This window comes from Plectropomus leopardus, chromosome 5, assembly GCF_008729295.1.
Source record: "Plectropomus leopardus isolate mb chromosome 5, YSFRI_Pleo_2.0, whole genome shotgun sequence".
NCBI lineage: Eukaryota > Metazoa > Chordata > Actinopteri > Perciformes > Serranidae > Plectropomus > Plectropomus leopardus.
The window spans coordinates 9,112,978-9,185,066 of NC_056467.1; the positions used below are offsets into that span (position 1 = coordinate 9,112,978).

The 72,089-nt window shown below is 41.0% G+C and overlaps 1 protein-coding gene across 5 annotated transcripts; it reads left to right on the forward strand.

Annotated features, from left to right (window-relative positions):
* Nucleotides 1-2,708: 2,708 nt before the first annotated feature.
* ets1 (v-ets avian erythroblastosis virus E26 oncogene homolog 1) lies at nt 2,709-44,851 on the forward strand. Of its 5 annotated transcripts, none has more exons than XM_042486045.1 (10): nt 2,709-2,806; nt 3,955-4,150; nt 8,429-8,576; nt 31,142-31,261; nt 31,968-32,168; nt 33,259-33,336; nt 33,712-33,957; nt 35,265-35,525; nt 41,099-41,217; nt 41,577-44,851. In XM_042486045.1, exons 2-10 carry the CDS (start codon nt 4,082-4,084, stop codon nt 41,790-41,792), a joined length of 1,458 nt encoding a protein of 485 aa, XP_042341979.1. In that variant the 5' UTR covers nt 2,709-2,806; nt 3,955-4,081; the 3' UTR covers nt 41,793-44,851. The 5 variants fall into 5 exon arrangements, with proteins under 5 accessions (XP_042341979.1, XP_042341977.1, XP_042341981.1 ...); XM_042486043.1 differs by having other exon boundaries at nt 4,049-4,150; XM_042486047.1 differs by having other exon boundaries at nt 4,074-4,150.
* The last annotated feature ends 27,238 nt before the right edge of the window (nt 44,852-72,089 follow it).

Here is a 72,089-nt window from a genome sequence, read left to right on the forward strand (position 1 = left end):
CCTTTGGTGACTCCAGATACTGTATCTATTTTAAGGTAGGGAATGAACCTGTCAAGAAAACGTTCCGTCACCTTTCAGAGATTATAAGTATATAGTTAAGATTTGAAAATCCTGGTAATTTTTGGTGAGGAATGTGGCATTGGAGACTATGAAGTATGGAGAAAAAGATTTCAGATTTTCCATTAGAAACCGACCCATATCAGTTTAATTCAAATCTGATGTAAAATACCAAAACACTGTAAGACTAAGCGAGTGATGGTGAAGGCCATAAACCCCTGCAGCTCATTTTGACTGATGGCTTTTACGGGCGGCGATGGCAAGGCGTTCACTATCTGTTTAATGCAAAACATGAGTGCAGCCAGCATATAGATGGAGGCTCTGATCGGAAAAAGGTGGTACCATAATGGGGAGGTGAAAGGCAAGGGGGCAACGTGATGATAGTGGCTTCATGCGGAGCAGAAGTGTATCGAGGGCCTCGCCTTTGAACTGGTGAGCCAGCTAATTGAAACAGCATTGCTGGGGCACCGGCTGAAGATCTGGATCGCATTCATCCCCCCTTCACTTTTATTCAATTTGGTCCCATCACAGGGGCGCGTCCCGTGCTTTTCTCTCCACATGGCAATAAGTCATACCCTCGCCTTTTGCCCTCGACGTGTTGCCCATCTGTGTCCCCTGGGGGCCCGGAGCGCTGAGGCCCACAGTGCACCAAGGGATTCAGACGAGGTCTTGAGAAAATGCAGCCTGCCTGCCACTGAGCCCCTTATGGTTCTTCTTCACGCCTCTCACCTTGGACTTGACCCCCCCACCTTCCCCTCCTCAGCTCCTCACTCACTCACACACACACACACACACACACACACACACACACACACACACACACACACACACTTCTTACCCCGAGACTTTTAAGATTTACTGTTAAGAGCTGTGGCTGTCAGGAGGATTGAACCGTGCACTTTCTAATTCAAACAAATGCTGCGCCGGGGTCACGGAATTATCATGGAGTCACAAGGTGTTTCAGATGACTCGCAAGTGTTGAGTGTTAAGCTGATAGAGAGAGAGAGAGCGAGAGAGACTGCACTCTATGCTGTTAGGTAGCAATGCAGCGGAAAGCTTGCGACCCTGCAGCGTGGAAATAAATAAACAAATAAAGCGATAAATAAGCAAATAGATAAACCTTGGTGCTCTTACTTGGTTATCACCGACCTCTATCAGAGCAGGTGGATGTAGATCTTGTGTCGTACTAGGGGGGGACTTCTCATTTCGCAGAAGAGTGGTCAACGTCTTCTGTCATAGCTTTAATCAGTGTCCCACATGCATCTGCTGTTGGTTGGGCTTAGGAGCTATGACTTTGAGGATGATATGATAGTCAGTGATGTACAGTAAATAATTATTCAAGGAGCAGATGCTTCTCAGGTGTGTTCTGGCAAGACGTGAAAGAAATTGAATCGACGGTGGCAGTTCTTCAGATGGTTCGTTTTAGCTTTGTTTAATGCCAGATTTTAGAGGGTCACCATACAGGGATAATACAAGTGTATGCCAAGAGATGTTTAACAGCCAGTTGAAAATATTAGAATTTAATTAAAAGATTGATTGACACATAAGTCTGAAAAAATGGTGTTTTAAACAAACCTGATGTGACACACATACACACGCAGATGTGTTTATTTGGTTTTTTTTTCCACATGACAACATCACAGGAAGATCAGCCATTGTCATTATCATCACACCCCCGCTCCCTGTGATGTTTTCCTGCCTCTTTCCTGCTATTTTTCCCAGTAAGACTCTTGGCTTTATGCAAGAGGAAAACAAACAAAAAAAATAGACACACTTAATCAAATGTAGCTTTAACTTAAACAGGCCATATTTAGTGAAACATTAACTCTTTAAAACCTGGGAAAAGGGGCTTGATTTCTTACAAAACCATGGGAAGAAGGCAATGAGCAACTTCAGAAGACATTTTAATCTTTTTTTAAAAAAAGTAAGAGAAAAAAATACCTGAAAATTAATGTACAAAACAACATTAAAGGAAAAAAATAAACAAACAACAGAAAAGTAACAAAAAAGAAAAAGAGAGAACATGAAAACTGTTTGAATATAATTCTGTAAAATCATTTTAAATACCTAACAATGATAATTACGAATATAGTTCTCTGGAAATTTTCCCTTTTTAATTTATTCCAATTTGGAGAACATTTCTTGCCAAGGGGCTCATCTTTCCCATGTTTGCGGAGGACTTCAAACCAATTTGCTCAGGGTTCAAAGGTTTAAATATCTGTGAAAGGTGTCTGAACGCAGCACAAGAAAAGTGATGTCAACCCAGGTCTCAAAGGTTTTAACAAAAAACAACGAGAGAATAGTTCTGGGTTATTTAAGCAACGATGGGTCTAAAATGACTCCTTAGTTTTTGTTTAACTTGCCTGCAAAGCATTTAAATGTCCTTGATGGCTTGATATTGGACGGTTTACCCACAAGATTGTGGAGTTTTACAGTAAAGTGGAAAAGTTTAGTCCCAGTAAACCTATTTGATCTGACCACCACAGGCTTTCTGCAAGTTTACACCTGCACTGTGGCTGCATGCGAACCACAGCTGCATGTTTAAGTCCAAAGCCTACACACAGAGGAGAGGAGAATTTGGAGAGGATCACCGTGTGATTGAGGGAGGGACTAAAAGTGTGCATAATATTCCTTCCTCTATGGGACTCGCTGCGAGGCAGGTACAGCATCTCTGCAGTCCACCGCTCAGCTGTCACACTCAGCTGCCCAGCGCTTCCACTTCTACAGCAAACTTCTCACACCGCAGTCGGTAAGTGAAAACTTTATATTGTACCAAAAAAAGAGCTGTAAATGAGCTGATACGTGTGATATTATCGGTGCTCGGCGCTCCTTTGATGCATCAGGGTGAAAGTGCTGGCTTTAAAGTTTCTGTTTCTCCCGTCAGGAATTCGCATAAAGCTTCAGCGCGCTTTTTTTTAAATAGAGATGCGCTGCTTTCGACCTGTTTCATCTCTGCTTATTTTTGCGACCTTGCAAAGTAAAGTTGCACGTGCATTTTAATTTATTTGTAAAAATGAACTTTACCCCAATATTGTTTCAACTTTATTCATTTTGTGGGCTTGAAACTACCTTCAAATGCAGCACTCAATATATAAAATGTATAAGTAGAATCTATTTATGTTATAAAATTGCATAGTTGAATGCTTTGCTCTTTTATTAGGCACTGGTTTCCCACCAAATCAATGTAAAGCCTAAATGGTGCATGCATCTTATTGACAGAACTGATTTGCGTATGGGGACTTTTTCTCCTAAAACAAGAGCATCTAAATCTTTTTGAGCTGGTGAACATCTGCAAGCATTGAGCAGTGGCACATCTTCCCCTCAGTCTGTGAGCAGCTGCCACAAACTCGATATGCCAAATTGCTTAACATATGAATGTGAGGAGGATGGGACCTGCCACTGCCCATATACACACCATTCCTCCTCTAATGTAACCCTTCACGTTTTCCAGTCTCTTTTGTTGATGCTGCCTCGAGTAAACAATGTTAAGTGATAAGCAAAGTGTGTAGGAGGGGAGGAAAGAGAGGGAGAGGAAGGAAAAGAGGAGGAGAAAGAGGGAGGTGAGGAAGATGAGAGGAGGAGGAGGCAGTTATTTTCTTTTTTTAATTTTTACATAAGGAGACGGGAGTTGACAAGCCTTTGGATGGATGGATTTGCTTCAGCTGAAATCCCTTTTAGCCCACATAAAAGTCAGCAGTGTTTGATTTAAAAGAAATACATACCTACAATACAAATACATCAAAACACTCCTGTGAGCCCTAAAACCCAAATCAGATAAAGATTGGATGTGTTTTTATGAAGCCCCAAAGCACAGTTTTCACCCTGCGCTGATGACCCTCTCTTTTTGACCCTTGTCCTTCTACCTCCTTTTCTCTCTCCTCACTCACACACACATAGTATATACCACACACTTGCACGCAAAGTGTAAACAGCTTTTGATAGATAGGTCGCTGCACCCCTGCCCCATCCGTTTCTGTGTTGATCCCTTCAGCAGGCCCTGCTTCTCCTGTCCACAGCGTCAGTGATGAGTTACTACATGGATCCAGTTTCTTCCTACCCGGCCCTTCACCCCTGTGACCGTCTGGGCGCAATGGTAAGACCTCCCTCGTAAATTACCTCTGTGTTAAGGCTGCCTCGGCTACCTGCCACACAGCCGGCCAGGAGTGTGAGGGAATGAGTGTGTGTGTTAGCCACACTGCAGGAATGTGTGCAGGAGCATATGAGCCGTATGTGTGCAAGAGCAACTCTGGATTCCATCACCTCACAGGAACACACTCTATCTGAACATTTTTCCTGTTGAGTGTAGTCCACCAGAGTTGCACTAATAGTATCTGTACACGCTGTTCCTTGTGATGTTGTCCAAAGTTAGGAAACAGAGCTGTTGAACAAGACAGTTTTTCGACAAGGCTGTGAAATCGCCCTTATGAACTCCCCAGTGTTGCACAACAGCCCTGTAGTAAAGATGCACTTCTCTTTAGCAAGTAATATTGTAAATACGGAGACCTGTAGGCCTGTAACCTTTCCACTAACCGATCATATTGGAGTCTGACCATCCCCTCTGAATAACATTTTTCTCAGCTAAGCCACCCGCTCAGTGCTTTGTAGCAGTCTGTTTGCAAGAACACCAAGCCTCTAACGCTTTCCAAATGAGAGAGCTGAATACAGAGTCAGAGACAGTGGTAGCTGGGTACATTGGGATTCCTGTCAGATGAGCATTTGAAGGGTGAAGGCCAATGAGCGGCAAAATAAATGCCTCCATTTGTATGCAGAGCGCCGGCACATTAGGATAAGAGACTGAGGTTATATGCAAATGGCAACCCCACCCTGGCCTGATAGAGACCATGGAAGGATACAGCTCCCTGGCTCCTAATTGGCTCAGGTGCTGGGGCTTGCCTTTGAAATTGAGACTACAGTATACTAGGGCAGACTTGGTCAAAAGGTGAGCCTGGATCACCTCGGTAGCTCTGTTCTCCTAAATTTACATGCATTATCAGCAAAAGGCAGCCGGGCCTGATGTGTTTCTGTTTATATTGTAGTGATTGTCAGTGTGTTACGCTTCACAAAGACCGTATGCTGAGAACGGTGGCATACACACTGTAAAATGTACCAAGTTGATCTTACTCAAAATAATCTTGGAAATCAAAAAAGGAAAGTAAATATTACTATAAGTCTTGATTTATGTTTACTTTATATTTAAATGTTACATTTAATTCGCTGTAATTACATAATTTTTTGAAGTTGTTGCAGCTTAAAAATGACAAGTGAAATGACCTTGCTCTTTCTAAGTGTTAGCATCTTCAGTAAACCAGGTTAGTCTGACTTTATGGATCATCAAAAACAGGGATTTGCCAGTGTTGAAGTTAGGACATCTGCTGCTTCTGTTTTGTTAACATGTTTAAGAAAATACAAATATTATTGACTAGTTTGCAACTAGCAGACTATAGCACAATAAACTTGGTTTACTGATGTTGCTAAAATTTAGAAAGATTAATTTAATTAAACTTGTTTCAGCAACTTTACAAAATTGAGTAATTATAACTAAATTTGAAGTAAACTTGTAAACATAAATTAAAACTATAGTTGGCAGTTACATATAAAATCACCTTGTCAAATTTTATAGCACAACCAGTCGGTGGCAAGAAAATGCCAGAAGCAAGCCACTTCACTGCAAAGGTGATCTTTGATCACAAGAAATGATAAAACACAGTGTGAGGCTTCCCTACTCTAGTACATGTAACATCAGCAACGCATTTTTAGCAGAGCACTCTCCCTGACACAGGTTTGGATTGACATGCAGTCGACCTTCTAGTTTAGTTTTCTCTCTAAAAAATTGTTCCAATCATGAATACAAACAACATCATAGCACTCACATACACTGTTATGCAGTGCAGAGAGAGGCAGTCAGTGACTAAGGCTGTGGTTTAAGTCTCTGTTTACTCCAAAGTAAGAGGCAGTAAATTGAGATTATCAAACATTTATGAATTAGCATCATTTTGCTTCATCACTAAATTGCACACTCAGAATGTTGACATTCTAATAAAATGGCAGAAGGTATATATATTATGTTGTATGATAAGTAGAAAGTGATTTCAGACACAACCTTTGCCTTTTTTTATGACGGATATTTAAATTCGTCATTGCAGAAGAGTTACACAGTTACACCTGTGTTTTTCAGGTGCATTTAATTACACCTGCCTGCAAACTGTTAACACTGCAATTCCTCTTAGAACCACTAGGGAGCAGTTAAATTAAACAGGTAATAGTGAATGAATGAGTGAATGTGTGCAAGTACTGTATATTTTATGCAACATTGCATGAGATCAGTGAGTCACAAATGTCAGAGAAAAAAGTGGTTACATATTCATAACCCTATTGTTTTATGTTTCATATTTGTTTTATGTTCCGATATGGCTTCAAAAATTTGTATCTTTGTGGATATATGTTCAGATCACAAATAATTGGACTCCAATCACTGTATTTGTGTGCAACATATCTTACAGCTACAGCTGTATGATATGTTGCACATTGGTGTCGGTGTCTTTTTCTTTTCTTTTTTTTTATTGCTGTAGCACAACTATAGGTTGCTATGGGATAGAAACAAACAAACAACAAAGGAAATCAATACATGAACAGCAGTTGTTTGGTCAAGCTGGGTTTAATAAAGGTCAAGTTTAATGTTAATATGACTCAAATATCAAACAGTTATATGGCAAATTGTTACATATAAAAATGGACAACATGCAAAACTCTTTCAAGGTAGTTGTTAGCCATCCCTGTTCGTTTTCCCAATCATAGACCGACTTCTGCATTGGAAATTCATATGGTATCGATGTTATCTCCATTGTTATCTATATCAGTCTCTCAGTCTAATCCATAAATCATCTGAGTGGCTCCCTCCATGCCTATCTAACTTTCTCCCCTTACTGACTGGACTGATAGGAAAAGGCAGCGTCCCACGCAAACCTCTAAAAAACCTCATAAACTGGCCCTCCTGATCCTCTGGTCATGTTTGCCATCCATAAAGCTGGCCAGCTACTGATAAATGCTGCAGTGCTTAAACAGGGACGGCTTATCAGATTGGCAGTCACTCTGTCAGCCCGTCTGTCAGTTACACGTATGATGTATAGCATGAGGTCTGACATACTGTACATATTGGAGGCTACATAGACAAGACTAACTGTAGCCTTGCTTTTAGTGTATTTTTACATGTTAAAAATATGAAATGATGAATTATTGCTCTTTGATTTGTGAAACTCTAAAAGCAGATGACATGGTGTATACACAGATGTGGAGTATACACTACAAACACTTTACATCAATATTCAACCTTTTAATAGAAAATCAAGTTAGAAAGGTCACATTACATCTAGTGAGACACAGTCATGTGAGAAAAATGCCAATCCCTTGTTCACATTACTTTCAGACAGGAATGTCCAACAATATCCATTGAGTCTCTTTGTTTGTTGCTAAACGGAGGCTTTGATACACTAAAAATGGCCAAGTGGCTATCTTACACTCTAGTATCTCTTGTATCCACATAGAATTTCATATCTCTCCTGGCTCCCCTGTCAAGTGCTGACTTTAGACTTCCTTTTTGGTATGACCTCTTACGTGAACATTGCTCTGATAAGCAGGATAAATCAACATAGTAAAGATAAACTGAATGAGTCAAATTTAGCTATGAGGGTTATCTGTGCTTGAAAACAATGAAAAAAGCAAGTTTTAGAAATCCAAGGATAAGATGTTGGCCAAAGCCAGTTTGACAGTTTGATCAGCTGTTTTTAGCTTAATCTGTTATTACATCCCCAGGCACATAAATAAATGTTTTTCATTGGCGAACAGATGAAACACTGACACACTGGCAAGTTGCACTGCCAACTGCCACTGCCTGGGGGGGACTGACTGCTCTGACGCCTTATAGACAACAGGTCATTCAAACGGTCCCAACCTTAATTATATGTAACTTTAAGGCTTAATACATTGTAAACATGTCAGGTATATATAAAAAAATAACCCTGTTACAGTTGTCATGAATGTTAAAATTAGTTATAGAAACCAAACCATGTTTGCACCAGACTGCATGTTTTCTTCTGCTGTAAAGTTGGGCATATGAACATTAAGGTCTATTGAGATTGACTTGCTTTTGGAGTCAGCCTCAAGTGGCCATTAGAGGAATTGCAGTTTTTCACAGTTCAGCATGGTTAAAATACACCACATTCACATCTGTGAGGTGCAGAAAATTGCTCTTCAACAGCACCATTAATCAGCTAAAACTTCAATAAATCTTCTGCATCATAATATAAAATATGCATCTATTCCATGCCACTCACTTCATCTTGGCTAAACCATACTTTGTGTTGTTTGTCTCCAGAGGCATAGTGGTGGGGTGGCAGTGGGCCCTCAGACCCACCTCCCAGGTGTGGTTCACCCTCAGCAGCAGTACTACCCATCACAGCCCCTTTACATCCAGGATATACCTCTGCAGGAGGTGCCTAATGGACATGACATGTGCCCCACAGGTAAGAAATGGATCCACACATAATCTCACCTCAAATGAGGTACTGGAAGAAGAGACAAAATACATTCAGTCATACTTAATACTTACAACTATACAGTTTTAGTAAAGATTTCTAAGTGTTAGTCTATAAAAAAAACTATTTGGCTTTTTTAGTCAGACAGTACATTCTTATATAATGCTTGAAAATAGTCAATAGTCAATGTTCAACACAACTTAGAGAGAACAAAAGACTTTGTGTTAACTGGAATGTTAAATGGGCAATCATTCACACTCTAGCATTATCGTCTACGATGTTGACACACACATTTAAATGTCCTTATTTAGTTCGTTAGAACAAACACGCACACGCTGTCTCAACTTGGCCTGCTGTTCTGCGTCCGCTGCATGAAGGATGATGGTGATGCTGACCCTGAGGGCAATGCCTTTACCAGACCCCCTCTCTCTCTGTTTCTCTTTGTCTCGCTCTCTCTATTTTCTTCTGGGGACAACCAAATGCCCCGCAGTCTCCTCCCTCTAGCCCTCTCTTTCTATTTTCTTTCTTTTTTTTTATGTGAGTTTTATTTTAAACTGGAACATTCTTTTCAGAGCATTTGCCTGTGTTTCACTCTGGCCTCTTCTCGTTCTAAAAAGTGATTGATATCAGTGGACTGGGACGCACGCCACGGGAGTAGGGTAGGGGTGCTGGAAGGGCACAGGCTTTCTTCCGTCACCTCCCTGAGCTGGATGCAGGGGGCAAGGCAGGAGGCCAAAGGGCGGCCATCTTTTTCCCAAGCCTCTAGTTTGGTCTCTAGAGAGGTGGAGGGGGCCTGAGTGTGCATGTGTGTGTGTGTGCGTGTGTATGAGAGGGAGTCAGGATTTGATGGGATTTGCTGATGTTTGTTGCCAGAGACACACTCCTTTGGAGCCCTCACTTCATTGCTCCCAGCGCTAAACCGTTGACATAAACATAGCTGAGTGGAAAAAAATGACCGAGTGTTGACCTTTTTTTTTTTTTTCTCATCCTCCTCCTAAATCCTACACTATGCAGGCCACAGGTCTAAGAGCATTCTGGCCACCTGGAGATGTTGTTAGAGTCATTTAGCTCCTGTTGGAGGTGTCTCATAGAGCTGCTGAGGTTGTTGTGCTACTGGCATATGGCGTTATGAGTCTGTGCTAACCTTAAAAGCAACCAAATAACCTCTGACACAGTCTACACACCCTGTAGCCGTTGCTTTGACTCATTTCTGTCAAACTGAAAATGCAGCTTCCCTTTGATGATTATGCACTTGCAATTTCAGAACACTCATTTAATTTGAATGTTATAAGACATGGAGGAGCAAACCATTACAACTTCCTCCTGCGGTGTAAGTCATCTGGCACCTGCAAGACATTTACTTTGAAGTCACATGTTCATGCCATTCATTTTTTTTTAACAGCCGAGGCTGTGCCAGTTTTTAATTATCATTATTTGCTTATTAATTAGCATTGAACAAGTGTCTTAGTCAGTCAACCAAAGATTTGCTGGCATATAATGGAGTATAATCACTTATTAGGGTTATACTACCTATAAGGCACTCCTCTAAGTTTACTCTGTTTGATTCAGGTGTGGAAACGTAAAACTGCCACCAGAAATAGTACATTCATGAAAATAAACATGAAAATACAACCTCATCTTACTATATTCCTTAAACGTTTTAATTGAATTTTTGGTCACTTGGAAGCAGTGGAAACCAGTTATGAACACAACATTTACACATAATCGCTTTGATACTTAATCATTGATACTATGACAGTAAATCGTTTGAAGTCGTGTTTCAGACCACGTGGCAAGTGTAAGTTCTGGATGTGTGATGAGAACTGGGAACAGTGATCAAAGCTAGGTGCCATTCATTCCTGTGGAAGTTGCTCAGAGGCGCATGAAGCAAAAATGTTAGACTTCCCTGGTGTGAAGTAACCCGGATCTTCGGCATCATTGGGGCCACAGATCATGTGCAGAGACTTTTGCCAGCTGAGCTGCTAACTTTCAGTTTAGCCCTCCGCTAACTTGAATGAGGACAAAATGATTTAATCATGTGGCTCTTCTAGACTTTTGAAATGCGTCATTTTCTGGGGGTTGTGGTGGTAAAAAAAGATAATCCACTGATCTACAGATGTCGTTTTCCCAATGTAAATCTGTGGGAAGGAGTCTTTTTGGGCCAAATAGCATCTTATGACAGAGCCACTGTCATGAGATGTGGATCAGGTGGACCCAAATGCAGGAGATGAAAGACAAAATAATGCAGGACAGGTGTGTAGATGGCTGAGTGATGCTGCATTCATGTGCTCCTTGGAAATATTGTATTTACGAGTTTCAAGAACAGTAACAGCCCCCCAAAGTCATAATAACGGCTGGGAAATTGGTAAATACCCATGATAACAGAGGTGCCGAGACATTTGCTTGATGTTTCAGGGCAGCAGAAATGGCAGAAAGCATGGAAACAGTGTCAATAATTGACTGTAAAAAATGTATATATTTTTTTATTTTGTTCCTAATAGCTATCAATTACATTTAGTCATTGCAGATTTTAGTATGTGCATCTGTTAGATGTAACAAGCAAGAAACGCTTTAAATGCTCTTACCATTAAAATGCAACTCATCTTCTTTGTAGCCTCCATGTTGTTCCCACTTTACAACCTCAAAGCATATGAACACAAAGTCGGAAAAAGAACTACCCGACTTGGAAGCTACGACTTTCCGATGTCACATGAATGCAGCGTGAGACTCAGGAGTAGGGAAGGACTAACGAGGCTGTTGCCAGACAGGTGTGACAGAAAACAGGCGAGGAAACAGACAATGGCAGAAAGTAACACAAGACATGAGGAAATAATCTACAAAATATATCATGAAACAGACATGATGAATACATGAAGACAACAGAACAACCTGAAGTTGTCATTCCCCTGTTATTAAATATTAAAATATTAAAATTCGCTTCAAAGCCTGGTGCACTTCCTGAAGGCCTGGTGTAAGTCAAATATTTATTTTCTTTTAGCTCTGTTTTAGGTCTCTACCAACTCCTGAAAGAAATATTTGTGTGTTTAGCTGCTAAATGTTTAATTGTGTTCACATTTTTAGCATATAAATATTGAGAACAGCCTCTCTAAGTTGTTGAAATCAGACTGAAATTGAAATTCAAACAAATATTTTACTGGTACAATGTTTATAATGTGATCACTAAAAACAAAAAACAATTTAAAAAAACATACTTTTTGAAGCACCAAATCCTCAGTCGACAGTGTTGCTATTTCACAAGCTAAAATTCAGTGTCATGGGTACACAGGTTGATACATTTTATTTAACTTTTAAAGTGGATACGTTTTATGCGATTTTACAGCTCAAGTCACCTCTTGGAGAATGGATTGGGTGTTGTTAAAATGAAATGTGTTAGTGTGAGAAAGAAAGAGTTCAGAGCAGATGTGAGGCGGGGATGTTGGATGTTAAAGGACTATCGCATGTTTGGCCCAGAGCCCAATGTCACACACACGGCTTCCTGACATCAGCCATGCCATGGCGATGTTTACACTAACCCAGCTCTACTCTTTACTATCCAGCACTCACACCGCAAGGCCTGTTGTACACTCCCATTGTGGAAATCCACTGTGTGTGTGTGTGCCAGTGTGTGGGAAAATACAAAGCGACTGTGCAATCTCATTGAAATCCGGGCGTAGATATCACACACATGCATACGCACTCCACCAACATCCTGCAGTGATGCACACTCACATATTCATTCATTAAATTCACACCCTGCACTCTGGTGTGTATTGTATTACAGCATCCTCTCATTCAGTAAAGCAGGCACATACACACACGCACAAAGAAACACACACACATCCACTCCCAGGCACTCATGAGTTCACTGTACATTTAAACATGCCCTCCCATTTAGTACACGCAGACACAGCTGTGATCTGGCACTCAGGGACCATTGGCCTGTGTTTTATTTGATGTGATTTGACAGCTGGACAGTTGGAAGAGGAGGGGAACGGGGTGGAAAGCAAAGGGGAGTGGGCGGAATACAGTTTGAGGAGAGAAGACGGATAAGGAGAAGGATAAGTCACAGGACTGGGACTGGGGTTGGTGGGAGGAGCAGAGAAGAAGGGAGGGAAGGAGGATCTGGAGCCTTGGGTGGGGGGGGGGCAGGGGTTTCGCCTCTGATGAGGGGCACGTCCTCACGGGCGCAGGCCCATTTTTTATTTCTAAAAGTAAACAGGCAGCCTGCGGGGGTCTGGGGGGTTATGGGAAAGGAGGAAACAGTGATGCTAATCAGGCCGCTGCACACTTCCCCCTCCAACAATAAAACAAAACAAGAGTGGAAACACGGAAAAGCGACAGACAACTCTGGAGGAATGGGCTACACCGCTGCCACGGTCCCAGATTTGAACTGCACAGATAGTTCTGAGGCGAGAGGTGTTAGTCAATAAACAGAGGAAAGAGGTAATCTGTTACTACTACACTGTACATCTGTGGGATTTAAAGTATTTTCAGAAGTCTGGACTATCTGAGTTTCCACATTAGGCCTCTGAGAAGTGGTTAAATTGTGCATTGAAATTGAGTGGAATTTCTACCCCATAATTCAAAGTGCTGCTTTGCTGAACTAAAAAAGAAACTCAACAATCACAACAATTTATTTTTGGTGAACATATTTTTTTCCTTTTGAAAAGCCATTTATTGAAGTGTTTTTCCAGAAAAATACCCTTGACCTTAAGAAATGTCCCCTCACTAAAAGCTACCCTTTCTCAAAGAAACACCCCTTACTTCCCCTTTATCTTTTGAAAAAATATTTTTGAAGATACTTTCCTCTAAACCATCAGCCAAATACCCGGCTGTTAAACGTCTCTTTCCCAGAGTTCTACGAGTTTTATTTCTAGGAAGTTTTAGTGTGGTAAGTTCCTCTTGATAGTGCGGTGACTAATTACAAACCACTTCAGTTGGAGAACACGCAGTTCTGAGACACATGCAATCACTGACGGGTGATGATGCAACAGATGCCAGCTCATCAGGATAGGTGGTGCTTTAATGAATCCTAAGAGAGACCTCCCGTTGTTTAATGTTTATATCACAAGCTTAGCAATATTCACACACTGTTAACTACAATGAGTGTACACCAGTAATGGTAAGAGTAAGTACCTCTTACTGTGACTTGTATGTTCGTAGTTGAATCGAGTCCATCCTATTGCAGGTAAATCCGTGCCTATTATCACTCAGTAGAAAGAGAATTTATACAACAATTGACAAAAAGCAGCGGCTGATTATCATTCTTTAGAGTGTTGCTATTTGCTATAATGTACAGCCTTTATTTATACAATGAGGAATGAATGAAACCAAAGACTGATGTATTTTCGCCTCAGCTTCAGGCACTAGTGGAGCTTTATCTGAGAGCATGGTGGTAACAGAGAGAAGGGAGGGCGAGACGAGAAGAGGGAGGTCTGGGAGGCAGAGACTCGGAGGGGGGTGGGGATAATTGAATTATCTGCACAATGGAGTGATGGGGGGCACGTGGTGCCGCTAATGGAGGAAGAGATGTCCTTTTTAGCGAAGCTAATTGTTCAGAAAAGAGCTGAGCCTTTGTTCAGGGAGGCCCTGCTACTTTCCCAGTGCACTTACTTGCACACAATTTAGCAGAGCGCACACACACAGGCACATGCACTCGCTAACACACGCAGTCTCAGAAGGGACTTTGGAATGTGAGGCACAAGAGAAAGATGTACATAAGTCCAGTACACATGCACACACACACACACGCACACACACACACACACACACACACATACTTACACACAGGGATACAATACTCCTGTCCCAGCAAACCCTCTGATCTCAGCAGGAGTGCTTCCAGCCTGTGGCACCTTCAGACAGTATCCACCACAGAGAGAGCTGAGACTTAGCTGCTAGACAGAGGCCACAAGGACCCCACTGTTTTACTGTTTAACTGTCTGCTCTGTGTGTGTGTGTGTGTGTGTGTGTGTGTGTGTGTGTGTGTCCATCACCCCTCTGAGTGTCTGTAAATGAGTGACTGACTGATGCTTAATGCCGTGTATTCACACAAGATACCAAACCTGTCAGGCCACATCCATTGTCTGAGACATTTTACACTCCAACCCAGCTAAGTCATCATTTCATATTTGATGCTTGTAAATGTGTAATAAAAGTATAGTCTTGAAATCTAAATACTCTTGTGCTCTTGCTTCAAGGGCGCCAACATCAAAGACAAATATCACTTGACAGCTGTATGGATTGCTCCAAATCGAATAACCTTTCAGTTAACTCTGTGAAAAGTAGCAGGTGCAACGGTTACATCCAGGGATTATAGACGGGCAGACAGCACAGATGTGCCAGCGAGACACAGACAGCGAGCAGCAGAGAGGAGGAGCTGCTTTAGCTAGGGGTGCTGCGCTGCAACGCAAAGTGAGTGAAGCCGGCTAACTGTCAAAACCATGGCAACAGCATTTGCCAGGTGGAGAAAAGAGGCCCTGAAGATAAAACTTGTTTGATCTAGGACTTGTGGTACACACACTGTGTGATTGTTTTATGAGTGTAAGACTATTAACAATCCCTTTGTCTAAATAGGAAATGACGCAGTTTGTTTCAACAATAGTTGTTTTTTGAGTTTGTATTGTGTAGAACTTTGACAAAAGCAGTTGATACAAAGATCTTGAAGAGGATAAGTGTTTAGTATTCCATTTGGTTTGGAAATCATTTTTCTTGTGTCAGTGTTCTGTTAATGTAAATGTGTTTGTCTTCAAGGTCATTGTACACCAGGGTGTCTAAGGGTAATAGAAATGGTCACTGCTCTGAAAGACAGAGCAGTAACACAGTGTTTTGAGATACAAGAACAGAAATGGAAACAGGAATTCAAAGCAACAATACGTCATCAGCAAACTGCCCATTTACAAGTGCAATTTCAATTCTGTAGTTCTTTTTTTTTAAACTCATATCAGTTATGCATTTTGAACATTAAGGGGGTACTTTGCCTATTTTCGACCAGCTTTGCATCAAAACAATCTGGGTATGTGTAGATGAATTGTGGTAAACTTCCCTTCATCTAATCAGTGCCTAGATATCCCTCGCTACGATGAAACTCCATCAGATGATGCAACTTGATGCATAACACATCATCCAGTCGAGTTCTGCTGGCTCTCTGGGCTGTTGCTCAAATTACAGAGTGTACTTCAGCATTTTCGTATTGCCAGCCCCAAATACCATCACCATGGACAGAACCCCTCCTTCTCACTCTAACTCGGACCGAAATGGTGAAACTTGGCACTGCTGGTCGGCTATAAATCAAGATTATGTTACTGCATTGCCTATTTCACAGCTCGAATGTTTTTCAGAAACATATTTTAGTGTTGTATTTAGCTGTAATACCCTGTGTTTGTGAACAAGACGTGGGCGCCATACTGCAGTAAAACTAAGCAGTGCTGATCGAATATAAACCAAGATTTTGATCCTGTTTTGCCTATTTCTCGCCTCATATATTTTCAGAAACATATTTTAGCTTACTGTGTAACTGTAATTGCACAACGTCACCTACTAGCGGGAGTGTTTATAGGTCTGGTGCGGCGCAGTGTATTCTGCTACATGTAATTTTGTAGTTACCGCTTGAGCAAAAGTGACCATCTTCTGTTTTTCCTTTTCAGGTCATGAAGCACCAATTTCAAAAGTATTTCTGTCTTTCTATCTCAAACAAGTCCTAGTTTTATTATAAGGCCATACAGAAGCAAAATATTTGTTTAATCATTAAAAAATAAAATTGATTTATTCATGATATATTGTTAAAAATATTGGATGTAAATAAGTGAAGACTGGCAAAAGAAAACCATAAACTAAAATGGGCAACAGTGACGCCAACCCTGATATTAGTCAGCAACACCATTAAACCCCTAATGGCTGCCCTTAGGCACTAAAGGACCCGGGCTGTCCTTTTAAGAACAGATACGAGGGAGTTCATTAACAGAAAACAAAGAGATCCAGTCAGAGAGAGAGGGACTGAGTGACTGACTGAGATGAAGTGAGAGGTACTATTCCCCCTCCCATTCTTCTCCTCCATCACCCCCTCTACTCTTCCTTGGGTGAGGCAGCTCCTCTCACCGCAGAACCCACCAGCACTCTTCCCAGACGAGGCTCCTATCAGGCCAATGAAACTTGATCCAGGGCTGCTAATGGAGCCAGCAAAGTACCACCGGTTGAAAAATCCATGTGTGATCAATAACCCTGGCTCCCCAGTCTCCTTACATACATGCGTACAGTACATGCAGAAGTATCATATCGACGTGCATTGTAGGTTGTGCCATATGACTCACTCTGATCGCTTATGATGTGGTTGGATGTTTGGAAAAAGAGGTCTTGTGCTTTACAGAAAACCATTTACATTGTTTCATTAATGAACAAGAGTCCCCACTATCCCTTCAGTATTTCTTGTTGGACCTCTCTTTCCTTGCATTTGTTAAAAAGCAGCCAGTTCCAGAGTGTGAGAATAACTATTATAATCTGTTATTACTCTTTCTGTTGCCATGGGAGGTGTTCCCTAATGGCAGTGGTTTGCTCCGAGTGGAGCCTTACTGTGGCTAAAAAGCCCTATCTCTCTCGTGTCTTTGTTCTTTTCCAGTGGCAGAGAAAATTCTTGATTCAATTTCCAGTAAGACATGGTCATTGTTCCTGATTATTGTAGATAAGAAAGTACAAAAGTCTAAAAAATAACTCAAAATGAGAATTGGAACAGACAGTTTGCCATGTTCTAACTGAATTTCCATTGATGATCTTGCTGACAGGAGACCCAGTATGATTGATTTTAACATCCACACGACTGACCTATTTTTAACCCATACCTAAATTTCATTTAAGAATATATGCAAACATAAGATTGTACCTATTTGCAAAGATGCACTTTGTTACTAATACCTGATGCAGCTGTGTTATGAAAAAAAGGACATGGTTGTTTTTTATTGATCAGAACAAGGTGAACAGGAAATACTCTGAGGTGTTTATGAGGGTGAGTTACAAGTTATGAGGAAGCCTGGACCTGCAGAATATAGGACACAGACAAGCCTTACTTTCCTCTTAGTGAACGGCTCCCCACACATACACTACAGCTAAATTGTATGTGGCTATTTTAAGATCCGAAACCATCTCCAAAGGCAGTGTGCTTTGTCACTTATTCTCATGAATCAACATACTGCTCAAAAAATGTTCCTACAAGGGGCTCAAATATGGCAACCATATAGCACTCCAAAGCTGTTTTTGTCCCATATAGTGGGGGAAATAGGGAATAGTTGTAACTTTTTTTTTTTTTTTTTTACATTTCTAACCTGTATCTTGGACCTCTTTTAAACCTGTGTGTTCAAAATGTGATACAAAGTAGTTACATGTGTCACCTGTTAAATGATGTAGCTGTAACACAAATAGAAAATTCATGGTTTAGTCTCAAAACCCGAGGGATGCAATGTCACAATTCAGTCCATAGTCATAGTCATAGAGTACCAATTCCTCATAGGAAGCACATGGACTAATGCTGCTCATAGTTATGTCATAGGAAGCCGTGTACATGAGAGGCCACCAAGGCTAATAATTTAGTAAACTAGTGAGCGATTCACGTAATGCAGGTAATGCAAAGGCATAATGTAAGAGGAAAAAGATGAGGCTGTTGGGAATATCAACAGACATATTATAAAATTACAACAATTTACAACTAAAATTACAATATATTAAATTACCATCTGCCAAAAAGTCAAGAGTAAATGGCCTGCGTTATTTCTGAAAATGTCAGAAAACACGTCACACAACTAGTGAACTCAGAGCCTCCAGAAGATTTCCATGGTTGTATAGACGTATATGAATTTATGTCATGAACATGGTAAACGCAACCGCAAATGAAGGCACCACTAACCAAGCATGTGAATCAGTTGATATCTCACTTGCTCCCTATGCCTGTGACATTGCATTACAATTTATTTAGGGGTTTACATGGTGTTATTTCTAATCTAATTATATTTTTATAACTTGGTGGTAGTATTTTTTGGCATGAAAGATTGTATGACTGAGTTGTTGAATGGATTGTTTGCTGTCATATTTGGGAAACAATGCGGTTAAGCATTACCAGGGCTCTTTATCAGGGTTCTCAGCAGCTCTCACAGCTCCACAGTGTTTCTCATCCCTGTTAAACACGCGTAATTTGCGGGAACATGTAACTGCGCCTGATGACGTGAAGGGGTCTTGGTAGGTTCTCACAGAGACACGGGGGAGGTGATAGTAAAGTGTTTGTGTGTGAGTGCGTGTGCGTGTGTGTGTCTGCGTGTGTGTGTGTGTGTGTGGGTGTGTGTGTAAGGGTGGGGGGGGGGGGGGGGGGGGGTACTGTAATTGAATTGTGAATCAACTGGCAAGTCAGCCCCAAACACCGCCCCCTTCAGCTGTCGTCGCACTCTAGCTCTGTGCAATGCAACGCCCATAAACCAGAGATAGAGAGGAAGAAGTGAGTGAGTGTGTGAGCGAGTAAGAAAGAACGAGGAAAAGAGGCAGTGTGTGTACATGTACGAGAGAGGGAAAAAAGATAAGTTAGGAGTAAAAGAAAGTAAATCGCTTTTTTAGTTTTAGAGGAAAGGTAACAGAAAAAAACGGCCAGTAGAACTGACCGGAGCGTCAGAGGAAGAGAAGATTTTCCCTTATATTGTGTTTTTGGAGCTGTTAGAATAAAAAAAGAGAGTGGACGCGGCGTTATTAAGACGCTGATCTGATGATCATGACGGCAGCTGTCGATATGAAACCGACGTTAACAATCATAAAGGCTGAAAAAATGGACGGTGAGTAATACAACTCTTCTTTGAGACGCTTGACAGTTAACACGAGACTAACGTTACTCCTGAAGGTTTCCTTGTAACGTAACATGCTGCTGACACCGATGTTTATAGTGATAATTCTGTGTAACTGGATGCGCTAAAAGGAACATAACGTCCTGAACGTATTTCAGTGTGAAGACGGTGTTGATTTCTCAATATTGGACAACACGCAACACTTGAGACACATGCAATCACGCCTGAGGCTGTGGAGTCCATGAAACCAGTGTGTGTTTCTTTTTTTCTGTTGAATGAATCACACTGTGACCGGCGTGCCTTCATAATTAATAATATGATGTTTGTGAAATAAGGGGGCAATATGGAAAAGTTATTTTCATATAAATAGACATCACAGAAGTTGATACCATTTAGGAAAAACAGTCATACAACATAGTAATAAAATAGTGAATTCATACAGCATATTATTTAATAGTTTTTAATGTCGCTGGCACACTTTCAAACTCACATGCATGTTTTACATTTTTTTTTTCCAGATTTGCTTTGACATGTTAAGTTTTGTCACATTTTGTTCAGGAAGTGTGTTGCTCAAATTGACTTCATGCTTTGTAGTTTTGATTTCTTCCTGCCTTTACCTCACTTGGGATCCTTCTTCATCTCCCTTTCTCTCCCATCTAAGCACCCATCGCTAACCCTATATTCAGTGCCATAATAGGAGAGCCAGGCACTCTGCCCAGTCGGCATGGGAGACAGGCAGTAGTGCCTAATCACTGCCCTCCCCACCAACCCCGCTGTCTTCTCTACCCCCCCCCCCCCCCCCTTCATACCTCCCCCTCCTCCACTGGTGGTTGAAACTGACTTTCCAGAGGGAAGGAGAGGCAGGCTGAGGTGATGAATCTGCAGTGCTGAGGCTTGCCTCTCTGACCCTGCTGCCTGGAAGACTTGGCTTGCTCCAGGGGTTGTCCAGGGCATATACAGGGAAGCCCATGACTGTGTGATTGGCTTTAAATCTTTGTGTGGTTTCACTTCTCGTTTTTTTGAGTGTTGTTACACATGGTGGCATGTTTGGATGATTTGCATTTAGTAGGTTTTCACATGAACAAATCCCCCTGTGCTTTTTGCAGCTCAGGTGGCGTCAAGCCTGTTAGTAGAGCAGCACTGATGCATCATTGAAATTTGATACTAATTGCTAGTGTTGACCCACTAAGGGGCTGTGACTCACCACATTAACCACCTTCCCCTTGCTGTCAATACCTGCAGAGCATAGATTCCCTCATACACATCTCACAAATTCATGAAAAAGTGCTGACAGCTGCAGTTAAGTTGCCAAAGCGTAGCGCTATCTTGCAAAACCATTTCGCAATGCTCACTCCCGCTTACCCTTATACTAGGGTGCACTCGGGTCAGGGCTGACGCTGCCAAGGAGCAGCTTACAACTTCACACAAACACATCTTTTCTCCACCTCTCTCTCTCACATACTGTTCTGTTCGCTCCTTGTTATTACAATGCTTACAAGATAAGTGTACTGCCAGTGTTCAGGACCGTTCCTGATCCTAATAAGACACAACATTGATGCTTAGTGTTGCAGGTATGTAAAAGACCACAATATGCTCTTTTCTTACAACTTGCTGAAAGACATAAGTGTTCCACACAAATCCAGAATGCAGTTGTTGATTTGTTGGATTTGTGAAAGCAGCAGCTGTCCCTATGGGCATGGCTGCTCAGCTTTTCACAAGCAAGCACAGAGCTATGGCATTGTGGGAACAACAGTCTTTTTTTCCCCCTTTCTCCAAACACCTGCAACTACATACTGTACATACATACCCCACTAACAGGCTTAAGTGGCTTCAACCCACCTTGCTATATTGTTTGTTTTCCTTTGCGATGGAAGTGCAGCCAGTGTCAGCTTACTCAAGGTCTGCCCTCTCTCTCTTTTTCTCCAGTGGAGGTAATTCCTTTTAACGCTCACACTGTGCCAGGGTCAGAGGTGTACCCAAACAAGACATCTTAAGTTGCACAAAGCTTTTACTCCTCTGTTCAGTCATAGTAGTTAAGTCCTGACACAGCAATCTTACTTTTATGTAACCCAGACTATGGTAGCTTATTATTGAAAGCATCATGTAGCCATAACAAAACTGTCAGTTGCAGAGAGACAAGCTTTAAAGATAGGAGGGAGGATTACTTAACGGGAAGGTGTTGGGTTGTGAAATACAGACATGAAAGCGCAAGTGCTCTTCAAGTTCTTATTGAGTGTTAAACTCTTGTAACACTGTTCTGAGGTTATCCAAGTATAGATTTAATATTCGAGAGAGTTGTCAATCATTTACACTACAAGTCAGCTTTGGATTTGAGTGAGTCATCCCTCTTTTACTTTACTCTGTGCATCAGGCCTGAAGTGTCAGGGTTCAGTGACTGACAGGAATGTTTGTGAGCATGCCCTGCTGGGTGGCATGCATGGAGGCAGAGGAGGAGCTGGAGTGGGAGGCTCACTTTTATCTGATGAAAAATGCTGCTGTTTGTTGTAACTGGCATGCCTGGTGCTTCTTCTGAGAGCCCTTATAAGGCATCTCGTTCAGTGCCCACCACATGCACACAAGCACATACGGGCAATGCCACACTATTGACTCTTAGAAAGGCTTCACTGATTTTCTTTTCCAAGGTGCCTCCCATGTTGGTAGGATGCGGAGAGGAGAAGCATTTGTCAGAACAGAGGGTGTTACATAAGCTTCAGGTTTTTGCTTCGGTGTGTTTGTGTCAGCACTCCTTCAGTAGCGCAGTGTAATATATGCCAATGTTTGAGTGCGTGGCTGCCTGGCAGCTGTGCAAACACTGTTTGGGTGATCCAGGCTTCCATTGATGTGGTCTGTCAATGAATTGGGCCAAACAGAGGAAACTGGTCCGTTTTTCATCTGATGTGCGCCGTGTCAAACTGTGGATGATATGGTTGGCTGGATCAGAACTTGATTAGTTGTCCAACGTTTAGTGCATCACCCCAATGTCATTAGGCAGTGTTTGACCAGGCCATGTCTGTGCCTAGAGGGTAACTGATACTGGTTTCTTCAATGGGCCTGCCTGTGCTGGCCAGACATGTCATCAACTGGGTGGATACTAATGAAGTAGCTGTGAGTTGCTTACATTGACCCTCTTTCTTTTCCCCATTCTTTAGCAATGCCTCTGTGTTACATCAATAGGTAACCCCTCCATTCATTTGGCGGTTCATTCATTGCTCCTCCAATCAGCCTGTTATCTGCCCATATAAACCTAAAACCATTATACTGCGTGGGTCCTATCTTGATGCTTCCCTGGTGACTACACGCCTTAATCTTTGCTTATGAAGCTTAGTCATAAAGCAAGGCGTGTTAGCACCAGATACAGCAGTCTGCTAAATAGTAAGCATATGGTGTGTATGAAGAAGAGAAGGGGTGGGCGTTTTAGGGACGGAGAAAGAGAGGCCTTTGAAGGTGTGGTTGATATGATGGTAGTGAATAGTTCTTGTTATGCAAAGAAAGTAGGAGAGATCAACTTCTTGCAATCAACAGCTTTTCGTTTTACTCGCATTCCACAAAAAGCCAACAACCAAAACAAAGGAAAATATGTTCCTTGGCATGGGAAATGAAGCATTAACAAGCTTTTTTTGTAACAGACAACTCTTTTTCAATCATCCACCCACCCACTCACACAATTCCTCTTCAAGTGTTTCTCCCCCTCCTTTCCCTTTCTTTCTCTGTTTCCAATGTCTTTCTGTTAGCCACATGGGTTTCTCTCACGACACCTTGATGTGGTGTATAGTGAGTTACTGGGGAGTGCACTTTGTCCCATCACCAGTCATTCCTTGCTTGTAATCCCTGAGTCATGGCAATAGACGCCTGCTGCACCACACGCCACTGGCTGTCCGACTGTGCGTCTGCTTGGCCCGCTTACTGGTTTCTGCTACCACAGGCCTACATTGATGTGTGACTGCGAACCCTAACTGGCCTGACGTTGCCCCAAAATGGCTCCACAACCTCCCACGCATCTCAGCAGCATCCTGTGCTTTAGAACCCCCCCCCCCCTTTTCCCTGTTGCTGTTTCTGTTTTATGGTCCCACATTTAGGAGCTGTGTTTCCTATAATGGGATGGAAACTGAGCTGGTTTAGAAACACGCCTGCTTTGAGAATCAGTCCACTGTCCTGAAAAGCAGTGGGTTTGTTTCACCACGGATGTTCAGCTGTCCTCAACGAGGCCATGTCACTCATTTTGTTCAGTATATGTTCCAGATTTTCTTCCCTTGTTTTCAGTTTTGTCTGCATTTGCTGCACACCACCTGTTTTTTGGAGTCGACATGCATTGCATGCTGCTTTTGTAATCAGGTGAACAAATGGGGCACAGCCGCATACTTTATGCATATCAGACCTACAGCATCATACTTGTATAGATTGATTGGCCTGCCAAAGCAAAGGGAGATAAAGGAGGGTGTGTTTGCGTGGGTGGCTGGCTCTGCTGTGTAGGTGCGACTCAGTGGCGCTGAGTTGGGCCAAGGTGACACAGTCAAACGGGAGGCACATGAGTTCTGGCAGATATAGAGGAGGTCGAGGAACGGGACTCTATGTAAGGTTTTACACTGCCTCTGGAGTTTAGCTATGAGAGTGAAAGCAGCTGGATTCCATTGTCTGCCTATGACCTCTCTAGTATCTGCATGTTTTAACACATTGAAATGTGTTGCCTTTTCTGGCTACAACTCCCGTAGCCCAGAACATAATGAGAACTTGACTTTGGCAGCATTCAGTTTCAGAAAGGCCATTGTGTTGTTGGAAAATGATCTTTTGGCTTCACAGAAACGCTCATTAGAGATGCTCTGTTTGCTGCCTGTTTGTTCTATGCATAGTTACAGATTAACAGTGACAAATTTTGACTCACTGAAGAGGAATTTTACAAGATATGGTCACTGCTTTCATCATGACCAGTCACATTGTCAATTGAAACAGCATGATATCCCCAGAAGTCCAGTCATACTTTGATGGAGTGAGTCATGGTCTGTCTGTGTATACTAAGGTTTTGTGTGTGTGTGTGTGTGTGTGTGTGTGTGTGTGTGTGTGTGCAAGAGAGAGAAAGAGAGAGATAGTGAAGTAAAAGGTAATCATGAGATTACACATCTGCAATGATATGCACTTGCATTGGAAATCACTCCCATCTCTTATTGCAAAACACTGAGTTGTAACTTTCCAGTTTTCAAATCGCGGTTTACATCTTTTAAAGTAAGCCAAGTCAGCCGAAGCTGAGGTGCTTTACAGCGTCATGAAAAAATAACACCCGTATCTTAAAAAAGATAAAGGAAGAAGGGATGTTGCCAGATGTTTGATGTTTTATACTCTTATTAGCTATGGAGCCTACACTGAGCTTAAAATAGAAGGGTAATTCATCATCTTGAGCTGAAACCATTTTGCCACTTAGACCACAAGTCATTTTTGGTCGCATTAGAGGAAAACAAGAAAGCTGTGAGAAGCACATTAGCAATTGTAAAACAGAGGTGGAATGTAAGGCACGCAACATGAAAACACTGCGGTCTAGGGGGAATTTATTTATCAAGTATCCATCTGTCGCCCATAGCTTGCCTTCAAACAAGCAACAAGCTCTCATATATGTTTGATTATATAATTAAACCCAGCCACTACAAGAATTACATGTGTATGCGTTGCACAAAAGAGCACGTCGTGTGGCAAACACTTCCATTGGTGTGTGTGTGTGTGTGTGTGTGTGTGTGTGTGTGTGTGTGTGTGTGTGTGTGAACGTGTAGCCGTGCCACATAATTCACACTTATATCAGGAACCTGGTTGTGGAATGTATCAGTTTGGACTAAAAATGGGGCAGGCACAATGTTTTGTGGAAAAAATGCAACACGGAGAGTAAACTGTTTGTCAGATATGTCGTGTGTTTGGTTTAACGCCTAAACAGTTCCCCCAGAGCATCCCCTGTGTGTTTACAACAGGGACGGAGCCTGGGAGGCAGCTAGCCTGGATACAGCTAGGCTAACACCACCTGCACTCTCCAGTGCAGTGCTCGCCTGTCAGTTCCCGTTTCTCACCACTATGCCTAACACTGATGGATAAAACAAGACAGTCAAATCCTTTTGGACTAAGTAGTGCTTTCATTATAAATATTTAACATGTATGGAGGTCATAGAAAACCTTCAAGTTCTGTGACATTTTTAAGATCTTTACTGTTTGTGTAGTGCTTTAGAGCATGCTGGGTTTTTCTCCCAATATTATTCTCAAAGTAATAGAGAACTTGGAGGTTGTGCAATGGGCTGTTGTGAGAAGTGCATTACTGTTGCTCAACCTTTGATACTTGAGGCATACCTAACAAAAAAAGAAAAGCAGGCCTTTTCATGCTGTTAAAGATCACCAAGCAACAAAGCTTGGAAGCAGTTAAATAAGCAACAAGGAGCCAAATCCTGCTGAAAGTGCTTTGTCTCTGTTTCCCTCATTCTTCTGAAAAGAATTCCATCAAGATTTTAGCAAAAATATGTTTAGCGTCTGTTGGCGATGGTGCGTATCATTTCAAACTCAGAAGTAATGTCATATCAAGCACTGAGACTTTGGCATAAACAGTAGAGTTAATGCACTTTCACATCATAAGCTAATATGATTTCAGAGATGGAGGGAGTGGAGGAAAGAAAGACAGCAAGGCAGCTATGGGGTATTAGTCTCACTTATTGTCTGCTTCAGTAGCCGGTATGTCTGTGCTGGTGATGATCCTGGACAACTCTAGTTTCATGGCCAAAGGCAGATGTCAGCAGTGGTGGCTGCGTCCCGTACAGCTGCTTTACACCACCACAGGCTTGTGCTTCAGGGGGGCAGCCAGAAGCCAGTGGTGGAGACCTAAGAATAAAACCAGTGTTTCAGCACTGTTGTCTGTGATGGTGGGATGATCCTGGTTTTTGTGTTGGATCTCTTTTAGTTAACACCATCCAGCGCTGGAGTAGGGTTAGGTATAGGTCTGGTCTGGCTTCTTCACTTTGGCTTGAGACAGGCCTACTCATCTATTCCTGGTCCTTGGCATTGAGATGGAAATCTAAACAGCAGAGCGGCTGGCTGAACAAGCAGCCCTCTCAAAACCAGACTGCCACCCCGTCCTCCTCCTCTTACTCCACTACAGCCCTCAGCCACCACTTTATCACCCCGTGGCGCTGAAAGGGCCCCCTTCATGCTGGTCGGGTTTATGACCCTGCGTTCTCAGACCAGGGGTCCAGATACGGATCTCCATCAAAGGGTCTCTCAGATACCACTGTCACCTCTGGTCTGCTGTGGGTAGACTGGTCTGCCTTAAAGAGACGATTATAAGCCCTCGGCATGTAGCCAAGACTTCCTCTTTTTTTTTTCTTGCACTATGTTGTGACCCTGCTGATACTTGTATACATGTTGGGATATTCAGGAAGGGTATGACCCTCACCTGAACCCACATCTTACCTTACTTCCCACAGGAAGTGGCAACTTAGCCACAGGAAATTGACTCTTGTGCTGATTTAAATAAAGCCCACCATACACTCTTCTACAGAAGGGCATAGAGAGGAGGACATGAGTTACCACATGCTTTGACACTGATATAAATAAATGACTATTTGACCCAGGAGTGTTTTACTTTTGAAAGACCAAGCTTTGAATAGCCTTTTTATGTCATCCTTTTTTTTGTTGCTGTAATTTTTGAGCTGCCAACTCTCTTTTCCTCACGCCAACACACACCCACTCATTGGACAAACTCTATAGGGCTATTTATAGCTCAATCGCATGATAGAAAGCATATTGTCCCTTATTTGTTGGGTCTGGTTGCCTGCTCTGCTTGTATCGTTGCATCATTCTGAGCGGAGGCAGCAGTCCAGGCTTTATGAATGAAGCGAGTCTCTGCCAGAGGCTGGGAGATGGCACTGATCCCACTGTGATGTCACTCCAGAGACAAGGAGAAGAGAGAGAGCATTATGAGACCTCTCATTCATTCTTCTCTATCTCTCTTCCCACTGTGCCCACCCCTGGTTCTCTTGTCCTGTGATGGGCTCAAATTACAAGCTGGTGACTCAAACCCCCTACTCAGCTCCCCTCACCCACCCGGGATGCTCCCTCGCTATCTTCCCCTGCCCTGCCCAGCCCTGGTTGTTCCAGCCCTGTAGACTTTGGTCCCACTTGCAAAAATCCCAATTTCATGCCCACGCTCTGGCGCACAGGCGAAGAAGGCTGCTAATTTATTTCATGTATGTGTGTTCATAAGTGTGTCAGTTTAAGTTTGCCAAACAGAACCGCTCTAAGGTTGGGGGCTTGGTCACAGGGGCAGGGCAATGAAGGTGCACAGTCTGTCAGTAAGAATCCCTTGGGGGAAATCTGGTCGTCGCACTCAGCAGCCTGTCCATTACTCATATGATGGCAAGAGCTGAATGGGTAATCAATAGCTTTTATTGTAAATGCAGACGAAACATCAGTCTCACTTCATCAGTGATTCTTATAATAGATGGACTTATTATTCCTTCTACATCATTAGCAGAACTTGGTTTCATTTCATACTTTTCACCCCAGACACTCTTTTTACTCTTGTTAGCGAAATGCCTTAATGTTGCTTGTGATTTACACCCACTCCCACATTTGGTGAGCTAAGTGGATGGGACTCATTTTGCGGACAGGCCCACACCATCTAATGTGGAAAGTGATGACTTGTGGATGCTCTAACTCTCAGTACACACTGACCATTCTGGATCTAATGGGACTCGCAGGCATTGAAATCCTATCAGGACTTCATCATTTACTAGAGATTGGCTGGATCCGAGCTCGCCTCTCTCTCGCTAATGGATGCACACTGTACATTAGCTCTGCCGCAGATAACTTTCATATGGATCACTCGCCATGGAGGCTGCACTGTTATTGTCGCACTTTTAGGTCTTTTGTTTGTCTGGTAGCTTTTTTGTGTCCTCTGCTTCATGTCTTTAAGATTTCAATGCACAGAAGAACAACAAAGTGATGTGCTTAGTTATAAATACTATTAAGAAACCTTTGTTGAAGGTGCAATAGGTCTTTGTAGATTGTTGCACTGTGGCCGGACAGTCCAAACTTAGAAGACATTTGTTTTGCTTTGAATTGCTGCAACATGGTAAACAAAAGCCTACTTCAGACTCATTTTAAACAGGAAAAATGAGTAATGAAACTAGAAACAAAAGAAATCACATAAAGCCAGGGTTAGGGTTAGGATTAGCTCATTTTTTTAACCCAATTTTAAATTGCTCTATAATAGTGATGCACATTTTTCTCTTTTTCTCTAGAGTGCCTAATGGTAGTTCTCATGCACAGTGGTGTTAAGTGTCTTTGATGGAGGATTTAGTGCTAAAGTGGATTCAAGTCTGTGTGGGCAAGAACAGGCTGGGGCCGGGTTGATAAAAGCAATGGAGAGGGAGGAGCGTAAGCGGTTCGAAAGTGCAGACAAACTCCACTCGATCCAGCTTAAATAAACTGCCACATTTCGCCCCTGCCTTCACATCAAAGTGCAGACTGTCTGAGCCCTAGTCCCATCTCAGTTTGCAGCCGTTTGCAACATGTACGTTTTTGCACTACCAACACTACTTAAAAGAAAAAAATGAGCTCAGCAGAAGCCTAGACAACCCTGCTGTCAGGGGCAACTTGTACACAAAGACAGCTTGCCTGAGGTCTTATTTTTATTGTGAAACTGCACGGTTTATTCTGATGTGTGAACTGCGTCTGACAATAGTTAAACGGAGGTCTTATGTGAGCCTGTAAAACAGTGTTTATTCTCAGCTCCTCTACCTTGCTTTTACTTTTAACTTGAATGAATAACTTTGTTTGTTCACCAGTATAACAGAGAGAAATATATTATTACAGGCCTAATTCAATCACATGAAGACGCAAAGAACTCTTGTCTGTGCTCTGTCTCGCGCATGTTGTGGGGTTTCTTTCTTTAGAGAGAGAGAAAATAGAGGGAAAAACAAGAGCCAAAGAGAGAAAAAAGAAACTGGGAGACCTAATTTTACTAACAGCCAGACAGACGTTGGTTACATGGGCGAAGGAGGGACAGCTGCTGTGCATTCCAGACGAGGTCGAGACGTCAGCGAGTGGTGAAAACAGGCATGAACTGTATGTTGCCCCAGTGTACTTCTGGCAGATAAAACCGCCGAGCCGGTGGAGATGCCAGAACATCTGGGTTGGACGGATGGCAGCTCTGTGAGAGGAGTGACACAACGTTTCTTCATGCCCTCAGGACATGGCTTTTGTGATCTGGTTTTTAACGTTTTTAATTGGCGCGCAATGGAGACAGACAAGAGGGAAGATCTAAGGGGAAAGACATGCTGCAGAAATGAAAGCCTAATTGAACCCTTGATTTTGTATGCACCTCAACCCGCTGAAGCACCAAGATGTTAAAGTTTTGTCTCATGCACTTTACTCCCCCAAATTGATTAGGGAGGATATGTCATACATCAGACTCTGATAGACCATGATATACAAGGTGTCTGTCTTTGTTGTGTTTATGAGTGTGGGTGCTTTGTAGAATGAATGATAAAGGCATGTGAGGTAATTGGAACTCCATAGGGCCTCTTTCATGCACATTTATAAGTCATTTCTTGAGTCTTGGTTGGATTAGTTTTTAGTGTGTTCTAGAATTAGTGGCCTGGGGGTCTTCTCCCCTCATCATCTCCCCTGCTTTGCCCCCTCATCCCACACTTCTGCAGCCTGCTCAATCTAATTAGATGAGTTCAAGTCATCAGGCACTGTTTAAAGCCATCAAAGGGAGCTCTGTTCCGCACTGGGTGCCCACTGGCTGTGAGCAGAGAACAGTGAGCCTAGTGTGTGACCGAGACCCTTGAGACAGCCCACACCCTAACTCTTCTAGCCACCCGCCAGCAGCCACGGTGACATCATCACCTCATCCCTCAACCCTTGACCTCTCAGAATGTTTGACCCCGTGCTTGGTCCGGTGACAGTAGGCCCACTGTGTAAGGGCGGCGACGCAGGAAAGCTAGCAGGGGTCACAGTGTCACTGATGGGCACCACGCTCTGCTCTCCCACCCAGGATGTGCGTGCAGGAGAGTGGCTAATGTTTGTAGTATTTGCAAATAAACTTGTGTGTTTGTCTGAGTGTCCAACCGGTGGGATTTGCTTTTGGACATTGTCTGAAATACCAGAAACTGAAGAGAATTGACAATAAAATAAGAAGTGGTTGAAGCTACTTGTGGGACATTTTCTAAACTGTTCCCACTCACCATGGATTGAATTCTATTGGAGCATGGTGAGTGAAATATGCAAATGTAAATTATTGTGCAAAAATAGTGCACATGCAGTGTTACTTAGTTTGCAAGCAGTTCAGATGCTACTGTGTGACAGCTCTTGTTTAAATAGATTGGAGTTGATGCAGAGACAGTGGCTGTCTAGACGGGATGTAATTGTTGAGCCATGTTGTTGATCACGGTCAGATACAACTGTGTTGACTTTGTTTGTGTTTGAGTGTGTGTGTGTGTGTGTGTGTGAATATCTAACTGAATCACATTCACAAGTCTGTCTTTCCCGCCCTCTTCTCTGTCTCAGTTGTCTCTGTTTCATTTCCCATTCAGTAAACTTTATTGGCATTAAATACATACAGGATGCATCATCGTAGCTTGGGTTGTCAATAATAATCAAAGCAGTATGTAATATTAGCATATTTGTGACTTCACTCCCAAATGAAATGCATATTGATATTGCTCCAAATAACATCATAATCAGTTTTTTTTTTTTTTTGTAATTTGTGATTGGCAGATCCAGAGTGTGGCGATGTCCCCCTGCTAACTCCAGGGAGTAAAGAGATGATGTCCCAGGCTCTGAAGGCCACCTTCAGTGGCTTCACAAAGGAACAACAGCGGCTGGGTATTCCCAAAGGTGAGACAGTCAGCTGCTTGTGTTCTTGTTAACCCCTGTAAACATTTTCACTGAGGAAATGAAGTGTTATCAGTAAAGCATGAGACCTTGAAAACACCTCAACATCTCACATGTCAGGCATCCAGTAGATTATCTCACATTATAGTCTGCTTTAGATCAGTCAGTGAGGGCGTCTCTTAGAAGGAATGAGAACAGGGAGACACCCAGTTATTCCAAAAGTGGCCTTATATTACATACATTTCAGTCTGGGCAGACGGTCTGACTGCAGTGTCCAGAGAATTTAGATACAGACAGTAAAATAATGAGTTAGCTTCTTAAATGGGAGTAGAGACTCTTCATGCAGTTTGGAAGCAGCAGGATTCGCAGTATCAGTTTGTGCAATTGCACTATATCTGCAAACTATGGTTTTGGCTTGTCATTACCACAACTGCTTATATCCACCACTGTGTGTCCCTGTTTGTTTTTGATTGACTTGTTATGGGTGGTTATATTTACCACAGAGGTAGTGTCAAAGTCAGCAGCATAACCAAAAAGCTCTCCCACATTGAAAATGGAGCAAATTGTGCTGCAGTTCATAGTGCATGTGTAGTAACTGCATCTCAGTCTCAATACACATCAATACTTTAACAGAAGGATTGAATGCATTGCATAAATATTAGGTGAATATAACAATTGTCGTGAATATATCAATTGTTATCCTCGTCAGATCCCAGACAGTGGACAGATAACCATGTGGCTGAGTGGCTAACGTGGACAGTGAACGAGTTCAGTCTGAAGAATGTTGACTTTGACAAATTCTGCATGAACGGAGCCAGCCTGTGTGCGATGGGGAAGGAACGCTTCCTGGACTTAGCACCTGACTTTGTGGGTGACATCCTTTGGGAACATTTAGAAATGCTTCAGAAAGGTGAGGTCACAATGGTAGAAAGATTTTTTTTCACTTTTGTATATTATTAGATGGGTTTTTTTGACAGCGCCATTTTCAAGGTATACTGATTTTCAACTAGCTTTGTATCATAACAGCGTGGGTAGTATGTGTCAGTGAACTGTGGTCAACCTCCCTCTATCTAACCAGTGCCAGATCTCCCTTCTCCCTCACAGTGAATAGCGTCGGATGATGCAAAATTTGTCATCTGGCAGCATTTTGCTTGCTCTGCTTGCTTCCACATTTTCATATTGCCCGCCACCCATGTTGCCAACACAGACACAAAGAGTATAGAAGAGACACTCAAATTCTGATCAAACAATGAAATTAGGCAGTGCTGATCAAATATAAACCAAGATAATGTTACTGAATTGCCTATTCCTCGCCTTTTTTTTCAGTCATGTATTTTAGTGCCTTGTTTAGCTGTAATAGCGAGTGTTTGTGAACAGGAAGTGGCTGCCATATTCTTTCCTTCATAGTGAAAACACATGCTGAAAAAAACAGAGATTAAACATTAAAACAAGCAGCGCTGATCAGATATAAACCAAAATTCTCTGAGATGCCTTTTTCTCACTTTAAATGCTTTCAGACACATATGATAGCTTATTGTCTAACTGTAATACATGTCAAACTGACAAGTTTGCATAACATCACCAACCAGTTTATTGGTCTGGTATGGCGCAGTGCATTCTGGAAGTTGTAGGGTTTCTACCACTTTACCAAAAGTGAATGCCACACAGGTTTTTTTCTATTTTCTGTGGTCATACTGTACCACTTGCAAAAGTATTTGTGTCTTTCTGCTGTATAGACAGCCCAGTTGTATTAAAAGACCATCTTCCCAGCAGTTAAGTACTTTTTTAAGTGAAAGAGAAAAACTCTGACCACACTGCATGATATCACTACTTGCACCAATGTAGGACACTGTTGGCATTTGCTATAGTAACAGGAGCCAAACAGGAAGACGCAATTTAGCTCAGGCCATTAATTTTTGATAATGTTGGATGCAGTTACATGATACATGAAATCAATGGCGAGGTCACTGACGCTCGTTCTCTATCTATTTTTCATGAAGAGGATGCAAAGCATTACCCCATCAATGGACTGACCTCCAACTTCCAGGAATCCCGTTATACCTCAGACTACTTTGTCAGTAAGTACTCATCATACTCAATCACTCTGTGTAATAGCATAAGATGTGTGCCTAAAATATGAATGGAGAAAGAGGAGTGGTTTAGTTTTGGATTTATATCCTAGTAGAAAGCCTTTGCATATTGACTGCATATTGTTAGAATGATTTGCTAGATTTAGGTATATGTCTAATCGATAATCCCGCCTCAAATGTAACACTCATCTCATGCACTCTGGGTTGTGTTTTGTTACTGACTATTCACATACTAAGCATTTTGGCAGCAGTTCAGCACAAGATGGATAATGACTCCACTCTCCTAAGATTGATCTTCCTCCTTTGCTTTGCTCTTTCCATCTCTGCTTTCTATCCATGCTCATTTCCCTTTTGTGTCTCCAGGCTACGGTGTTGAGCATGCTCAATGTGTCCCTCCTTCTGAATACTCAGAGCCCGGCTTCATCACAGAGTCCTACCAGACACTTCATCCCATCAGCTCGGAGGAATTGCTGACGCTCAAGTACGAGAGCGAATACCCTGCTGTCATCCTACGGGACACGCCTCTCAACCCGCTGCAGGGGGACTACTTCAGTGTCAAGCAGGAGGTGGTATCACCCGACAACATGTGTGTGGGACGCCTCAGCAGAGGTGAGGGGTCACAAACTAGTTTTAGGAGTATAGTTAAGATTTCAACAGAGTGTTACATGGAATAATGTGCCGCATTTCTGTTTTAATCAACAGTTTGTTTGGATTGTGAGTGCTTGTAGATGTTTTTTTGCGTGGGTGTCAGTGTGCGTGTGATTGTGATTGTGCTGAGGCTACCAGAATCTTGTCATGCCACATCAGCGTGCATGTATTAGAAGAGAAGAAAAGCAGGCCCTCTGGTTGGTTTGTGGTTCAAGCAAACCCGTCTCTAACACTCTAGACTGGGTTGGGAAAAAAAGAAAAGTCTATTGTTTTTGTCAGTGTGATACACGAACCAAAGCCACAACGTGTTCTCTTCTTGCCGCCCGTCCTTTATGTAAAACAGCCCAAGTGGTGTAACCTTCGAGAATTTTTTTTTTCTTTCTTGTTTCTGTTGGCCTCTTTTCCTCGACTTCTGAGTAAGGAGATAGAGGTGTCATCCTCAGTGAGCGAGCGTGGGGTTTTCTCATGAAACTGTTTGCTTTTCTGAATGTGCAGGCTTGTTTTCTCTCCTAGTGATAGTTTACAAAGGAATTAGCAGCGTGGTTTACATTTATAGCTATAAAGCTAGGATTTTCTTCTCACAAATCCCCAGCTGTATAAATGAATACCATGTGCCCATGTACACTATGCAACCCTCCTGCCAGTGCTTCAAGCATTTGCCTGCAAGGTATGAGAACCAATCCCCATGCATCCCACATACCGAGCTTTTCAGCGTTGTGCTCTCCCGACGTGGGAAAGTATTTTGTAGCAGAAGTGATGTCCACATGTGGCTTCAATTTTAGCAGTTGAAGATTTCGGCATCAATTGTGGGGCTGCATTATCTGTCATTTAATAATGACTCGCCATTGAAAGGCTCCTCTTATCTTTCCCAAGGCCAAAAATAGCAAGGCAATTTGTGTGATTGTCTCCCATTTAAAATCAAACCCAAATGGTGGTTGTAAAAAGGAAATGAGGTGTGAAATGGAGAGATGTGGCGCCGTACGGAACAATATAGCTTAGAGAGAAGGAACATAATTTACTGCTAAGGTGTTGTTTATGTCACTTTAATAAATGTTTCTCTTTTGTCAAATTCTAAAGAAAACTTAGAACAACAATTAACATTCTAATGCACTGAAGTAACACATTGGAAAAAAAAAGCTTTTTTAGAAGAAACACATCAATAATTATAATTCAGGCTTTATTTAAGAGTTAATACAATGCGATATACCATAAAATGTACAGTTTGCACCTTTGTAATATCTATATTTCTATTGCTGTTTTCCACACAGGTAAGCTTGGTGGCCAGGACTCTTTTGAAAGCATCGAGAGCTTTGAGAGCTGTGACCGATTGACCCAGTCATGGAGCAGCCAGTCTTCGTTCAGCAGCCTGCAGCGGGTACCTTCGTATGACAGCTTCGACTCAGAAGACTATCCCACTGCCTTGCATAACCACAAGCCCAAGGGCACTTTCAAAGACTACGTGAGGGAGCGATCAGACCTCAGCAAGGATAAACCCGTCATCCCAGCGGCTGCACTGGCAGGATACACAGGTAAGATGTCTAGAGGTCAGAGTTTATACATTATAATTTTATATTTTATAGAACTACCTTGAAAGGGGCTGCAGCTTTTTATAGATGTCTTCTGCAGCAGATATTTTTAAAATGTCAAACCAGGGAAAGCATGGGGCGACCAGTAACATTAATCATGGCTCTATTCCATTAAGGTGTGCCGGTAAACTGCCTGGCAATCTCAGTTTCAGGGCTGTGACACTGGTACACAAAAAAAGGAATACATTCATTATTCATTCTCATATTCACAAATTGTAACAAAAAGAGGAACTCTATTATTTATTTTTATGTTGTAATATTGTTATTAACTACAGTTTGTTCATGTGTGGCAGCAGGTGTGAGAAAGGGATGTCCCCTTCCTGTTTTGTCCCTTTTTCTATCATTCTGTGTACCCTCTCTAAATTCTGACATAAATTCTGATATTTCATGATTTCGACTTTTTCCTCAGCAGCAGTTTGAGTCGCATGGTGGATAATTGATCCATCGATCTAGCTGGAGCTAATCAGACTGAGTGATGACAGTAGCTGCTGGTGTAGAGATGACTGACATCAAACTTTTAGACCCAGGAAAATGAATGTTTAAGTTTCATTTTCTCTGTGCCTGGCGTTGTGCTGCTTCATCTATGCCCCAGAATATGCTTTGTGCTCCTGATGCACTGAATAATAGAAAGGTAAACATTCCAATTGTGCCTCTAATGAACAATTAAAAAACAAACTAATCCAAACACATAAAATTAATATTTGGCGGCACTGGTTTTAATCATGGCAGGCTGCCACAAATTCATGAATGTGTCGGCAACCCTGAACTATATATATATATGCGGTGAGCTAAAGTTAAGTAATTATATGGGTAATTAGGATTATTCTTGATAGTTTCTGCATGCCACCAGTGGACTTCAAGCCTTATAGGGAATGAGATGCAGTGCAGCTGTAACACTTGTTGATGCAAAAGCCCCAGATGTGTGATGTGCGCTTGTAGACCAAAAGAAAAAAAACAAAAACAAAACACCTTTTACCCTGGCAGCCCGAGTCATGCACATTACGGGAAGCAGAGTAGATTTTGCTCATATCTTCGTCTCTCACTCTCTCTCTGTGTGTCTTTGTCTTGCACTCTTTTGTTCTGTCTTCACTTCTCATCTACCTCCTTGTTATCTGCAGCCCGCATCTCAACCTATTTTTTCCAGGTCGTCCTAGCAACGCCGCTGAAACATAGAAATTATGCCTGCCCCTGCACATAACACCGGGGAGAAAAAAATATCTCTTCATCTCACGAGGCATCTACATACTCATACACGCTCAAACAGCGGGCTTACGTATGTTCTTCAAGCTCAATGAAATGTGGAAATAATCTGCAAACTCTTCTAAAGCAAATGCACTGTTTTAGCACCTGTCAAGGTTTTGATCTGAGGAAGGAGCATAAAAAGATGACTGCTGTTACTACTTTTAACAGTTTACCAGGATGTGTCTACTTTCCATATCATTTACTGCATAAGAAAATACACAATAAAATTTTGTAGTCATCAGTTAATGTTTTAAGTCTTTATGACATACCACTGTTTAAAAACTGGGTAGTAAGGACAGCTAAATTGCATCTTGCTGCCAAAGTGTTTGGGACTTTTTCAGCCATGTTTAAATTATAGTCACAAGGCTGTCAGTTCACCAGTATTTGGAGAAGGGGAAATCCAAGCAAATTTCTCCTCATCACTAACAATGCATACATCAGATCTCAACAGTCTGTCCCTAAAGTTGGTATGCACAAGTTAATTGGTCGTCTGTATGGTTATTAGTTCAAAAGCTGCTTCTAGAACAATGAGTCATTCATCGGTAATGATGTTGGAAATATGTCGTAATGCACATATAATCGAATAATAAAGAGTACAAAAGCCCCTGTAGTGATCATTAGATGTTGTTTTGCTTCATAAACACTGTTTTAATAGAGTGGACTGAATCAAGAAACTGAAAATAAATGATAAAAATAATATTGGTGTGATGGCATCTGCCTTTATGAAATGAGCTTTGGCAAAAATCTGTATTATATCAAAATATTAACATAAGCATGTCAAAATTTGTCTTCTTTCAAGACCTTTTCAGATGTACGCCACCAAATTCTGGTTCCATTCAATCTTGATGTCTGACTTGTATCAGTCGTTACGACAGGATAGCTAACTCCAAAGAGCTCATGTGTGTAAAAGCCTGGCGAGTGTCCCCAGCCTAATGCATAGTGATGTACTCTTACTGTGGAGAATGTACTTCCTCTGAGCTTTTACGCACCAGGAAAAGGGAAAGATGAAAAAAAAATCAGGCTAAACTACCCCAATTTTCCTAAAAGAGAAAAAAAGCCATGCAGCCTGCAGTCCAAGCTGTTATCAGGAGCAGCGTAAGGAGAGTGTAGTCCTTCAAAGATGGAAGCTATTTTTTGAGTGTACATGTGTGTGCGGGCCCATGCGCATGAGTGTGGGTGGATGAAGAAATAGACGAGGAAAGGGAGAGCGAGAGAGAGAGCGAGAGAAACCTCAACCAAAAAAAATGTAGGATTCTAAATTGATGTTTATGGCAGCTTACTCTGCTTGGCTTCCTGTCCCAGTCACAGGGTGACAGGTGACACTTGACGGGGAGCCTGATAAGGCTGCAGAGAGATAAGTGAAGCTGCAGTTGTCATCTTAGTGGTTTCCTGTGACAATTTTTCATTTACACCTCTGTCTACGGTAACATCAGGCAGCTTTACAACATGATAAACTCTCTATTTGCATCTTGATACTTAGCTGTCTCTCTCCAGCTCCCTGTCTCACAAGTACAAAGTACAAAGATGCATTATGTGTCATTTACATTGGGGATGCTGGAGACATGTCCCCACCACTTTTTGAAATGGCTGATTTTAACCCATCACTTTTTTTAAGTTAACTTGCACCAAGAAACGCTAAACTAGCTGGGTCTGTTGAGAATGATTTATCTTACGACAAGAAAACATACCTTACAATGTAAGCATAAAAGAAACAAATGTGCAGTGTCAAAAATGCAAGGTTAAAAAAATTAGGAAAAAAATCCCCCCTACCTTACGGATTCTAAAATGATCCCCCAAAAATGTCCATGTGATGATCAGTAATTTTAACAAATTCTTGACTGAGTTTCTTCTCTGTCTGAGTTGTTTATTCTCTCTCTGTGTGAACATGACACAACATATCAGCTATTCAAGTCCAGAGGGGTTATAAACTAAAAGTAATTAGTGTGTTATTGAATAGGTGCCACATACACATTTAAAGAGGTTTCTGCCCCAAACAAAATAACACAGAAGAATAAATCATGCATATATGTGTGTTGACTCAACAGGGACAACATTACATGAGTAATTTTGAATTGTAACTTGCCCGCTAAATTTTGTTTTTTTTTCCATAACATAAATATAAACCTGTCCATCGCAAATTGGTGCAGGAGATAAAGTGTTTCCTCAGGACGAACCCTCAGACCCTCTGCTTAATACATTCCTTCCACCCCAAATGTTAAAACGAAATCTGCACCCTTACACAGAAGTACTTTTTTTCTATTGCTACTAGATTTAGATTTACTCAAGTGGCCATTTACCAAGCAAAAGAAAAAATACATCTACATATGTGTGTGTGTGTGCGTGTGTGTGTGTGTGTGTGTGTGTGTGATTTTTACATTTACAACAAAAGAAATCTATACATTCATCCTTTGTTGCAGCCTCAATCTACATCCAGCTAGTTGCATATGCTCAAGACTCATTTGGCATACCATGGGTCAGACACTTAACTTTGCTGTGACTGTGAGCTCCTACCCCACCCACCCTTTTGCTACAGTATGCTTTTTCAATGAGGCCCATTGTGCATGCAGACTTGTAACATATTTCTGGAAACTTTTCTTTTTTCTTTTTTTGTCAAAGGGTCGCCTACATTCTGGCATGAGAGCGCAGGGGGCTGGTAAACGGGCACTGTATCACCCTTATGTGGGCTCGCTATTACAGTAGCAGACATTTGGAATGCGAGTCGATGCTTTCTGTCTGAAAGAGACCCAGTGTTGAACAGCACATTTATTTTCCAAAGTCTTGATGTCTGTTGTCATGCACCTTCTCCGATCCTTGCAGGAGTAAAGAGGGCTCACAAGCACCGTTTAAAGTGTTCAACCCACACATCTGTTTCCCTGAAAGCTTTTGTTTGTGTTCTTTAAAAGTACATTTGGTTTTCTGAGGCACTTGAAAGAGAGATGACTTTTGCGTATAGCTTCAGTTTTGCTGAGGCGGTGTGCTGCATAGGCAGGTGTGATTTCAACATGCGAGCCTCAAAAGTGGGTGGCTTGGTGTATGTGCTGAAAAACCACAAGATCAAAGTGCTATGCAGTGAATCTAGTTCAGAGCAAAGACCAGCCCTTTTCTTTTGGTTATCTTTGTTCTGCTTTCCCTCCTTTTTTTCTCTATGAAATGTAATAAAGTTCTTGTAATAGCACTGAATTCACTTTTAACAGCTTATTATATTACTCTATATTTATTTGAAAAAAACAATCCAGTATAATAATACAGATGACTTAGCAGCCTCTCTTTTTTCACATGCACAGTCTGTATTCAACTCCCCGAGACGTGTTGCTGAAGTCTAAAGGCACCCCGTCCTATTTTAAACTAGTGATTTCATCAGTATGGAACTCATACAGACACAGACTCTAGATTCACATACTGCACAGGGCAACTGCCAGACAAGGGAATACATGATGAATGGGACTGTTGTATTTCAGAGGGCATTTGGTTCCATTGCTGTACTTCAGTCTGACCCAAATTAGTAGGTTTACTTTGTCCCTCTTCATATACAAGTGAATATTTGGCATAAATATTTAACACTGTCATTAGTATACACCTTGGAGATACAATATAGTCCTCCTTTTGATCTGGAATTTTCAATCTTCTCTATCCTTGCAGTGCAAGGAGATCATATTTTTTGATCTTGCCAGAAGAAAAAAGCTAATATTTGGTTGTAAACAAAACACTCCGTGGTGGCATGACTTAATGTCACCACCACAACAAATATGTGTTGCTGTGTGATTTGATAACACAGCTATACAGATTTATCAGCAACAAGTTGCTAAATGAGATTGCAGAACTTGTTGCTGATAAATCTGTATAGCTGTGTTATCAAGCCTCAGAATTCACTAGTTGGGCATTTATTTACATATTTTATGTTGTAGAACAAATGTGAAAGTCTTTGAGCTTGTGTTAACCCAGTTATCCCAATCACTAGGACAAAGTGATTGGGTTGAGTTTAGCATCAACCATACCATATATTATTATATATTCTATATTCTATCTCTCTCTCTCTCTCTCTCTCTCTCTCTCTCTCTCTATATATATATATATATATATATATATATATATATATATATATATATATATATATATATATACTTTGGTACTTCATGGATCAAGAGTTGAAGGGTGGGGGGCCCACACAGACTCTTTATCCATAGGGCCTAGAATTTGGTGCTATACATTTGCCTCTAACTTCTCGATGTCAGTAGTTTTTAATGCAAACCTTCTCTCCCCGATCTGTCCTGCAGGCAGTGGCCCCATCCAGCTTTGGCAGTTTCTTCTGGAGCTGCTAACCGACAAGTCTTGCCAGTCCTTCATCAGCTGGACAGGCGACGGCTGGGAGTTCAAGCTCTCCGACCCAGATGAGGTGAGAGGTCGTGACCTCGCTGGTCACTGGTACACATGCTGGGAGGTCCTAAGTAGTTAGCCACATGAACAAGATGTCTTCTGCTTTTGTGAAAACATTTTGAACGCCTTGTTTGGCTTCATCAATCTTTTTGGAAGGGCTACTGGTTTTGCCAGTAGTTCATTTCAAAATGACCAGAAAGTACTGTTAATTGTTTAGCACATAAAATGTAGTTGATTACATTCTTAGAGATTACCAGACGTTATTTATTTTTATTCTGTTTTTTATGTGCCTCGGGGATAGGGTTAGGGTCTAGGGGGCAGGGTTAGGGGTTAACTGTTTATGTCACGTATTGACACACTTATTCTGCATTGTTTCAGGTTGCTCGGAGGTGGGGAAAGAGGAAAAACAAGCCCAAGATGAACTATGAGAAGCTGAGCCGTGGCCTACGCTACTACTATGACAAAAATATCATCCACAAGACATCAGGGAAACGCTACGTCTACCGCTTTGTCTGTGACTTAAAAAGCCTGCTGGGCTACACTCCTGAGGAGCTCCATGCAATGTTGGACGTAAAGCCCGATACGGACGAGTGAAAGCAAAGAAGAAACATGAAGTGAAGACCGAAATTAAGGAGACACGTGGACTGGGGCTCATAAAGTGGTCTTAACTGTTTTGATAGAGTCGGTTAACCGTTTTTTGGGGGGACCAAAATGTTTTTAATGACTAACTGTGGTCTTTGTCAACTTAAAGCTCCTGTCTCTCAGACCATGTTTAAAAAGAAGACACAAGCCGAAAGCCTGTATTCATACCCTGTTGCATTTGAGGTGTGTGTGCGCGCATGTGTGTGTGAACGTGCGTATGTGTGATTATGTACCGGTATTATTTAGCAGCTCAAGGCAGAAGGAGTGGTATCGGGTAGAGTTCAGGTTCCCTGCTGCCTAAGTAGCACAGTGGGGAGATACGAGGACCAAGACAGAAAGTCTGACTGAACTGAAAGAGAAAGAGCAAAATAATAGATTAATTTCAATATCGGGGTAGAGCGGGCGGAAGGTTCCCGCTAAGAAAAAAAAAGGGTTGCCAAAATGTAAAAACCAAACTAAAGAAGGTATAATGACATATTTACATTCGTGCTCACTGTTTCTCTTTTAAAAGAGTGAGAGAATTTTCAGCTTGGACCAAAAAGTGTCTTTTCTGATTTGTTGTTTGAGGATTGTATGCTTGTGCCAGTATTATATATTATTGATGTTGAGAACAGCCAATGTAAACCTACCAGGCATATATTGAAAAGAGCATTTTTTCTTATGTTGTCAGTGAAGGTATTACAGTGGAACCAAACATTAGATGCCAAGTTTATCTGTTCTGTTCTCAAGGAGCCTTTAACTGAAATGTGCTGATTTGTTATCAGACAACACTATAGACACTGGCCCCGTGCTTTGTAGAGTTTGAGGACCTGGTGACATGACTCATTCCAAGAGTGTCTGATAGACAGACAGACGAAAGCAGCCGTTGCTTTTGAAACCGACGCTTTCACCTTTACGTACATGTTTGCCACCTTGTTAGAGACACACATTGTGACTGAAACTTATGCATTTTTTTGCATATACCACCAGTATTAGCAGACTGTAGACAATCTATGTGGGGAAATTCAGGAGTCCTTAGCGAGAAGAGTTGTTTAATGTGCAGATTAGATGCATAATTTTGTCGGTTCACTGTCCATGTGAGTGTTGCTTTAGTAGTGTTTGAATAGTCTGTCTATACAATAAAATCACAAGTGAAATCGTGGAGGGAGTGATTTTACAAAATCTTAAGAATGTCAGATTTTTTTCTTTAATTATGCAGTATATTTTGGCCATGAGGACGCAGCTGCAGTGTATTGTGAAGGTACAGTGTAGGAAAAAGTGGCAGGCAATAGAAAAATGTTGGCTAGGAGGAATCAGAAGTTGTGTGGGATAGATGAAGGTGACTGAAAGAAATCTGTGGAGACTGCAGGTGACGATCACTTGTGAGGTAGAGATAGAGAACGACTGACAGAAAAGATGAAAGTTGGCGCTGCTTGAAGGGTTGTGTTCTTCATTTTCCACTGCCATTGTGGTTGGATGCATGAATGCAGCTGAAACCTCACTGCAAATCGAGGCATTTAAGACTAGTGGCAGACATTTGTATTTAATTTTTTTTTAGGTTTGTGAGTTACTTATATGATCAAAATCAGTTAAGTAACTCGTGTATGATTCCACCCACACTTGTTCAGTTTGCTCAGAATACATGCATAAAGATTCACTGGTTACATTTGAGCAAATTGGCAGCAGTTTCCTCCCAACAGTGGGAACAGTGGCTGTGCACTGGCCCTATGGGAAAATGCCAAAGTGGAATATCATCTTAGAATACAATGTTATTGTTTACAGTGGCTGAATGTTACCCATATGGATGAAAATAGCTTTTGAGATGTCTATTTGTACAGATTGTATTTCATAATGCTTTATTGAGACCCAGATTACACAAATAAGCGAGAGACAAAGCAGGAATAATAACCAAAACCCTTGTGAGGTCTTTGGCCGCGGTGCTTCGGGTATAGTCCGCAACGTCAGAAGACAGGGACCAGAATTCTCTTGAAAGTGTTGACTTTTCTTTCATCATTTGTTAATATGTTGAAAAGCACACAGCTTTAGAATAAAGAGAAGCGCCTTCACTGATCTGGGTCTACCCCTGAGTGCAGAAAAGAGATGCTGGATATGTTCACAATGTTTAATTGGTAACAAGCTTGTCCAACATCATCAAGCACTGACTCACCAAGTCCCTCATCCATGCTCATCATCTGACACAAAGAATTCTACAAATTAATTTGTAATAAGCTGCACTGTACTTTTAGTCTTCTCTGCATGTTGATGTCAAGGTTTCAAAACACTGTTTTTGTTCAGGTTCTTTTTCCAATGTCAGTGTTTTATGTTCAAGAGCTTTACAGATTTTTTTTTAAAGATAATTGTAAAAGTTGTCAGTGCCCTGGAAAAATACTTTTTTTTTTACTCCACAAGGTCATAATTCCAGTATGGTTGACTTCACAAGATTATTGTGCTTAAAGAAAACATTCTGTTACCTGAAATGTTAGTGTTTTAAAAATTATTTTGTCAGGAAAATATACTGTTGTTAAATGTCACGGATTACAATCTACTGCAGGTCTTATGTATTAATGATCCTTAGTTGGGCAAGTGTATACACACAAGTAGTTTGTGGCATATGCATATCTCAGAATGGATTCAGAAGGAAAACCTTTTTTGTTTTTGGATGTTGTTCTTTTTTTGTATATTTTATAGTGTCTCTGTATTTTTGTTATGAGATCATTTTTATTGTATTTAGTTCACAAACATTTGAATATTTTTCAATAATTTATATTTTATAAAAGACAAGAGATGCAGACAGCTGGTGCTTTCATGGGAATTTAAAGGTAGCGCAGGACAAAATAATGTAGCGATTTGTTTTGTTTTTGTTTTTTTTTATTCTTTTTTTATATAGAAACTAGACCTGTCTGCTAGAGAAAAAATAGGCTGATGCTGGCCCATCAATGATTTCTGCTGGAAAGGTTTTATAAACTGTAGCTTCTATTTCTAAAATGTACTTATTGTACTTCAAAATGTTATAAAATATATGTGAACAAAGATTTCATATTTGTGAGTGTGATTACTGTTTCAAGCCATGAATGCACATTATTGTACAATATACCTACTATATAACATTGAAATTCATTATTGCTATAATAGTAGTATCATGGCAGTAAAAATTATTTACAAGAATTGCAGTGATGCACCACCATAAAATACCTCTGTCGAAGCAGCACTTAAACATCATTCCGAATTAGTCGGCCCCAAGTTTGTAAGAGTGACTGGATAAGTAAAAGATATATAAAAAGAAGTAACCACCATAACATTCTCACTGGCATCCATGCTGCTTTCTGTTGTTTACTAATTTGTATTCCAGCCTGTCATTGACCTCAAACAGAACACACCAGAAAAAACACACACACACGCACACACACACAAATACACAAAAATGGCATACTCATCAGTTGTAGAGCCATTTTCACGGCTCTGGTCTGCTGGCTATGGGAATAGAGTCTATTGCCTGTTTCGAGTGGGATTTCTCATGTTTAAAAAATGTGCGTACATGCACTAAATTTAGTGCAAAAGGGGTTTCATATAGTTAAACATTAAGAGACATCCACAGTAAATCACTGAGCAACTCTGAAAGGCACATACATAGATATAGATACATCGATGTAAGCTTTCAGTAAACAGTGGCACAACTAAGTCAAACAAATCTGTCTATTGTTCAAATCACCACACTCTGGTCCTTCAAAGGGGGCCTAGTTCCCTTTGAAAGGCATGCGGGCCATAGAGTGTCCCAGTTTTAACAACTGTGTCCCATGCGCACTGATGAGGTGACGTCAAAACAGAACCAGCACACTAGGGCCCATTCATGTGCTTGTAACCCCGGGCTCATATAAATTCCACTGTAGATAGAAAACATACAAGGCCATGGCCTGCTGCCCCAAACAGCACAGCTGTTTGGCCCCACTGCTGCAGTCTAGCAATAAGGCCAAAAGGCACGTCCAGTAGGCTGTTTTTTAGTTTAAGAAAATCTTAATGTGGAAACAAAACAAACAAAAAGTACAAGCAATTGTGAATGTAGATGCAATTTATGTATTTGGTGTGGGACTACTTTACATTGATGACAGTAAAAATGTCTGTAACATAAAAAGCAATGTAGAAAGACCATTATATTAATCAAATAAGACACACTTTACATTTTAAAAATGCATGAAACTATATATATGCTGCCCCAAACAGATATATATATATATATATATATATATATATATATATACACATACATATATATATACATATATTGTGATGCCCCTGGGACACTTGTCAGTTCCTGTTTGACCTGCATGTGCACTTTGTTTTAGGATCTCCCTCTCTGCTCGGCTCCTGCTACCTCGTTGTTGGGTTTTACCTCACCTGCCACAAGTCTGTTTAAGCTTGGCCATTTCAAAGATGGCTCTCTCTCTCCCTCCTGAAAGGCTGGTCCCTCTCAAGTACCCAACATGGTTTTGTTTGGTTTCATTGGTTAGCCTTTTGTTCCTTTGAATTAGCACCCACACACTTCATGCACCCAACATCCACACCTCTCTGACTATTCACCCACATCTTGTTTTGCTTTTGTTGTATAAAATAGTTACTGTGTAGTCCCATCTTTGTTATGCTCTTGAATGAGCTGGGTATATCAATATCAATATATATATATATATATATATATATATATATATATATATATGCTTGACTGATTTACATACTTCAAAGCCCAAAGTAAACACAATAGAGCTGTCCTCCATCAAAATGAGACCCACATTATCTCGTTGCACTTGATGGTGGTTTTCTTGGCAGAGGGCAGGCTGAGGTTACCCAGGTGGTTCTTCTCCTGTTCCACCTCCCTCACTCTGTCTGGGGCTGATGATCCAGGCCAGACGTGATCACTGTGCAGGTTTTTAAATACTTGCCAAGACAGCGCACCTTCCAACAGACCTGGAGCAATATCCAAACCATTGTGATACCACTCATACCTGCTTATTTCCCATCCAAATCCAGACATAACGCTGGCTTACGCAGACACGCTTCACCCCCACCATCACCCTTTTTTTTCCCTCCTTGCTATGGGCCTCCTTCAAAGAACGCTTCCACTCATTTAAAGCGGTGTTTCAAAGTGAAAGACAGCAGAGAGAAACATAAAGAGAAGAGGAAGTCTGTGCAGAAAGCGAGAACTGTCGCACCTGGAGGTTGCAAGAAAGATGTTGGATGATTGCTGCCTCTTCCTTGACAAAAAGTATCGCCTCCTGTCGTCAGCAGCTTACAGTTCTCTTGACACTGGAATGCAGCCCGTTTGTCAGATTTCAAACCTAAATATTTATCTAAAGGGTCTTACCAAGCTACATCTCTCTCCTGCATGTAGTCTTAACATGACTGAGAAAGACTAGGTGGGAGACTAAATGATCCACTGGTGCAGCCATGAGTTTGGGAAATACTGGCTGTATTACAATACAAACTTGAACCTCTGGAGTGAATTTATTATGTGAAATCAATAAGTCATCAAAACTGGCCTGTGCACTAGGCGTGTATTAGCCTAACTTGGGGCTGGTTCAAAGCAAGCCTGAGCCAGCCCTAACTCTAGCTTTATCAAAGAGGAAAGTCTTGAAGCCTACTCTTAAACTTGGAGACGGTGTCTGCCTCTTGAACCAAAACTGGAAGATGCTTCCACAGAAGAGGAGCTGGATAGCTAAAGGCTCTGGTTCCCATTCTGGAGACTCTAAAAACCACAAGTATCCCTGCAACCAGCGTACTGTTAAGATATAGGTAGCCAAAAATATCATGGGATTACTTTAGTGGGCACTTTTCTAGATACTAATGGGCATCCCAGTCTCACTCCCAACTTCTCAAATACTGACACTTGTTCAGTGGCCCTCAGCATCAGATACCGCTGCACCTTTTAGCCCTATGAGACGTACTGGGCGGCAGCATTTTTTGACACTTTCGAGCAACTGTTGTTGGATAAGAAGCCAGAAAGTGTGCATAGGGTGAGTGGGAGTGGAAGTAGATGGGTCAAACAAACTCAGCACTTTCACTTGGAAGACTTCTGTTTGTGTCCCATGTGAAATCAAAAGTCACTTCAGTTTAATAACAGTGCACTGTGTATGTCACGTGTCACATTTTAAGGCAAGCCATGTTTTTTTCGACACCTTACCACACGCCTTAACCTAAGAAAGTAAACCTAAAATCAGAGTTTTTATTTATTTTAAGTACCTTCTAATTGTATTTTTGAAAACAGACTGTATGAATTTAACATATGGAAACTATAAAAAACAGAGGTTTATTTTGAATGCATGTCAAGTGCTGTCCCTAAGTGTCTTAGTGTCTAGTTTGATGCATAGGGCCACTGACCATTGTCTGTCATTGCTAGGACGGAGTTGGCCCTGAGAATGTGTTGTAATGGGTCAAACATCACTTTTTATTGGTCATAATGACAGGACAAAATTAGTTTTGAGTTTGCACAATCTGTATTTTGGAGTGCAAAATATGGACAAGGGAATGGAAATGGACTTATTAATAATGACTGACTGCTGCGGCTGAGCAAACTGTGTCTGTGATTCAAGGGCTGGGAGAAGCACCAGATATCCAAATTTGGTTTTTAAAATTATTAACCCTTTCATTAAGCTGACAGCAGTATCTAACACTATTGAAATATTTCAAGCTCAGTAGCAGAGCTTTCTGTTGCACATTGCTTTCCAGACATGCACACAACATGTCCTTTGCCTAAACTCTTAATTAGTAGCATAACATTCAAATGAAATAATAGACAGCACTGTGGCTGTGACAAATTATAGAATCAGTCTTAACAAATACTAAATACTAAATTGAAACCATGTGGTGGATAGCAGCACAACATTTTGTGGTCCTGACAGTAATTTGTAATAGATTTAGTAAATCTGTCCTGAACAAGTCACTCTCATCACGGCTAGTGAATGGTACCAGAAGAAACTCCATTTGTGATGAAACTGCAGTGTATGTACACTATAAATCTCCAAAGAAAGTCACACAAAGCTCCATAAGAGAATGTTACAGTACATGTGTATGTCATCAAAATGAATTATAAAGATCAGTGCAGCAGATCTGGTATTTTAATGACACAGAATTAAAGCCTGACCGCTCCAGACGAAATGTTATATAGCATTTTTAATTGACAGGACATTTATGATACTAAAATGTAACATTTGAGGGCACAATAATACAGTGTTATTACTGCAAAATCTCTGTTAGCCTTTAACTTTCATTAATAATGCTTTGACAGTCTACATTCTTTGGATTTAAGACCTACCTTCTGCTATGATAAGGATGAAACACAACTACTGCTGTCCTTCCTGTCCCCCTTTTCATAGAGAGAGAATCCCTGTGACGCACTCAAGACCAACTCAGTGGTTCCATTACGCAGATAAGTTGTGAAATATGACCAATGTGTCCCTCAGGGCCCTGATCAGCCAACTTTAGACACAGTTGCCTGGGGATATATTTGTTTCCTATTGTCCTTCATGGTTGGACTGACTTGGGCCAATATGGACTTCAGTGGTGTCCAGGGACTGACATAAACAGAGTTAGATCTACCTTGTCTTCTAAAATATGACCCTTGTCATGGATTTTGGGGAGAGAGAGAGACAGGCAGAGAGTTTATGTCTGATAGAGGTAAAATTGTCTCCCACTGATTTTGGTCCATTGTTGTAACTCTATGCAATGGACTCTTGGCTTGTATGGATATGTTGTTTAACTCTTTTAATTATCCTTTTTTTTCTGTCTTTCTAATTTATTTTACACAGTGACACCCCTCCCACTGTGTTGGCAGCTGTCCTGGCCAACCTCAGCAGTCAACTGGTTGACATGGGAGGGTCGTCAGCTGATTAGGCTCACCTGGTTCTTCCAGGTCCATGTGCTCACTCCTAAGGCTTTTATATTGTAACTTTTGATTGCACTGATGAAAACCATGCTGCACCGATTGTGTTTGCATAACGTTTTGTGCCAAATCCCTCTGTAAATGGACTATCTCTACTATGGGGTTGACTGCATCCAGGCAGGTTGCAGTAATGATGGACTTTGTTGTGATACAAGGATGATTCAGCGTCAGCAGTCAGTGACAATTAAGGAACATGTTTAAATAGCCTCTTCTGCTATTGCTGGACATAGCTGATACTTCATCAGTTTTGAGTAAATATATATATGAGCAAAGTCTTTACGACAGCCTGACACTCCATAAAGATAAAAAGCTGGATAATAACAGCAATAGTAGATACACCTTTCAAGCAGGTAGCCCTGTAGTTTGAGATGGAAATCCCTGCAGTACTGGGCTGACATGCCAAGTTGGACTAAGTAAAGCCAAGCCAGCACAAGTATGGAAAAGGAATTTCTGTCTCTCCCTTTCCAAAGTTGGCATCTACCCTGTGTCATCTTTTTTTGGTTTGTACCTTCACCACCTACATATCACACATGCCACAAATCCATGCACCGTTTTTATGCTGACATTGCTGATTTACCCACTCAATTGTTGTTGAGTTAACCTTAGTTTAATGAACAGTTTTAAATTCCCTGAACCATTTTCTGGCAACACATACATGCAGTCTCTTGGGCCAGGCAACTTGTGCCACGAAATGTAACTCAGGTAAGACTGTGATCATTTTACTCATTGCTCAATTGACATGAAGTAAAATGAGGATTATGGATTCTAAATTATTGCTCATCTGTGGTCACAGAGAGTCACATGTCAATGTGAAGCCAGATATGCTAATGCATGACCTAAAATGCATGTTGGGAATGCCCACATTGTAACTTTGTGAGGCAGTTGACGTTATGTGTTATGTTTATATGACAAGAGGCTCCCATTCTCACCCTGGTTGCTATGGTGTTTTTTGTTGTTATAGTGGCAACATTTTGTGCATAGCGTGCTCATCCAAACCAAAGCTGCAGGACTAATAATAGCATACAAAGGAACATGCAGTGTTTAAACATAAAGTTGAACAGTAAAAGCACTGCATCAATTAAAGTTTCGGGAGTTTTCAAATTTCTGTTTAGTGGAATCTCATTTTCCTTAGTGTCCACTGTTATCATTACAACAGAGATATGCCATACCCTTGCTAGATGTCTTCACCTTTACTTGCCATATATGATTTAAAAATTTTAGATAGAGTGACATAAAATGTTCGGAAAAAGGCAGCCAAGGTGCTCAGGGATGTTTTCAGTCTAACACTGGTGACTCGGGACAAGCTTTTGATTGGTTTTGGATCTTTATTCTTTACTTCCGCAAATATCAGCTGTCTTCAAGATGCACAAGTGACTAAGAAGCACTGGAATTTCTACACACTTTAAACACTGGTGCAGATTTCTGCATATAATTAAAAATATGAATACGTATTTTACTTTGAGAAATGACAAATGCTGCAAATGTCTAGCATCCTCAATGGTGTATATTACCTTTATTATTAAACAGAAGGTATATTAAACACAATGGGGCAATTTAAAAAAAAACAATAATGGCAGTTGCACACACCTTCTTTAGCCATAACACCTACAGTCTTAATGTGTATCACATACTCCTCTCCTTTTCCTCCCCTCCTCTAATTCATTGTATTGTTGTGCTTGAGATGTGTTGAACCACATGTCTTGGCAGGTGTGGTGACTGTATTATCCTGGCTTATGAAGGGCAGATCCAGGCCATCCCCTGCTTTGGCTGGTAATTTGCATTTTTATTGCCGTTGTCGCATCCTCAGTTAATACACCATTGACTCCCAGAGCCACCCCTGGACCTAACGGCATCACCTTGCTATCCCACCTGAAATGAGAGTGCCTGCTGGCCCCCTGATCTACATTGGCTGAAGCTCAGGTACCAGTCGACCTGGCATTCTGGGACGGAAATGGAGTGTCCTCTCATGTTAATGTGGACTTTCCATTAGGAAAGATGATTGATTTGTGCTGTGCTGTTGCTGTGAATTGGCAATAGACTGGCACAATAAAAGAGTGAGATGGGGCTTTGTGTGCAGGTGAGACCGTGTGTGAACTAGAGTGTGACTGAATCAGGGTGCTGATGATGGGGGGAGAGGAGAGGTGAGAGGAGAGGAGAGGAGAGGGGGTTTGGAGACGAAGAGAGATGAGAAACGGAATAGAAGGTTGAATGCGGGAGGGTGAAGGTTAGGGGGTGAAAAGGAGCAAAGGAGGAGAGGAGAGGTGTGGAGGCATGGAGAGATGAGTGGTGGGAGATGGCAAAGGTGTGGAAGCTCTCAGCTGCATTCATTTCAAACATCATCTGCAAACTAGATGAAAGAAGGCAGCAGAAAAGAGAGGTCTTAAGTCAGCGCTCTTTTCTTACAAAAGATTAAGTTTCCTTTTGTGTGGCCATTGAAATTCAAACTAACCATTTGAAAGTCAATTTCTTTGAAATTTATACGTCTATACACATAACTGGGGCATACAGAAACATTGTGTTTGTACAAGCACAACAAGAGAGAAAGAGAGGGAGATCGAGTTCAGCTGGACTTAAACAGGTTTTGGTCACTGTCCAGTTGAACAAGCAAATGTTTTCGCTTTTCTTTTACTGTGAGTCGACTGGGATTCAGCAACTTTCCCAGGACATCTGCTCCCAACGCCCACGTTTGAATCTCCATCCAATAGAAGTGCTTGTTTCACCCCTAAGACCAGCAAATGGTGCGCAGTGATTGGCTGCCTAGGCCAGGGCCCAGAAAGAGAAGGCTGAGCCCTGAGAACTTTCCGAAACATTTTCTCCTCTGTCTTGGCTTTCGCCAACATCTGCTTTCAATCAATGTTAGTGAAAAGACCGCTTCTCTTTCTCCCTGCTGTCTGGGTTACACACACACACACACACACACACACACACACACACACACACACTTTTTTTTTTACAGCTTTCTTGCTGTAACTGTCAGGCAATTTTGTGTTTTAAGCTACATTAAACTTGCAGTATGTAGCCTAATTTGTCTTACAGACCCAAGTTTATTCTGTCTAAATAATGTATTTATGGTACATTTTTTTGTCTTTACATGTGACAACATGCATTCAGTTATTTATTTAAACATTTGACTATGCAGTATGATACATGGTTATTCATGAATCAGTTAATGAATCGGATCTGACTGAACTGAATAGGGGGCAAAAAAGGGCAATAACTGGTAAAGAGGAAAATATTTTCACAGGCACACACTTACTCAAACACACATTAAACACCCATGTAACTGCTGCCCACATGACTCCATCCCACCCTTCTCATGAGAAAATAGCACCAAGGGTCAACTTCCTTGACCACAGGCATTAGTTTGTGCTATTCTTTCTTCCTTACGCACTTTCTTTCATTCACAGCTCTTCCCTTCTGTGTGATCATTACTGTTGCTGCTATTGCGTGACTTTCAACTGCAACAAGTCAACAAACTGCAGAAAACCCTGCTTATTATAGCAGGTACTTTCCACAGATATTCAGAAATAAGCATGATGATTCACTGCAGCCAAAGAGAAACACACTGTAAGCAGCAGTTACTCCAGTTCTTAGCAATAGCTTGCTATTATCAGTAAGGCTGACTGTGTTGTTTCTACCAGTAAACTGCTTAATAGGCTAAACAACCATGGGAAAATAACTTGGAGGTCAGGAGGTAGGTCAAGTGAAATTTTGAAGTTATTAATATCTGATCTTGAGAGGCAAATGTTAACATTTTTTTTTTTTATAACTCACCTGTTTACATTTCATTAAGGCCCAAAGATACACACATTTAAGGGCCAGTCCATTCTCACTCAGAACTTGTCAAACAGGCCTGCTCTGTCAATGCTTTAGGCATGCGAGGTGTTGCAGTCTTTCAATCAGACCCGCCCCTCGCTCCTTCACAGCTCAAACCTCAAACTTGAGGCTTCAAAACAGCAGTCCACAAACCAATGGGTGGCATGGGTATCCATTATGTATATGGTCTATGCTATTATATTTTCTACTAAAAGTACTTGTCAGTTTGAAAGTCCCCACTGTAACCCTGATGCTGATAAAAAAGCCTCCAGAGCTGATAAAGATATTACCACTGGCTTCCTGATTTTAAGCCTCCTCCCCATTGACATTTGACCCTTAACACCATTGTTTTTTTGGCTGGGCAAGGCGTGATTTACAGTGCAGTAGTGCTGACTGGTCTTCAAGAGTAAGCCTGGGTCAGACAGAGCTAATAAATCTCTAGTGTGCCACTTGAGAAGAACTGAGTGCTAACCATAAGTTTGTTGCAGAGTGGGTGTTCTTTATTTCATTTCATTTGTTTGTTACTGACAAAATAAAATAATTATGCTTCTTGTTTTTTTTTTTTTTTAAATTCACCTTTTAAATTTTTTCATGGAATAAGCAATAGCACTCCTACTTAAGAATGTTTTGACAGTGACATTTTAAAGGATAGGTCTGTTACAGAGTCCAAACAGATTGTGTAAATTCTATCTGCACCAGGTTACAGTACCATGGCGATAGTGTTCTGTGCCATTAAATGCTTAGACTTAGAGCATATGAAATTGGTGTTAACCAGACGTGTTAAATTGAAACTTCACTTCTTGTGCAGAGTGGGCGGGGGGTCGTCTCAGAATGCAAACTTCATAACACATAACACAATCATTAAAAATGTGCAAAATCAACAATGTCTCTACAGAGAATGGATGTCAATCAATGCTAATAACATAGCTGTGAAAGAACAATCTCATATGCCAGCTAACTGCTGGCTCTTTAGACCAGCATATAATCACACCACTTACACATCATATTTTCACTCAGCCTTTATATGTCTGTCAGTCTCTCTTTATCCTGCATTGCAAATACTCATTTCCAATCACCTTTGCTTGTGCCGGGCATTTTTAAAATGACTACAAGAAGATTGAGGGGGTTGATGATGGAGGAAGAATGGAAATGATGAGCGAAGGGAAGGATGAACGCCGTGTGTAAATGAAAGTCAGTGAACATCATCAAAGCTTACTATTCGTAAAAACAAAGCATGCCGTTCAACTAAAGATGTGTAACTGGCATGCTTTTTTTGGTTTGAGTTGCACCTATAACTCTTTTAAACTTCAATTTAATCCCATGAATTTAACATTAATTTAACATCATAACAAGATATCATGCATTTTTGTGTCTTAGTAAATAATTTTGGCTTTGGTTCAGCTGCAATTTCCCACTTTTTAGTGTTACGGTGCAGATCAGATCAGGATATTTTGGTACTCTCACTGGCGCTGCCCTCTTTTGCCTTTGGTGTGTGCGGGCTTTTTGCTGCATTCTCGCTGCTTTCTGGCTCTCATCTAGCTTAACTCTTTGTCTCACTTGTTCCTTCTGACACAGCTCACTGGGGCCGGCACAGCAAACACAAATCACAACAAACATAATACATGGCCTGTGCAAAAATGTTTCAGTGCAATGGAGCAGGCTGTGAAAAGTCGAATCTCAGCACCTGCTGTCCCACTGTTTGCAGTGAGTCATGAGAACTGGCCGATGATGTGCTTCACGACATGTTGCATGCTCTGTTTTGGCTTACCTTTGGCTGAGTGATTGCCTCATACAGATGAGCTGAGAGCATGATCTTTGCAAGATAAATGTGAATGAAAGGTTGGATTTAAGGGAACGGTAGTTTGGCGTATAACAGAATTCCTCATTGAGTGTTTTGGTAAAATTCCAGTTAAATTCTTTCTCATTAATCAGACCAGAGAACGACTAAATATCTTGTCCCCATGAGGAATTTCAGCACAACCACTTCAGCAAAGACCACAGTGAGTGAAGTAAGCTGTTTCAACCTTTGGCACTTTAGAGGTTAAAGTTTTGTGGGAAAGGACAGAAAACACCCGGGGCTTGTGTGAAGGCATATGTATACAACATGAATGAACTACTTTTTTTTTGTAATAACACAGTGAGTGCATTTGCTCCATCTTGAGCTATGGGCTATAATAGCACAGAGTGGAAGAGACCAGGGGACGCATCAGAGAGGTGGACAGTCCAAGAGTGGGTATCTTGACGGAATGATGACCATAAAGAAAGGTGTTAAACATACATGTGTTAGGCTACTACACAAGTGAAATATTTTTGAGCATTAAAAAATGTATTTCCATATCATTTGTAGTCACACTAGCAGCATGGCATTAAGGATGGAACTGTCACTCCATCCATAACTTTGGTCCACACTGAAATATCTTATTAGGTATACTTTACAAGATTTTCTTAAATAACAATGTATAGGCCCATGATAGTATTTGGTGTATATACTTATACTTCTTCTTCCTCCTCTTCCTTCTTATTTTTATTTTATATTGTTTTATGTTTTGCTGTGTTTGGGACAGTGTTTAGTTTATGGGTTTGTAGCCCCCAGCTGATAACAGCACATGAAGTGCATGAAGTCAGGAATAAAACCAAAAAAAAACAACAACCTATATTAATATCAACTAATATGTGTGTGTGTGTGTGTGTGTGTGTGTGTGTGTGTGTATACACACACAAGCACTGAAGGAGAATACCTCTAAGAAGTACTGGATGTACTGCCACATTTTATGTTTCGTGCTAACTAACAAATTTTGGCATGCTAACATGTTGAATTAAGATGGTGGATATGTTAACAACAAACAATGTTGAATGTCAGCAGTGATGGAGGAGGCTGCAAGGATGCAGTACCTGGGATACACCCCAGCACTCACCTGTGCAGCACCACGGTCAGCTCCACTCTTCTCCAACATATGACAAACAACAGCTCCTGTCTTAAGTAACCACTGGTCTGAGCTGAATTAAGCAGTGGAAAGACAGGGTTCAGTAATATCATGTGATCCTGCAGTGCTAATGGTTTTTGTCTCCAGTGTGTTTGTGCCTGGCAGCTGAAGAAGACCAAAGGAATTGCAGGACAAAATTAGCCAGTGTGTGACTTTATAGAAAACAGAGTGCTTGTGGGAACCCTGGGTAGGAGACAATTTGAAATTAAGTTTGAGCTGAAATTGTCTAGGAAATGTAGAAATAATCCGTAACTTTGTGTTTTCACTTTTGGGTGTGTCAAGAAACATTTTATGACATTTTTATTGTTTAAAGATCCAGAATGGTTGTCATTACACAGCAATCATGGTAAGTTCTTACCATGACCATAAGTTGTCATACTGCCTTTTAATTTTAGAGACACAACAAAAAGCATTATGTGATTCTTATAAAAGTCTTACATAATTAAGATATTATTCATTTTTAGTTCGAAACATGTGATTAACCTACTGCAGAGCAGGCAGTAGCGATTGCATAGCGATATACATTTTATAACTGGAGTCTGTAGGGGAACATCAGCATTTTGTCTCATTTCTTCTTATTATCCATGACAGTTAGAATAAAACTGTTCAAAATTAAAGTTAAGGACAAATTTAAGACATCAAATGAGGGACTTTGTCTGCCTTTCAGGTGCACTGTAAGCAGTATCAGCAGAAAACATCTCTCTTAATGATAACCACAGGACAACATAGTCACTACATGAACAGTAAATATCCTGGAAACCCGCAGAGTGAAAAGCATTTCACCTGTATTTACATAAACTGGTTTAAAAACTCTCTGTGGTTGCTATGTAATAATGTGTTTACTATGACTCTGCAACGGTGATGTTTTTCCACAATAAAACAATCTGTGTGCTCACATCCCCTTTTCTCTCACTGTGTGAGAGCAAATAAAGTCATATGATGATGTGCCAAGAAGCTCTTGCTCACATAACCACAAACCATCCCCCCATGCCCAACCCCACAATCACACAAACACACACTGTGGCAATCCATGCTTACACTGCCTGCCTGCCTGTCCCCCCCGCCCCCCAACAGACTCTGACAGTGCATGTATCTCACAAGATCCAAGATAAAACTTTGAGGACAAGTTCCCTCTTGGCTGCCTTCCCGAGTGTTTCTGTCTTAGTCAGTATAAACAGGGCTCTCCTGGTGACTCAGAGCTAATGTAAAGCAGAAACCGGGTGGTCAGTCTGCTGGTGCCAAGTGGTCACTGCTTCACTAAGACAATAAAACCTAAAGATGACAACAGAAAAAAAAGCCATGTTTAGCATGAAGTGGTCGACAGGGTGGAACGTGGGGGCGTGGGGAAAAGGAGGGAGGATGGTGGCTGTTCACACGCTGTGGAGGAGAAGAGCGCTCCTCGTGTCACCGAGTTTCCCATACAAAGATCTGCTCCCTCGCTTATGAACGCTGAATCAGTGCAGCAGGCTGACTGGAAGACTTTAAAACTCTCAGCCGAGAGACATGCATGTGAACATAAAGCAGTGATGATTTATGTCTCTTTGTGTATTTTGTGAAACATGGAGTTTCAGTGCAGTTTTGCTCTGCTTGAGCTTCTCACATGAAATCATTGTGAAGGAGGTGGAACAATACACATTCCCATGGCAAGATCCTCAGCTGGAGACATGCAAGGATCTTAGAATGATAATGCTCTCTAAGCCTTAGTGAAGGTCAATGACCTCTTTTTTTCCTGTTTTCCTCATGTTTTGGCACTCTTATCCTCTGCAGAGGTGCAAAGTTGTTTTATCTGTGCGCGTAAGCGTGTGTCTGGCTTGCTATAGGCTTTGATACTGTACAGATCCTCCTGCTCTTTATCAGTTTAACACATGGGGACTAGCCAGAGATTACTCATCAAGCCATCGTGCAGGCCCTCTTGCTCCACATGGACATTGTGTAATTCTTACATTTTAGCCATGCAGCTGGATACGAGTCATTAAAGTAGTTACAAATGCTTTAACAGTCACTCATTGCAGAGGCAGTAAAAAAGAGTGAAAACAAAATGAAATAATATTGCCAAGATTTAAAACAAAAAAAAAGCAGAAACCTGAGATTCAAAGCTGCGACCGTCAAAGCTACGTCAATCAATAGCCCTCTCGTGACTCTTCTAGGCAAACCAAACAGATGTTTACACAGATCTTTTTAAGTGGTAACAAGAAGTCACGACTCAATGGCATATTTCACCCTCACTGACTCCCACTGCAACTTGTGTGGCACTTTCTGTTTGGGCAGAGGCAAGGTGAAACAACACAGCAAAGAAAACAACTCGTGAGGCAGGCTAAGTTTAACGAGCTCGGCCTGGGCCTGACTGCTGCTGCTGCTGCTGCCACTGACAGGGCTGGAGTGATAGGTTTGGAGCCTGGGACGACTGCCTAAGCATGCTCTGTGGGACACCCTCCCAGGCTTTTCCCACATCACTGGGGGCCGGGGGGCCAGGGGCTGAGGCGAGAGGTGGGCTCCTCGCTCCACAGCAATCTTCTGGGCTGTGGCTGGGAAAGGCTACAGCCCACTGTTCTCACCATCTCCCCCTGCAGTTACTAACCCAGCAGAGAGACACAGAGAGAGAGATGGACAGAGGGAGGAAGAGATACCCAAAGGCAAATTTGTGGTCAGGGAATCAGCGCAGAGTCTTGAGTCAGAGGACAGCTGACGTGTAGTGAGAGGGGACTGTCTGTCAGGTGATAACAAATTGAAACAAAGCAGAGCAGAGTGACTGGCAAAAGTGACACTGCTCTAGAAATTAGGGGAGAAAAAAAAATCATGTTTATCGTGATCTTGGAGCGACTGCAACAAAATTAGATTAACATCTATGTTTTCCTGTCGTCAAAGTTTTGTTTATGTCTGTTCCTGTTTCCAAAGTTAAACTGTAGTCATCCTTTTCAAATGACTCATCGGACAACTGCATAACATTAACAACTCAGCGTGCCTACGCAACATGTGGACCTCATGCTTACATTTCTGCATGCATTCTGTTTCCAGAAAGAAGTGACTTTTTCTCAGAGCACTTCATTTCATTTGACTTATTAAAGTCCAGTTATTGGCTGTCAGAGAATGTCATGATGTGTTATGGGGTATAAATATATTTGAATCCATTCTAATAAATACAGTTAAAGGCTGCACAAAATCAAAAAATGGCTAAAAATATGGCTGGTCTGTTTTCAGTCCATAATACGCTGATTACCTCAGACTGCTGGTGCATGACCAGTGGTGCTGATACTGGGGCCCATTACCTTCTGTATTATTATTACTATTGTTATTACTGTTTATACCGCTTATTGATTTCTCTTTAACAGATTGCATTCAACTCTGACCATATTCCACCGAACACAAGGTCCTCTTTTAGAGTCTGCATGTTACATAACTAATAGCTTTCAATAATTGCATGGCATATGTATTGTACTGATCATACTATTCATTAGTTTCTGTCAATATTATAGCTACCATTACCGATATATCAAAGCTGCCTTAATTTGTACTCTATATGTTTTGTTTATTTTGTACTACCAATACATATTTGTTTATAACATTCATTCATTTATCTTAAGATGCACTTTGTCTATTGTTAACATCTGGTTGGATGCTGAACTGAAAATACAATTTACTGGTACTTGATGTGTGCAGTTACAATAATGTTGAATCTAATCTGATTTCATTTGTGATAATTCTGCTTTGGTTTTGGTTTTGTTGTATGTTTTTGTATGTGTTCTCTCTCTCTCTCTCCTTCCCCCTTCCCTCTCTTGTCTCTTTATCCTACAGGGCATGTGTGTGTGGCAGGGGGTGTGGCTGTCTCCTCCAGCACACCTGTGTCCACTCAGCTCATCAACCTGCCTATATAAGCCTTGTCTTCACTCCACTATTCTGCCAGATAATTTGTATTTTTGGTAGAGCTCTCTGTACTTTCAGTGTTCCTTCAGTGATTTGTTTTTAAGTGGCTTTTTTTGGTGGTATTTAAGCTGCCAGTTTTGCAATGTTTCTTGTTTGCTTGTGGTTTTGTTTTTGTCCTTTCCAGTGTGTGTGTGTGTGTGTGCATGTGTGTGTGTGTGTGTGTGCTCAGGTGCTCCTGTGTGCCTTGCTGTTTCGCCAGCCTGAGTGTTTTCAGTGCCTGAGTTTTTCCATGTGCTTAGGCTTTGCTGGAAATGATTCTACGACTCAGCCGGCTCCCTGCCTCCACTGCCTGCTCCTTTATTTTTTCTTGTGCACAATAAACTCTTTTTATACATACCTGCCCACGTCAGTCTCCGCTTTGGGGGTCAAACAAAACCAAAACCTAATGTAAGATGAGATTTATTTGTTGAGTTTTATTTTATTTGGTAGATAATTTTATTTTCTCATGGCCTTTCTCAGGGATATATTAAGAGAGGCTCTATGTGTTCTGTGAAGTTGTCGTGTTGTAAGGCAATCATTAAAAAATCAAAGAGAAACTGAGAAGATGTTCCCTGGGGTTTTTTTTATGTTATTTTTATTTTTATTTTTTTATGTTGCCCACTGCCCTCAGGTAATTTAACCTTTTAAGTTAAGGCTGGAAGAAGGCAGCCTTACACTAACAACAGCACTTGCATCTGATCTCTCTCACAAGTTTTCTTATATATCAATCTTTTATTTTTATGGTTAAATAACACAAGTATTTTCTGTGTATCCTCTCATGGCCCAATTCATGACAGTGAATTAATTACAAACAACATTTTTGTGGATGATCCACAATTTCCCAACGAGCAAGAAAAGAGTAGATCTGCCTCCGGCCCTTTTTACCTCCCTCTTTTAAGCTATTATGTGGGAAAGCATATTTAATAAAATATTAATATTATTAGTATAAGTATATACTTTAAAATGTGTCTGGAGGGGGATATAAACTTTAAATTTAACATTTTTAATCACAGTTGGACAGTTACAAAATTAAAATGTGCATAAATTGATTAATTAGAACTAATTACAGTTTTAGTATTGGTAAAGTAAATAAAATATTAGACTATTTGACTTAGTTATTATTCTTATGATAGTGTTACACTGTATTAAATATTTCTCAGATGATTTACTAACAGGCAAGCAAACAGTACAGCAAAACCTCTGACATTCTGTGATTTCTTCTACAGTTTGCTGTTCAATCTCAGTTATCATTCAGCAGTATATGATTGCAAAACCAATTTGTGACGTTTGTGGAGTTAAGTAAACCATTTTTTATATGAGTTGCCGTCATTAGGTTGAATGAATTTGCTCTACTGTGCTGAAGTAGAGCTAAATTTATGTTGCCAAATTTCGAGAACAGATTACTGCTACTGATTTCCTGTTTTGATCAAAAGATCGATAGTTTGTCTGAAGAGTACCTTGATGGTGTAAATATTGTAAAACTAAAATGTTAATAAAAAAAATAAAAATAATTACATGCACAGCAGGGGAGTATGGAATTACTCTTCTTAAAATTCCTAAAGTTGAAATCATTGGGTGTGCAAAGTAACCAAAGCAGCAGCACTTTCAGTTTCTGAACACTCAGGCACCCCTCCCAGTCAGCAGATGAGAATGGGTGGGCGGCAGTGGCAGGAGAGATAAGGCTTGCTGAGCAGGAGGAGACGGGGGGAGGCAGTCTGTTTTGAGGGTCATTGGCCAGGCAACCATTAGCAACTTGCTCTACAGTTGTAAACACGGTGCATTAGAAGTGGAGTGGCCACACATGCATATCAGCACACACACACACACACACACACACACACACACACACACACACACACACACACACACACACACACAGAATGACCAATTGCTGTTTTGTCACTCCTCTCTACTTTTTGTTTAGCTGGAAGTGCTCACCCCAATAGCTCTCTCTCTCTCTCTCTCTCTCACTAACACACAAACACATGCTTCTTTGCTAAAAGAAGCAAATACAGGAAACCACCTTCATCAGAAACTCCACCCCAGAATTTTTTTTTTTTTTTTTTTTGCTGCACCCGCAAAGCAGAATGCCTTCAACCAGCTTGAGCTACAATATCAGTGCTGTGACAGCCTGGCACTGCAATCCTCCTCTAACCAACTGCTCTGTGGAAAACACAGACACACACACACACAGACACACACACCAAGACATCTTTTGTTTGATTGAACTTACCTGACTGATAAAAACTCACTGGCACTGACTGTTATATGCATACTAAGGAGGAGAATTATTTCATAAAACAAAACATAATATAAAGTAATTTTTGGCCCATTGTGCTTTACTGATAGTGCCTTTTTTCTATTTTCTCTACTTATTTGGTCAAATGCTAAACACTTATTATGGGAATATAAAATTTCAAAGAGCTGCATATTCACTAACTAACTTCATCATCATGGTACATTGCTTGTATAAACACAGTGTCCCAAAGCAATCATCCCTTCACCCTTAAAAGAAGTTGTTTTATACCGACAGACCCCTCAACAACAATAACAGCAGCTGCTATGCATGATGGACACTAAATTATAACTTTCATCTCTGAAGTATTTTGGTTTGGATTCAGTCTGTTTCTATTTTTTTAACCTAAATGGACCAGAGCCAACATTGAACTGGTAGCAAAAAGTTAAGCTCATCTGGGTTATAACATTTTCAGAGATTGCTGACAAAAGCCCTAGACCAGAGGCAAATCTGCACTTGTTCCCATGAACAGCAATTGCTGTGTGAATTTTCAGACATGATCTGACAAATTTGCCAATGTGCCAATTGCTGATGCCCAAGAGATCTAGCAGGTTAAATGTCTGGATCTGTCTGTGAGTCCAAATCCTGTAGTATGAATTTTGTTTTTAATAGTGATGACAGCAGCGAGGACTGAATGCCAATGAGAGCACAGGATTAGGGGCAGGGGAAATATCAGGGGGAGGAGGGGCAACACCACAGATCTCCGCTGCCTGCATCTCTCTCCTTCACATTATTTTATTTTTTCTTCTTCTGCAAATCAGCCAAGACAGCCAAAATGCCAAACTTGATGCTTTAAAACGGGAGACCACAAACCAATGGGTGACATCACAGTGACTACATCCAGCATTTTATACAATCTATGACTGAGCAGAGACCTAGGACATCTTAGGATCAGAAGACCTATTTCTACTCTTTTGGCAGATGATGGCTGCCAGCTCATCCACTAATAGCTACTAAGTCTGGACCAGTCTCTCCAAATTTAATGTTAATGAAACAAAGTGCTACTGACATTTATAACTCTGATGTTAAAACTGAGTCTCAATTTGTAATCTAATTCAATCATTGCTATTTAATGAAAATAATTACTTTAAGGCCAACACTGAAAACAAGACTTTGCCATCTTGTCAGGCGAGTACACCAGGTTGACATGAATCATGCATGTGTGCATGCATGTTTGAGTGTGTGTGTATGCATGTGTAGTGAGAGAGATATATCTCTATATAAATACATAGAGAGAGATAGATGAAGCTGTAAATATAATATATGTAATGAATTAATGTTTGTAATATGTGTAAATTATCATTTTTTGTCTTGTTTTGTTTTGTGAGCTTGTTTGGTAATAACATATTTTTGTTCATGCTAATAAGGCTATTTATTTGAATTGCATTGCATTGAAGGTAGGAGTCCCCCAGGATGAGCTGGAAAGCATTGCTGGGGAAAGCTTGTCTTGCTCAGCCTGCTGCCCCTGCGACTCTGTCCCGGATAAGCGGACAACAATAGATGGGTGGATAAATGGAATTGAATTGAACTGAATTGAACTGAATTGAATTGAATTGAATTGAATTGAATTGAATTGAATTGAATTGAATTGAATTGAATTGAATTGAATTGAACTGAACTGAGAGAGTAATAGAGGGAAAGGAAAAATCCAGAGTGTGAGAGAAAGGAGCAGGCTGTGGAAATAAATAGCATTGCTGGTAACAAAAATTCACAACCACCTCAGGCTTCTCAATGAGCAGCCATAACACCATTCTCACCTTGTTGCATATTTCATACCTTGTTAAATATAATTAGAACAACGTTTACAGGAAGAAATGCACATGAAATGCATACATTACAGCAACGCCTTAATGTTTACAAAAGTGTGATGAATAATAATCAATGTGTTGATAGCAGTTGTAAAGGGGGGGGGTCTGAACCTGTGTGAGCAATTATAAATACATCCATAGTTTGTTTTTCATCATGATTAGATGACATCAGACGGGCTTAGTCACATATGTATGTCAAAACAATGATAGTGCTGACAAAGAGCTTTGCTTTACAGGGAGAATGTGATTGTAAATTATCTTCATCTGATTAATCTCATGCTCCTGCTATTTTGATAGGTTAAACCCTAAGAAACCTGAAGCGACAATATTACTTTTCTTGTGTGGCTCTCAGGAGCCTTTTACAAGTATTTAACCCTGTGAAACTTGAGCATACTGGTAAAATTTCTTTAAAAAAAAACAAAAACAAAAAACATGGGAAAAGGCCAATGTGCAACTCTGGGAGAAATGATCTACAAATTATAAGAAATTAGTAGATTCAGAAAACTATTATATTTTTTTTTTAAGAACATAAGGAAATATTGTGTCAGGAAAGGAAAAAAGCTAAAGGAAACTATACTATATATAATTATCATAATAGCATATTTAAACAGGAGTATTTCTTATTCATATATTTATTTACTAATTTTCACATAATTGTTTTTTCTTTACTCATTTCTTGCTAATATTTTGGAAATTTCTTCTTTTGTTGCTCCTTGCGTTCTTCCCATGTTTTTGAAAGCAATCAAGCCAATTTGCTCAGTTTTCAAAGGCTTGAACAATGCAAGATTGTTTTACTATCCAGCCAATGTCTGACTTGAGTTCTTTGTTGCTATAGGCTTGCAGCATGTACCAAATTATTTATATCAACTACAAATATGTGTTAGAATGAGATGATACTCTCAACACATGCAGTCCTTCTGGGAGCAACTAGACACATGCATATGAGTGCAGCAGAGATAAGAGTCATCCCTGGGGTCTGCATGTAAAAGCAGTTTATAAATTACAACAGGCCAGGAAGACATTAATGCAGAGCATCTGCGGGTGTCACAGAGTAGATCTATGTATTTCTGAGCACGGCCATGTTTTTTTTATTTACCTGTGGATGAATAAAGAGATGATTTATCAATTCACCTCTTGTGTCCCCCACTTTCTCTTCCACCCCCTACCCACCCTCCCTCCTCTAGGGAATTAATCAGTTGTCTGACACATGCACCGAAGCAGACAGGGAGGCAGACAGAGGGAGAGAGATAGGAAGAAAGATGATGGGGGGAGCTGAGAGGGATAAGGGTGGCACGAGCCAAATTGGAGACATATCCTTTCAACATGTTCTATCTGAGCATTTTATCTGTGAAAAGAGGCGCAAGGGGGATGACCCCCACAGTTCAAGAGCCTAACTCAATTCAGCAATGAAACCGTGGCCAATCCTTACCAACCCGAACCCAACTGCAACGGCTGCTGAGAAATTGGAGTGCTCTTTTCCAAACACCTGCAACCCATCCATAGGACAGAGATGAAGTGTGAGAAAACTAAGGGGGGAGGCAGGGAAAAAGCCTACAGCCTCAGTAAAACATTTTTTTTTTCATGGGGGCAGTCTTGTACAAAATCAAAAAATCAAAATATATTCTTTGAAAATGAAGAGGTGACTGTGGGTCAGCATCAATGACAAACTTGGACCCACACAGCCCCCCCCCCCCCCCCCCCCCTTTACATCTTAGAAGAAGTAGGACTGGTGCGCCTATCACACAGCCTCTATTTTTATCTGGGCCCAGGTGGGATTGGATCCAGATGGGGCACCTGATCATCTCTCTCTTTCTCTGTCTTATGCTCTGGGCTCGAGTTTCCTGTACTCAGATCTAACCCTTTCAATGCCAGTCACACTTCATCCCCTGGAGACAAAGGAGGAGCTGGGAATTGAATCAAGTAGAGAAAAAGTGTCTTCATGTTTGTGTCTGAATGATCCCGATAATGGTATGGAAATTCAATAACTGTGATTTCTCCATCATTCTTTACCATGCAACAAGGAATTATCGGTACGAGCATGGCCAGCTTGGAGTACGACTCTAACAATCCAAAATGCAGATCAACTTGCTGCTGGCAACAATAACAACCACAACATTAACCCTTTGAAACCTGGAGAAACATCACTTTCTTGTGTTGCTTCCAGATGCCTTTCACAAGTATTTAAACCTTTTAACTCGTGGCAAATTGTTGCACTTTTTTTCAAAAAGCATGGGGGGAAAAAGTCAATGAGCAACTTGATATGAAACCTGTTTTTCTAAGCAAGGAAAACTATGTTTATAATTATCATAATAACATATTTAGAATTAGAATTTATTTACAGGATAATTGTGATTTTTAAGTACTTTTTTTCTTTCTTTTTTTTGCTAATTTATTTGTGCTTTTCTATCTCTTGCTACGTTTTGTCTCTTTCTCCCATGTTTTGAAAGAAATCAAGCAGTTTCAAGGGTTTCAGGTTTCAAATGGTTAAATAGCTTGGTTTGGTGGCTTATGTTTCTGTAAAAAGCACTGAGCAAAAATATATTACAATACAGTAGAAAAAAAACAAAACTTGTTCAGTTGTGACTTTGCAGCTTGACTGCATTATGAGCTCATTCATTCTGAGTGTTGAGGCAAGAGGGGGTCGTGTCTTATGATCCAATGGCAGGGTAGAATACCCCAGACCCAATGGGTTAACCTAACAGGAAACCTGGAGGATACACCCTATTAGGCCTGTACTTCCTGCTACTTTGAGGCATGTACAATTTATGAGCCAAGAGGTACGGTGCACCACTGCAGATCTGATGGATTTCCTCTTTCGTTCTCCAAAAAAGACTGAGCCGGAGTATTTTATGAAAGAAAAATGAGAGAAAAAGAGGGAGACAGGAAAAAAAGGCAGATAAGGTGAATAAAAGAACCATCTGCAGGGCACTCTGCAAAGCTTCGTGCCAAACGGTCTGGAAAGAATCACACATTCTGGCAGTACATCCTATAAATATGCTCTGATCCTTATAATTCAAATGAAACGTAGGAGGATATTAAATAGATCCCATTGCCTGAAAACCGGTGTATATCAGTGCCAGTGGTGTGAGTACAGTAACTCACCAGGAATAGATGCTCACTAGAAATAGCTCAAAATTTATAACAGATTGACATAGCGGGCTTTAGAAAGGCTACAATTTCCTTTGCTACATCCATACTATGTGTCTCATATATTGGTTGCATTGTACTGGCAGACACTCTTGTATGTAAAGGATACGTCTCTGTTTGTCATATGTATTGACTTTGTCAGAACATTTCCAAGTGGTGAAACATTGTTGTTTCTTTTCTCTAGAAATGGTTTCAAAAGAACAAGCAATGATATAACAGCAGCTTTCCTGTGAAAAACCCAAAATGCCAAGATGGTCATCTGCTAATGTCTTCTCTCTGGAAAATGGCAAATAACCTTTTATTTATTTTCACTGTAATCGTTTCGAACCACCACATCATGAACCACTGTGTCTCTGAGGTGATGTAGGGTTCTGGGTATGTTTGTGTGTGTGGGTGACGAGAAGTGGCACTTATGCATTTGCCAAACCATAAAACAATGTCTCCGCGATCTGTCTGTAAGCTTCACTCATTTCAGGATGTGCTACGGCTTCTCATCTTAAGACTTCACCACACCTTGCTACGCCGCAGCGTTGCAGCGCTGCAGCGCTGCAGCCCAGCGTAACAAACATCTTGTGCCATGCTTTCCAGCAGATGTTATTTTGAACTTAGAACAAGTTAAATGTGTTGTAATGGGGTGTGGGGATCTCTGAGATTACTTGTTTGTTCTCTTGGCAACTAAATAACCTACAATTAAAATCTGATAAAATCCTAATCAAATTTAATTAGTTACATATCTAGGTATTAAAAGTGATGATTTAGCATTGTGTTAAGTGTCCAACTTGATTGTTTTTTGTTCCTGCACTTCACCAATCTTGGTTTAGGTAACAGGGAGATAGAGAAAAGAGGGATGCAGGAGGAATGGGGTTAAGGTTAGGGTGAGATAAAGGTTGCCTTAGCAGGGAGGAGGGTTGGATGGAGAATTGGATGAAGTATATCATGAAGAAGAGGATGAGACAGACGATAGGCAAGCAGTCTCCACTGCTGTCAGAAGTGATAGAGTAACTCAGCATCTTGTAAGAGACTGTCTCCAACTATAATCAAGCTGCAGTAAAGCACTAATCCCTGCATCGCTTAGATACAGACCTTGTAGATCTCGTTTTGCCGCTCACATAGAAGATCAAAGCCTTGGACAATCTCAGGGAACTCTCTAAACAGTTAACTGATTTACCATAAGTAGTGATCCCAAGGTTTAGGGTGGAGATACAACTTATTAATCCATGACTAACTCTATAACATTGGGCATAAAATAACGATCAATGAAATTTATGTTTTAGACTACCAAAGTGAGGGACCAATAAAGCCACTATAGGCTTACTGCATGGGTGAAAGATAATATTCGCTGGATGCCTTTAAGTGCTATGAAATGTCAGTGGTGCTTACATGACCCGCATGGAAGCCCAAAATTGATAATGGGCGAACCTAACATTTGCTTTCACAGTTGGAACATTTATCTTTTAGATTCATTCAAAGTCCAGTTCTAACTTTGTTTATCAAGTCAGTTGTCATGAATTATTCAGATTCTTGGCATATTGTTTCAGTAAGAAAAGTAGCCAAAATATGTCGAAACCACATTTACTTCCAGCTCTTGAATTTAGGCCGCTATTCATTTATCACAAATAAATGACAAGATAAGGTAGGTGGGTTGATTAAAAGAAAACTATAAATACTCACTATTTGGCCTTAGACAAGTTGAATGTTCATTGTTTTATAGTTTGTTGTCACAAACTATGTCTAATACACCAAATTATCCCACACATGGTGATCACATTTTGCTCAGATTAAATCGTGTTGTTTGTGAGGCTTGGCACAACAATACACAGACTAACAACCATGTGTTGACACATTGCACAATGGGCAATGTGGGTGGAAACACAGTACGGCCAAACTTGTGTCTCTTAAATATACAAACTTACTCATCCACAGAGCAACATTAACATGCATTTTGAATTGTGTTTTTGGCCACCTGTTGAATGTAAATCCATTATTCAGTCTACTTTTAGCTTTGTTTTTGGTCTCCACCTACTTCAGAAATTAATATCCAGAAATATCTGCCAAATTAAGCTAGCTGGTTGCCACTTTTTCTATCTGTTGTTTGGGATCTAGTGTGATACATTTTCAATATAAAAATATTTATTTTACACATTTTAACACATCTACTCATATATCTATATTCATAATCAGAATTCTGAACTGGCTTTTGACACTGAATGACTCACTGTTCTTGATCGATGCACCATGCCCAGTTTCTACACTCATCTAACAAAAATGCTGAGGACATGCTGCACCGAATCATGGGTTGTGTACGTGTCTCAACTCTTGAATGTTTATCAAATATTACACCATATATTGTAAGTAATGATGGAGTTATTGTTCACATATCAGTCTGAAAATGCATTTCACGGGAAGGTGACTTTGGCCGTCATCCAAACTGTCTCTTAAACAAAACAAAGGACATTATTAGGTTCTGAAGTAAGCAGTGAATGGAGTCACGTAGGCCTGATTGACTAAACTGCAGTTGGGTGATTATAACATTTGATTGAGTATTTTAACTGTGCCTTACCGCAGCAGATAGAAAGAGTACAGTTACATAATGTCCTTTGGATAACAACGTACTTAGAGAAAAATCCTCCCATTTGCGCCTCCTGAAGGCCAAAGCACTTGCCCTGTATCAAAAATAACTTGCCTCTCCCACAGATGATGACATTTGGAATATGATTTAGCCTTGTCGCCAAGTTACTATCAGTGTGGGGCCTTAGGTAAACACATTTGATGGGACCCAAAGGTCTAGCACCAACACTAGGCGGGGAGGACAGGCAAGTGCGCAGGCCCTTGGCCCTGCTAAGAACCAGCAGAAGCCAAGCAGGAAACATCTGGAAGACCTAGTGCAAACAGATGTCGGAATGAGATAAGAGCCCAAGAGTTGGGGTTTAGCCTCCCATCTCTGTATGATGAGGCTTTGTAACATCCAGGTGGGCTGTAGCCTTGGCTCCAACAGCTCAAAGGTCCAAATAATCAAACTACAGGGTTTTTTTTTCTCACACTAGCATCTGGTGGAGGCTGTGAATGTTGTCAGTAACTTGTGCTCCATTGTTCCTTGTCTCATTTTGATCCATTGTCAGCCAGACTCTCATGAGACTCCCTTTATACAATGTTTTTGCCTCTCCAGGTCACCATTTACATCATTTCCTGCCATAGTTTTAACATCGACTGGGCAACAAAGTGAAGTATGCATCAATGGTCAGCCATTCACTTGTATTGCCCACACTTGAACTCATTGTTGTGCTGGAGATTGTTTGATACTGAATTGCAGTGTCAACTGTATTGTTTATGTTCAATTGCTCATCTAAACACTTGAGGCCATGGTCTCTGAATAACAAAAGACTGGCACAAAACTGGCAAGACTGTGTATGCATGTGATTGTAATTTAGAGTTTAAGCTGTAAAGTATCATTGTGTTCCAGTTCTTAACCCTTCGCCCCACCATCACCACAAAGAAATATTCTCACTCCTCCCTTATGACTGCTGATTACTTTGCGTGAGGAACATGAAACAGAGGAGAAAATAACAGAGATGAATTATGAAGAAAACTATGTCATTCACACAGATGAGTAGAAGCCACATGGGAGGGTTGGTTCCTGTTAAACTATAAAAAGGTCTCTCTTGGGACATGAGATCTGAAGTGGAACTCACAGATTGTTCTGCAATCAGAGGCGACTGCACACCACCAGCCTGGATCTTCATAAATTGATAAATAATGGGTCCTTGGTGGCAGGGAAAAGTTACAGAAAAGTTAGTCAAAGTGAGAATGTGGAAAGATAATTTCATATGGATAATATAAGCAATGCTTATAAAAAAGCTAGTTTCAGTATTTGTCGCTGCTGTTTTTGAGTTTGCCATAAAACATTAATAATGTTGTGAAAAGAGGACTTTACATTTCTAAATTGGGCATTTTAACCCTTTGAAAGCTGAATGACAAAACTTACGGTCAGAAGACTAAATAGTCAACATGTTCTCATCCCAACTTGTCAAATACTGCTGCTTTATCAGTGGACCTACACACCCAAACATGACGCCCTGGGTACCTTCCTGCATCGGTTTTGGGATTTTGTGTCAATTTACACTTGTTATAGGCATTGTGTGTCAGAAAATGTACAGTTTCTGCTTCTTACAATCTTTTTTGAATTAGCTAACAATGTTGGGAATCATTTTGTTTTGAGGTTTACTTCCTTACATTTAGGTAACGAATGCACATGGCTTAGAAAGAACATCATGGTTTGCCTTAAATTTCACACAGGAAGTGAATGGCGAAAGTTCGAATTTTGACATGATGTCACCTGGTGTGTATCATACGGACGCACAAGGTGCCTCTTTGCATCAGGGTATGACGCCAACA

Excerpts from the sequence above, each read along its gene's own strand:
- ets1 (XM_042486045.1), top strand. The coding sequence starts at position 4,082 with ATGAGTTACTACATGGATCCAGTTTCTTCCTACCCGGCCCTTCACCCC. Across the intron at positions 8,577-31,141 it reads ACATGACATGTGCCCCACAG|ATCCAGAGTGTGGCGATGTC; the intron begins GTAAGAAATGGA and ends TGTGATTGGCAG. Across the intron at positions 41,218-41,576 it reads AGCTCTCCGACCCAGATGAG|GTTGCTCGGAGGTGGGGAAA; the intron begins GTGAGAGGTCGT and ends GCATTGTTTCAG.